This window comes from Pavona decussata, unplaced genomic scaffold (assembly GCF_977016875.1).
Source record: "Pavona decussata unplaced genomic scaffold, jaPavDecu1.1 SCAFFOLD_184, whole genome shotgun sequence".
Lineage (NCBI taxonomy): Eukaryota > Metazoa > Cnidaria > Anthozoa > Scleractinia > Agariciidae > Pavona > Pavona decussata.
Genome location: NW_028145593.1, coordinates 1,623,452 through 1,694,029, shown reverse-complemented (window position 1 = coordinate 1,694,029; position 70,578 = coordinate 1,623,452). Strand labels below are relative to the sequence as shown.

The 70,578-nt window shown below is 40.3% G+C and overlaps 6 protein-coding genes and 1 pseudogene across 7 annotated transcripts in view; 5 read left to right on the top strand and 2 right to left on the bottom strand.

The window, feature by feature from the left end:
* Window positions 1-2,197, top strand: part of LOC146462872 (uromodulin-like) — an 8,193-nt gene extending 5,996 nt beyond the window's left edge. The window contains exon 3 of the mRNA XM_085085048.1: window positions 58-2,197. Within this exon, the coding sequence (XP_084941174.1) occupies window positions 58-425 (368 nt within the window). The 3' untranslated portion in view covers window positions 426-2,197. The remainder of the gene's footprint in view (window positions 1-57) is intronic.
* A 2,739-nt stretch (window positions 2,198-4,936) lies between these two features.
* LOC146462871 (protein argonaute-2-like) lies at window positions 4,937-16,648 on the top strand. The gene is made up of 12 exons (XM_085084999.1): window positions 4,937-5,638; window positions 6,045-6,161; window positions 7,192-7,499; window positions 8,114-8,170; window positions 8,722-8,995; window positions 9,664-9,798; window positions 10,150-10,315; window positions 11,433-11,607; window positions 12,667-13,020; window positions 13,723-14,514; window positions 15,382-15,572; window positions 16,119-16,648. Exons 1-12 carry the CDS (start codon window positions 5,203-5,205, stop codon window positions 16,201-16,203), a joined length of 3,090 nt encoding a protein of 1,029 aa, XP_084941125.1. The 5' UTR covers window positions 4,937-5,202; the 3' UTR covers window positions 16,204-16,648.
* A 2,280-nt stretch (window positions 16,649-18,928) lies between these two features.
* On the top strand, window positions 18,929-40,000 carry LOC146462868 (uncharacterized). The gene is made up of 8 exons (XM_085085032.1): window positions 18,929-19,557; window positions 20,697-20,753; window positions 21,830-22,207; window positions 22,800-23,015; window positions 24,567-24,734; window positions 25,243-25,367; window positions 26,356-26,448; window positions 39,958-40,000. The coding sequence occupies exons 1-6, from the start codon at window positions 19,005-19,007 to the stop codon at window positions 25,335-25,337; spliced, it is 1,467 nt and encodes a 488-aa protein (XP_084941158.1). The 5' UTR covers window positions 18,929-19,004; the 3' UTR covers window positions 25,338-25,367; window positions 26,356-26,448; window positions 39,958-40,000.
* On the bottom strand, window positions 34,182-35,202 carry LOC146462870 (uncharacterized). Its single transcript, XM_085085193.1, has 2 exons — window positions 34,804-35,202; window positions 34,182-34,586 (listed from the first exon to the last, which is right to left on the bottom strand). Exons 1-2 carry the CDS (start codon window positions 35,200-35,202, stop codon window positions 34,182-34,184), a joined length of 804 nt encoding a protein of 267 aa, XP_084941319.1.
* LOC146462869 (uncharacterized) lies at window positions 36,484-37,797 on the bottom strand. Its single transcript, XM_085085192.1, has one exon. It carries the CDS (start codon window positions 37,795-37,797, stop codon window positions 36,484-36,486), a length of 1,314 nt encoding a protein of 437 aa, XP_084941318.1.
* On the top strand, window positions 38,880-64,926 carry LOC146462866 (protein argonaute-2-like). Its single transcript, XM_085085191.1, has 14 exons — window positions 38,880-38,963; window positions 39,921-40,065; window positions 40,869-40,897; window positions 41,038-41,182; window positions 42,012-42,313; window positions 43,967-44,023; window positions 45,716-45,989; window positions 47,093-47,224; window positions 48,765-48,939; window positions 54,209-54,383; window positions 54,990-55,343; window positions 55,815-56,606; window positions 58,280-58,479; window positions 63,323-64,926. Exons 1-14 carry the CDS (start codon window positions 38,880-38,882, stop codon window positions 63,405-63,407), a joined length of 2,949 nt encoding a protein of 982 aa, XP_084941317.1. The 3' UTR covers window positions 63,408-64,926.
* Window positions 49,109-52,192, top strand: LOC146462867 (uncharacterized; annotated as a pseudogene). Its single transcript, XR_014857027.1, has 2 exons — window positions 49,109-51,442; window positions 51,540-52,192. The product of XR_014857027.1 is annotated as an uncharacterized LOC146462867 (transcript).
* Window positions 64,927-70,578: the final 5,652 nt, after the last annotated feature.

The window sequence follows — 70,578 nt, the reverse complement described above, 5'->3', positions numbered from 1 at the left end:
CAGAGTTTAAAGGTAATGTCAAATAACATACAGCTATTTTTGTTTCTGTTCATACAGCTCCACCGGAGTGTTCCAATTACAATCTTCTGAATGAGACTGATCGGCACCAAAAATACAGCCGAGGCTCCAAATCGGACCATGCCCTCGCGCCAGGCTGGTATCGGTTCAAATCAAGTTTATATACAAGAATGACTGACACCTGCATACCTCATCACAGATGTACGGCTGGCGTAACGGGCTGGCTTAATGGTGTGCATCCATCCCTAGAAGATGGCATCGTTACAAGAGAAGTGTGCTTTCACGGGTGGTATAACTGCTGTTATAGGAAAGTTCAGATTCGTGTGAGAGAATGCTCGGAGGGGTTTTATGTGTACGATTTGCTGCCCTCGCCTCTTGGAAAGTCTCGCTACTGTGCAAATGAATAACGCAGAGAAATTAGTCCAAAATAAGGCCTTTCTAATAGGCCATTTCCGAGTTGCTGTGAACCTCTTTATGAAAGCGAGGTTAAGTGCAAAGATTTTGTTATGAAAATTAGTTTTCATTCACGATAGGCAAACAAAGCAAATTTTCATATGAAAGGTTTTGTACTTAGCCTCTCTTTCATACTGAGGTTACAGCAACTCGGAAATGGCCTATTCACTTCGTCATCACCCTTTTGTTGTTGTTTTTCTTTTTAAAGAAAGTACTTTATTTAAGCGTCAATGTATTATAACATGCACCCAACTACTCAATACTACGAAACGTTTTTAAAATCTTATTTGCATGTGAGGAGTCCCTTGTTTCTCCCATAGTGCGTCGAGCGAACCGGACCATACGTGTTTCGATTGCCCATGCCTTGCTACCCTTCAGAGAAACAGGGGGTGCTTACCATTTACATGGGAAAACCCGGAAATTCCAGTTGCAAAATCAAATGGTACGCATCATTCCATTTAGAGCACTTCTGACTATGGGCTTCTGTTCAAAGTGATGCATTTTTATTGCTCTTCTTGGGATTTATAGCTGATGTTCAGACATTTTGCATGTTATACATGTTCTGTTAAGACAAGCTCAATCATTTCATATTTCTGCCGAAAATTTTCATCCGGGTGGTTTGCGTAAATGGTAAGCACAAAGGACTATTCGCACGGGACCTTTCGATATATCAGAACTCAGTAGCCGGCCGGAAAGTTCATGTTTGAAAATGAAATCAGATGAACCATTTTAAACGGCTGGATTTAGCAACGTACTCTTAAAATATCCGATTCTTAAAATGTTGAGCGTTAGTTTGAAGGCGTTTAATTAAGAGGCTGGCATTTAGAAAGTCCTTCAAATGGAAGCATTCCTTTTGAATTGAACGATCCGAGTGGCCAACAAGATCCGACTTATGGAAACAGCGGCCTGTGTTCTATTAAAATTACACCTGGTATATCCAAGGCCGGAGTTGTCCTCATCCAGCGGTGTGTTCCCCTGTATATAAACGAGAACGTGACTGTCACACAACGTTCCTCAGTACCGCTCTATGAGGGTGAAGTCACACAACGTTCCTCAGTACCACTGTATAAGGGTGACGCGGGTTCTGCCTGGAAACGAGATTGTCTGTTTTGAGCTTACTGTTGTAGTCCTGCAAGAATTCTGGGTAGAAGGGTGTAAGTAAAAACGTAAACGTAGTAAGCACCATTAAATCTAGTCGTTCACCATGTTTTATTAGGTTAGTGCGGACGTATTTTTAATTGATTAGGTGTCTTGTATCGACTTGTAGATTCTACGTCAACTAGCAGCATTATCTTTCGCGGTCCTTTGCAGTTCTCACGTGTATTTTTAAACAATTGTGTTTCTCTCGTGGAGCTATCGACAGGTTAAGCTATATGCTGTCACAGGAATTTGAAGTTCAACCTCTCTCCCGAAAGCGAAGCTTCGAGGACGTTTTTTATGTCAGTTCAGTTAAGATCATTCAAACATCCATAAGAAAAACTGTAACACCAAAGTTCAATTACATTCACTTCCAAGCAAAACTGATCGACTAGGAAAGAATAGGGTACTCAAAATTAGTAGGTAGCTTTATTCCACGGTAATCCCCACTTCAGCTAATTACAATTAATTTAGGAAGTAGACAATATTTGACCTATCATAATTATATCAAGTTAAAATGATGAAAGGAAAAAGACAAATAAACGGATAGGACCGGATACAAAGCAATTAAATACAACTAATGAAAGAAGTCTTTTTGCTTTACTTTATGGATTATTTCTATCCATCCGGGTATTCTTTTTTTAAAAAACAATTATCCTGGGAAATCGCCCGGAATATCACCTGATACTCAGCCGACGAGGCTGTAGGCCGAGTTGGCTAAAATCAGGGGATATTCCGCAAGATTAAGCAGAATAATTGTTTTATTATTCAACACATTGATAGAAAGCACAGTTTTATTGCAGAAAAGCCAGAGACTTTCTTCGTATGTCGCAGCTAGGATATCTGTTGACTACGGACGACGAATAAACAGTGCACCAACCACCACACCACGTGATCAATTTAAACCATATTTGGGCAGTGTAATAGTGTATTGAATGAAAGTGTTTCCCCCGTGGATAAACACCACACCACGTGATCAATAAAAACCAATCTCTGGCTGATAAAAAGTTTTCACTGGGAGGGGAGAGTGGGAGGGGGCGACTCGTTGATTTGCCACTCGAATACAACTCGGCCTTTGACGCTAATTGTTGAAAGTCCGGGTTAGTACGTAGGCCAATACCACCATCTGATGGTCGTGAGGATGGTGCTCATATACTGCAAACATTTACCTGGCAGAAGTGTATTTATGTTGCAGTCCCGTGGGCTAGGTTTTGACCAGCGTCTTAAAACGGACCAGACAGGTACAATTTTGTCCAACTCAAAATTATTACAACGTAGAGGCCGGAATTACGCAATAAATTAGAGAATTACTGAAGCAATAAAGATTTCTAAATGTACTCGATTTTCTAAAACCCCAAAATGGCGACCGCTCGCTCTATAGGTCGTGACTGAATGAACGTAAGCAAGTTAATTAGCTTTCACCTGTAAATCAGGGGCACTAAGGAGCCACTTTGAAACAGCAGTTTTTTATGTCTTTCTCCACTGTTCGTAATGCCTCCGCCATTTATTGATTTAGTTGTCTCAAGGTAGTTGAGAATCTTGCTAAGCAAAGTAACAAAATGTTCATTTACCTTTCGTCATTGCCGTAGGCTTTCTTTATTCTCGCAGGTTAATTTATTATTATTATATTTTATTTTTTTGTTTTATTAGCTTTGTCCAATAGACATCGCAAGAATGTAATGACATAACAGAAACTGAAAGTAACAGTAAATACATAGACAGGAATACCGCAACAGCTAAGGCCAATTACTGCGGACCCGGGCTAAAACTTTAAGACGGACGAATTTACATCATGCAAAAAAACTTAGCGATAAATCAAGCTGCGATGAAAACGCGATAAATACAATTAGTATCCAAGCCTAAACCCGCTACTGGTGGAAAAATGGACAGGGCCAAGAAAGTACGGATTTCCCTAAATGAAAGAAGAAACCTCTGTCTCATTGATCGGACCTTTTTAGGTCGTGGGGGAGGGGAGGGGGGTAGACGAACCCACCGAACCCCTCCAACCTACGGGGCCTGTGCCGGTTCCTTCCGATCTTGTGTTCTTTACTTTATGTCAGACTACTTTGGTATCTCTCGAATAAAGATACACACTTCAGCGAAGAAATTCAACTCTCAAAAGCAAGTATGCATGCACAAGTGGAGATGGTGTCTTTTGGGTACATTAGCTTAAGCTTAAGCTTATTGGCACTCTAAAGATGGACACCTTTGTAATACGTAATTCGGTTTTAGCCACGATGACTGGGACTGAAAAAAATTGGGGTAACCTTCAGACAAGAAAAAAAATAGTCAAACTGAGCTTTGAGCTACAAATTTACACTTTTTTGAAGATGAACAAAAACAAGAAAATCAACAAAAACAACAAAAACCAACAAAAACAACAAACAACAAATAATTACGGTGTCCCTATAGCCTTTAGGTGCATTGCCTGAAGCCGGACAGAAAATTAAATTGCGGACGCTAATATCGGATAAAGGAGATAAGCTCTGATTGCGTTCGACGTTAAAAAGAATGCACTTCTAATTGCCTTTGGAGTCGAGATTGTATGGGACAATCAATCGACGAATGAATAAATGGATGTTGGGACGCGTGTCTGGCATCCCCCGCAGATTTTGCAGCGGAGAATGACATCATCACCAACTTGGCAAAGGAGAGAGAGCTTGGGATCGAGATCACCGAACGCATGCATACACGCACTCTCCAATCTTTGGTTAATACTAGTATATGAATTGTACGAACGCAAAAACTAGACATTGGTTACCCGTCTTTTGTCATTAGAGAGGAACTTAGAGGAAGTTACTAGTGTGTAACACTGGACTGGCACCCCTGGCCGTTATGGTGGTAAGGGATGCGGGACTGTACACGTCAGTGCCGTCCATATATAATCCAATTTTCTGTGCCTCATACATCATCATCGTCATCATCACCATCACCGCCGCCGCCACCACCACCATCATCATCATCATCTTCGTTGTCTTCATCCTCATTAGTACAATAATTAGTCTGGGAAATGTGGCTAATTCATCATAAGCCATCATCCCATTATTCCAAGTCATGCAGGGAAAAAAACCTTCATTTAACGTTTCTCACCTCCCAATAACACTTGAGCTCAGGGCCAGATCAGGCTCCTGCTCAGATGCAGATCTCAAGAAACAGTAAAATTTAAAGAGTGGTCCTGGAAACAAGCCTCAGAAAAAAGGTTGAGGAGGAGTGGGTAGGGTTTCACGTTGTCAACAAATATGGCGGACGGGACAAAACACACAAAAAGAGGCTTTCGATTCAGTTTCAACAACACTGAGTCATTTTGTCTTCGGATATGGGATAAAAATGAAGCGGAAACAAGGAAAGATTTCCTGGAATTAGTCCCTCATTTCCGTTGCTTCCAAGAATTCGACTAACCATTTCATTGGCTGAACTTTGATGTCTACGTCATGGTTATTCCCTTTCAAGATCAGTCAAGTAAGCACATTTTGCTTGTCGCAAATTTCGTTTCAGAGGAAGGCGAAGACGTTGTTTTCCCGGATATTTATGAGTGGGGCTGTTTGAATTACTGTTTAATTTAGAACGTAAGACTAATAGAATATTGGTTCCAAAATGCCAAGGAAGAAATCAAAGGGTCGAGGAAGAGGAGGAAGAGGAAGAGGCCAAAGTGGACAAGAACAGTTACCGAGACCTGGAAGAAGCGAAGCAGGAGCAGCGAAACCTCCTGAAGAAAAAGAAAGTTTGGATGATGAGGAACCTGAAGAAGCAAGCTGTCGTGTGGCAGAGGCAACGAGTGAGCCAGATCAACCACATTCTTCAGCAGAAGAGAAGCCTGCGTTTGACCGCAGTCGTGCTTCGAAGGAGCAGACTCCTATAAAGGACGAGAAGCCACAGGAAAAACCTCAGAGTTTTTCGGAACAAGAAACTGAACCTGAGAAGCTAAAGTCGAGTCATCCAGCTAAACAAAAGACTAAAGGAGGAGAAGGGAAACAGCTGCCAGGAGCACCTCAGGGAAAATCACCTACATCGCGTCCTCCTGGCAATGAAGGTACATGTACTTGGACTAAAACATGTCATGAGACAAATTTCATTAAAGTATTATGCATTCTAATTATACACGAGTAACAGGGACATTCTATTTTTTATCTGGTTTGCACCTGACGTCATGGCGGCCATGTTGCATTAATGGACAGGAACAATAAGATTTTTCTCCTCTGGGAGTTCACTGCCATTTTTATGCAAACTTTGTGAACAAGTTTTCTTTTGTTTTGTCCACCAACATGGCCACAATGCAAACCACCTATTATGATGAAAACCCTCAAGTTGGGCTTTAAGAGGGTGACCTTAACAGTCAGCAAAGTGGTAGTGGAAGCTGGAGAAGTGGGGGGTGGGGGTGGGGGGTTGTTGTGTCTAATTTATGGTTTCATTCATTCCAAGAAATGTGATTTTTGCAGAGAAGACACCATCACCTCCAAGCCAAGCTGCTTCTGCTGCTGCTGCTGCTGCGAGTGTTTTTCCAGGAGGTGCCCAAAAACCGATGACAAAGCTTGGATCTAGCTTGACTACTGAAGGTTGATTGAACTTTTTGAAAATGTTTATAAAAGAAAAACCTCCATTTAGGGTACACTCTTGGGAAAGAGAAATGAGTGTCCCCTTAATGGCGTTGTTACTGTAGTTGATGACTGACCACCCAAACAAAACAGCCAGTTTTCTTGACTAGGATTTAAGTAATTATCATAAATGCATGACTTTTAATGCATTGACCAGAATATTATTAAAGGTCAAGCATTGAAAATTGTCTTTTCTTTGATTAGAGCACATCAATAGTCTTATTCATCTCTTTGGTAGATTCAGCCAAGTACCAGGAAATCAATGCCTGTTGTCCCCTTAATGAAGGCTTTAATGGCATTTGGGATGTTCAAAAATTGTCCCTGTTTCCTTGATAAAGTTCACAGATACATGTAGATTATATGAATGTTTCCTGGAACAAAGGCTTGTGTCCCCGTAATGGTTGTGTCCCAAACTGGAGGTTCTACTATATAAATTCTTCTTCATATTTCCATAAAACTTCGGTAAGTCTGGGAAAAAGTTGAATGTTATTGCAAAAAAAAAAAAACATTGTCAACAATGGTGACATCAACTGAGACCAGTCTACAGGAGGTGGGACTTCTATAAAATTAGTAGGGGCCCTCATTTACCTTTCAGAGATAAGCTAAAAGATAATGTCATTTAATTTGGTACTCAATGATTAGGGTGTTGAAGACCAAAGTGACGATTGCTATCTAGGTACATGTATATTTGCTACGATTTGGGACATACGTGTACTCTAGAAAAAATACAATCATGTGACTGGTTTCATGAGTTGTACATCTTAGCTAGGGGTAAAAATGAATGGAAATTGATCTTAAGTGCGTACTTTAGTTTATGTTCTTTCGATATCCCTTCCCCTGGTAGGGAACACACTCTGTCTCATATTGAGTTTCCTCTCCTCTTCTTTATCCTGGTAACTCCTGCCTACTCTACATGTTGTGTACAGAACAATATACTTGGAGATGGCTGATTTTTTTATCATGTACTGATCATTAATAACATTGTTTTTAGAGCGCACAGCTCGTCAAGGCCACGGACTGCATCCTCCAAAAAGACCAGACTATGGGACTGTTGGTCGCCCTATAAAGTTAAAAGCCAATTTTTTCCCACTGAGGATCTCCTCAAAACTGACAGATCTGTATCATTATGATATAGAGATAACTCCAAATAAGTGTCCTAAGGCAGTCAAAAGAGATGTTGTGAGGGAGATTGTGAGGAAGTACAAAGACTCGACTTTCAAAGGCCATGCACCCGCATTTGATGGGGAGAAGAATTTATATAGCAGGATTAAACTTCCTGTGGGGAATGGAGAAGGAGCTGTAAGTGAAATAAACACTATTAATAATCACTGTTTTACCTTTGTACAGCTGATAATATGTCACTTTTGTATAGAGAAAATCAAAGACTGTGGGTACTGTGTCTCCTTCCTCTCAGAGATATCCGGTGTTTCACATAAGGGAGGGGTATGCCATATCAGGTCAAAAACCAGTCAAAGTTGGCTTCCTGACTCACAAATGAAATGGTCATGCAACTGAAGAAAATTTGGTGAGAACTGTAACGCCTAATGACCCCCTCAAAATTCTTCATTGACTCTGTGGTTTCGAAAGTTACCTGGAACACTGGATATCATAGTTAGCATACTCACAAAAAAAATGTAATAGTATGTGTTGTGGAATGGAAGGAGAACAAGGGATAAGCCCAGGGGAGGGTGGGTGGGTGGGAGGTGCTCTGTCCATACAGTGATCTGCATGGGAAGGCCCCACCCACAAGGGGTCTCTTTTTGTACCCTTGAGGTAATAATTGCAAAAGGGTAACATCCAGTGCTTGGATAAGCATCCAGCCTTCCATATCCTTAGAATGACTACTTTCAGTTAAGACAAATAATCTAAATGTACATAATTTTCTAACAAGTTTGTCTTGGTTTCTATTTAAGGCTGAGCTAAGTGTCAAATTATGTGGGGAAGATGGTGGCAAAGACAGAGATTTTAAGGTTTGTATACTCAGTTCTTAGTAGTTTTTCAAGAAACAATTTTGTTAAATAAATTATTGAAAATTTTGGACCCTTAGTAAAACAAAACAACAACAACAACAGCAAAATTTAAAAAGGCATTGAAAAATGTACGTTGCATGATCTTTTCTACATCTAAACTTTAAATCCAGCTTATCTGCAAGTGCAAATCTTATCTGCTGATAGGTGTTGATGTTAAGTACTTTGTTTATAAGATAACTGTTCCATGTTGAAAGTGAGGTGCTAGCCGTTTGCTAAATGAATGTAGCTGAATGCAACTCATACAAATTAAATTCAAGTTTAAAAAGTGTGCCTTACCCTTAGAAATATTAAAGTATGTATTATCAACACCACTTTGACTTAAAAATATGCAAATGTTAGTGAGTACTCTATAAACAACCTCAGAGAGTTTTGAGGTTAAGGTTCAAAGTTTTTTTTAAGGATAATTATTATCATGTTAAAGAAGGGAATTAAGGGTTGAAAGCTGTTGAACAATACATGTATGATATAATTTGCTTAATTTCCCAAATCAGGTGAAAGTCCAGTTTGCCGGACAAGTGAATCTTGGTGAATTAAAAGACTACCTGGATGGCAAAGGAAATGGAAAAGTGCCACAGGACGCTATCCAAGCATTGGACATTATCATGCGACAGATGCCTTCTCTTCATTTTATGCCAGTTGGGAGGTCATTTTTTCCTCTTAATGATGGCTTTTCTTGTCCCCTGGGGGAAGGTTGCGAAGTACGCTTTGGTTTTTACTCGAGCGTTAGGCCTTCAGAATGGAAAGTCCCACTCTTAAACATTGATGGTAAGTTTAGTGCAGTTTAGGCATTGTAGTGCAAGTAAGTGTGAGAAACCAAGTTGCATGGTTATCTGGGGATGTTTTGTGTTTCAGTCATGAGGGCAGACCAAATAGAAGATGAAACAATGTCAGGTTACTGCAGTAATATCAAGTGCAGTAAGAAGGTTTTGTTTTATTCTTTTTCTTTCAGAATTACATCACTTTTACAGTGCGATGTGCCTTACCGTGGCCACCCAACAAACTTTTTTTTTACAAGTTAGCCATAAAATACTAAACAACATCTTTAATACAACAATTCGTTGTTGCGTCAAATTCGCATATCCTGATCGGCTAACTTGTAAAAAAAGTTTGTTGGGTGGCTACGGTAAGGCACGTTGCACTGTAAATTAAAAACTATGGAAATAGGTCACCTATTATGTCTTTACACAAATTAAACTTAGTTTAATTAGGGAGGCCAAATCATGCATAAGCTTGCCAGTTTCTTTTTGGTCTCCTTACCACTTTTTCTTTGTAATCATTTAATTTAAATTATTTTATTGCAGCTTTGTTTGAATTTCTTTGTGTCATGGCAAAATAATTAAAAGAAAACTTAGTAAGTTGTTATAGATTCAATGAAAAAGTCACATGCATTTGATTGTGAGTGTGTAACAGATTCATGTTATCTTTCATTAAAGTGTCTGCCAAAGGTTTCACCAAGACTCAGCCAGTGATTGAGTTAGTCAATGAAATATTAAGACTAAGACCAGGTGAGCTTGAGAATCCAAGATCAAGGAAGTTCAACTGGGACAAGTTTGTTCAAGTCATAAAAGGTATTATAATCAACAGTAGTTATAGATCAAGTTTGAATTTTTTGTCTAAAAGTATTTTTACCACTAAGTAACATTGTTTCCAAAAAAATGTGAACATACATGTATGTTTATTTGCACAGTACAAATCTTTGCACAGTATATAAAGTTAACCCGTCCGATCCTATCCCATGTGTCAAAATGTTCTATAAGCCCCCTCCCCAATGTAAAGCCCTATCACACCCTCTCTCTACCCTCCCCCCCCCCCTAAAAAAAAACAAACCTTCATAGGCCTGGAAAAGGGGAAGAAGTATGTTAATTATCATTGTGGTACCCCTAAAATATGTTTCAAATTTGTTTAATTTGTTATTCAAGGGCTTCGTGTGGAAACCACCCATCTTTCTTACAGAAGGAAATATTCAGTGTGGGGAGTGACAAAATGTTCAGCAGATAATCTACAGTTTGAAGTAACTGATTCTGGCCAAAAAGTCAAATCAACGGTGGCTGAGTATTTTAAAGAAAAACACAAGATTCAATTGAGGTGTGTATTATAATTCTTTTGTTTCTTCATAAACACAAGTCGCCGACGGGAGAAACTTGTGTTTTTGTATACGTTATTTCTCAAAAGCGAAGAGGAAATCAGCAAAAAAAAAAATACAGAACAATGTTTCTTAACTGGAATGAAGTCCACATGCCAAATTTCAGTTACTTTTGAGCACATCGAAAATCGACGAAATCTTGCCCCGAGCCCCTCAATTTCACTGCTGTAATTTTTTTTGATTTGGAGTTCACCCTATTTTTATGTTGTTAGAGAAGGTGGCTGACATATTGATGGTCATAAAAGTATATTGATTTAAAGTTGCATATTTTGCGTTATTAAATGCGTCAAAACTTTTCCGTGACTGAAATCAATGACCGTTAGCAGACAATACTCTTATGGGAGTATTCGCAGCAATTAGATAGATTTACGCCCCTTACATCACAATCATCACCATTGACTGTAAAGAAAGCCTTTTCATTATAACCCTTTAGTTCCTGAAATCACACAGTTAGGCTTATGTTATAGTCAATCAGAGAATCGAATGCGCTTAACCAACCTATGATTTTATCTACCTTATTATAGGTAATTAACACTTCATGAAATTAATGCGAATTTTTAAAAATTCTCTTAACGTTAATTTCCGCGTCATTAATCAAGTGGCGCGTTAATTTCCGCGATCTTAATTTCCATTTGTGTTTTCGCCCCAAATTCTCGGTACAGTCCAGAAAGCTAAAAGCATTGTTTTATCAGGGTGGAGATCCGCCGGTATTATGGACACTGTGAAGAATGCTTGAAGTGGCCACATTCTTGCGCTAAACCCCTATGTTTAGGGACAGTTCCACGAACATTGTTTGAATTTCGGATTTTTACACTTAGTGTTAAAATAAATTTGTTCCTGTTGTCTCAACAAATTCTGTTTCTTTGTGTTAGTCGCGTTAATTTTCCTCATTTAGAAATTTTAGAACCTCTTTCGCGTTAATTTCCTTTATTGGGAAGTAATTTTTCCTTCAATTTGCGTTAATTGAAGTCACGTTAATTTCTAATACCTTAATTAAGACGGGCGTTAATTTCCTATTATAAGGTACTTCTAATCATAATGATTCTCGTTGCCTTTTAGATATGGCCATCTACCGTGTCTTCTTGCCGGGCCAAAGAAAGACAGATATTTACCAATGGAAGTGTGTAAAGTTATTCCTTGCCAAAGGAAGCATTTGACTGATGAGCAGACTGCAAACATGATCAAGCATACAACACGCCCCGCGCCAAAGCGGGAAGAAGACATTGTTAATTGGGTGAGATTTAGTGGAAGCTTGTTTTTGTCGTGTACCGCTAACGAGAAAAGGTGCTGAATTAGAAAACTGGATTAAATTAGATAACTTAGAGGTTCTACAGGTGTGGTGCTACACCATGGGCGAACATTTTCGGTTCTACCAATTGAAATCCGAATGGTACTCGAGGTACCCGAGGTTTTTCGTTTACCACGTTCCATTTTGTTGTATTCTTGCGCCATCTCGTAACTGAGTTGTTTGAACTACAATGAGATTACAAGTTTGAGATGCCGAATGGGAAAAGCGTTACCACTTGATACGAAGAGTTACATGTAGAGGACTATTTGGAGTCGAAAATTTTGTCGAAGTGGAAAGCGTCTCTGTATTTACAAGGACTTGTAAAGTGTTAACGTCTTTCTTCTTGTGCTTGTAAGCGGAGTGCTGAATACAAGAGGGAGAAAGTTGATACACCTTAAATGCTATTTAATCTTTCACCCGTAGTTCAAATATATGTTTCATATATTCATATTCATTTATTGTATTGTAAGTTCTTACGAATATACTCCCGCTCAATAAAAAAAATCTCACACGGGTTTTGAAACGAAAAATTCACTCCATTAATGAGCTATTGCTAAAAACGAGCTTTCTTCAATAATAAACCCCCGAAAAATCCTTTTGAACAAATATAAATCCTGTGCTTATATTCGGAATTTTACGCTGCCATGTTTTTGCGGGTTAACCACTAGGTGCTTTTGAGATTAAAAAAAAAAAAAAAAAAAATCACTTTATTTAAGCGCCAATGTATTTAGCCTGGAGCACTAATTGGAGACACTTTCCAGATCGAATTGGAATTTAGAAGTGTTGGTTTTTGAGGAGAGGGGAAAACCGAAGTACCCGGAGAAAAACCTCTCGGAGCAAAGACGAGAACCAACAACAAACTCAACCCACATATAACGCCGAGTCCGGGATTCGAACCCGGGCCACGTTGGTGGGAGGCGAGTGCTCTCACCACTGCGCCATCCCTGCTCCCCTCATTCATGTTAGACGAGTATTTGAAAGTTTGTTTTGCTCCCAAAACTACAGGTGAATGAGTACGTGGAAACCAGTGGCAAGTACTTGGAGAAAGAGTTCGGTATCTCCGTAAGCCCTGAACAGGTCAAACTAGATGGCCGAGTGCTGCCAGCACCTCGACTCAAACTTGGTTCTCAAGATGAAGCATTGGTTCCTCGAGATGGATCATGGGATTTGCGTGACAAGCACTTGTTCAGTGGAGCTGAGTTAAGTGTCTGGACAGTCGCTTGCCTTGCACTGACACGTAATGAACGCAGTGAGAATTCACTCTGGAAATTTTGCAAGGCGTTGTCCAACATTTCCTGTCGAGAAGGAATGAGAATGGCAGCACCAGCTGAGCTTGTCTACTTGAGAGACACTCGCGAGGTGAGTTTAAGTTTTTGTATTATTTCAAGGAACAGGTCAGATTGCTTCACTACACACATGTAAGACGTACTTAATCCGTAATTCGCGATTGTTACTACGAGGGAATCATCATTCATGTGGAATGCATGTAACTTGAACACAAAATAGCACCTCAGGAATATATCGAGATGTTTTTCTCCGGAAGAACTCCAAAGCATTCATGTTCTATGTACACCGACTGAATAATACATCCCTCTCATTTATTTACCAGGCTTAAAATGTACCATCACATCTATTTTATTGCGCATATGCCCAATCTTTGCAGTAAGTAGGATGTTTGTCCCATGAACCTAGTTTAATGACCTAGCTCCCACGAGTCTCCTGTAGCTCAGTGGTAGAGCATCCGAACTAGTAATCGGAAGATCTTAGGTTCGACTCCTGTTAGGAGAACTCGGATTTCCTTTTTTCCGAGTATGCCTGTGTCACTCTCAAGACTCCTTGAGATGCAGTATGCAGGATGTTTTCCCCATGAACGTAGGTAAATGGCCTTAGCTAGCTCCCACGAGTCTCCTGCACGTTTTGCATTATTCCGCCGTTTAAAATTGAATATTTGCTGATCAGTATTCATTCAGGAACATTAGGCCATTGGCTACTTCGTATATATCTTGTGACTTTTAGCAGTGTCGTAAAAAAAAATGATCATCTGGTTGTAACTTTTGTTAGATGGAAGGTACGTTCAAAGATTGGTTGAAGAGGTATCCACAGTTACAGCTCATCTTGGTTGTTGTACCCCCTAAAAACAACAAAGAAATGTATGCCGCGATGAAACGAGTGGGAGACAATCTGCTAGGGATTCCAACGCAATGCGTCAAGCTGAAACAGGTCGAAGAGGCTAAGCCCCAAGTCTGTGCTAACCTTTCGTTGAAGATTAATGCCAAGCTGGGTGGTGTTAATCACGTTATCGATCCCAAAGTCAAGTCACTGGTGTTTAAAGAACCTGTGATCATTTTTGGCGCAGATGTTACGCACCCTTCTCCTGGTGAGAATGGCATTCCCTCTATAGCTGCGGTGGTAGCTAGTATGGATCCTCACGCCGCAAAGTATTACGCTAGGGTTCGAGCGCAGAAGCATGAGAGGTCGGGAGGTGCTCAGGAAATTATCAATGACTTAGCTGTTATGGTGAAAGAGCTACTTTTGGAATTCTACAGAACAACCCGAAGACATCCTGTTCGCATCATCTTCTATCGAGATGGCGTCAGTGAAGGCCAGTTTGGTCAAGTCCTCCTTCATGAAGTTCGGGCAGTACAAGAGGCATGCACCATGCTAGACAAAGAGTATCACCCGCAAATCACATTTATTGTGGTTCAAAAGCGGCACCACACGAGGTTCTTTTGTGAAGATAAAAGAGATGCTTGTGGAAGAGAAAAAAATATCCCACCCGGCACTGTGGTAGACAGAGGAATCACTCATCCATATGAGTTTGATTTCTATTTGAACAGCCATTTTGGAATCAAGGTACCTAGCTTGCACTACCAAATCACGTTTATATAATCGAGAAACCATTGCGTACTCAGTATTGGGGTGGTCTTATCTTAAACTAGAAGTCATGTGATCTGTTTTCATTTGAGTCGTTTGAGTTTAATATTGAAAAATAAACAACAACAACAACAACAAAAACAAAAACATTTTTTAATTATTTTCGTGGCGGTTAGTATGCTACGCTTTGTCATATTATACATGTACATTACAAAGTGCAGTTTTCCCCTTGGCATGGTGTCGCATTCATATAAGTGTTTGTGTTGAATTTGCACCGTGCTCCTTAGCCTGTCAAAAATATCGGTAAGACAGTGCGTTACTTTTTGCTTTTTGTGTTGAACAACAACGATAATAAGGACCTTAAGAAGAGACGATGATGACCCCAACGAAAACGGGTTGTAAAAAATACTTTCGCGTTTTCTGACTGAATAAATTGGCGATGATTTCTGCTCATTGCTTATTAAAACTATTGTTTCCTGACGTTCTCGTTGTCCGGCCTCGTCGTCTTTGTTGCTTAAGTTCTCTAATATCGTTAAGCGAACAAATTTCTTACAAAGTTTATCTTTTGCCTCATTCTCGACAATGTCATTGCTTACGTAGCGTTGATATATCTTGTTTTTACCTTAGCGCCATCTTTGCAAAATCGTGAAACGTAGCATTCCAAACAACAATTAAATAGGTATACGCACAGTTTGATGTAAAGAAACTGTCTTTCGCGTGGTGATTTTTTGTGATAGTGTAGACTTATGAATTGTTAGTGTTCTTTAGATGTCAATGCAATAACGCCCAACAAACCTTTACCGTGAACTATGTGTTTCACGTTAATTGTCTTTGTATTTTCCTTAGGGAACAAACCGACCCACACACTATCACGTGTTATATGATGACAACAACTTCAAAGCTGACAATCTTCAACAACTCACTTACCAGCTTTGCCATGTGTACGCTCGGTGCACCCGCAGCGTTTCCATGCCAGCCCCGGCATTTTATGCTCATTTGGTAGCCTTCCGCGCAAGATACCACGTGACCAATAGAAGGTAGAGAAAATATATTTAGACTTGAAAAAATAAGGGTGGTATCTGATTTTCTCTCTAATTAGGCTATTGATTAGAAACCTCCTTTTTCCAGAGATAATTAGAGAGATTTAGAATAACGTCTACGGGAAAGTTGGACATTATGGCATGTGATCCAGACAACCCTCAGCCAAGTGCCACAAGTGGCACGTCAACAATTCATATTCATCACTTGAGAAAGACAGTGTGCCAGTTGCCAGGCCATGCACCTGGCCAGTGGCAGACCTGCCATAGACCTTAGATTTGACTCTTTTTCGTAATTGTTTTGTTACATTTTTAATCTATGCGGTAGGTGCCTCGCGCCTGCAAAGGCGTAGACCACCTTAAAATTTTCAATTACCACTTTATTTAGATTTATTTAATTGTCAACTTAATTAAAAGACACACCTTTTTGCGCGTACGCTTTCGTTGAAAATGAATTTCTAGGAGTGGGATTTAAACAAATGATATCAGTGCTGGGCACATCATCCGAAGATATCTGAAAATATTTTCGTTGACTATTTTCTTTAGGGGTGAAGAGGCTGTTGACTTGGAGCAGTCAGCTAGAGACATCGAAGTTAATGACAAAATGAAGAAAGCGATGTATTTTACCTGAGGATCACAAAGGAAGGAAATAGCACCGACTATTGCTGAATCCGTTTATTGCAAGTAACAAACTGTTCGTAAAAGATGGGTTGTTAGTAAACGGAGCCGCCCGAGGAGCCGATAGATTGATTCATCGATCGACTGACTGACTGATTGATTGATTGATATATTTATATATTGATCGATCGATCAATCAATCAATCAATCAATCGGTCAGTAAGTCAGTCAGTCGATCAATCGATCAATCGACATCTTACAAGTGACATCTAGCAAGTGACATCTAACACAGAAATGCTGAAGACTGATATCTATTATTTAATAACAACTGTTATGTTTGTCTTGAAAGGTAAAATATACACAACTAGAACAAACATAGTATAATGTAAATAGTTTAGAATATTTATAAAACTTATTTAAGGAAAGTGCTTGAGGAGATTGAATAAAGATTAATACATTGAAAACTATCGATCATGAAAGTTAATGTAATCGAGGTGGTTTTATTTCTGCGAATGAGAGTTAAGACAACACAGATCTTTGCTCTGAAACTACACACAGCAGCCAATCGTCAAACAAGGCCGAACTAATTGAAACTTCTCTATGTCGAGGGTGTCTGTCGTTTTGTTATTATTATTATTATTATTATTATTATTATTATTAATTTTTATTATTATTATTATTATTATTATTATTATTATTATTATTATTATTATTATTATTATTATTATTATTATTTATTCTTTTAAGTCCCAGATGTTGACTTGGTTTTGTGTACTCTTAGGAGTAAAACTTTGGGATTAACTTTATGAGTACATACTGTTTCATATTTCTTTAAAGAACACTGTACGCACGATGGCAGCACATTTGATTTATTAGCAGAGTCTGAATTTTAGTCAGAGAAAAGACCTCACCCTCTGTTACTGATTGCACGAAAGGGCATTTATCTCCAACGCCCAAGTTCGCCTTCTCAGTTCTCCTCTGCCTGACTGCGTGAAAGCTCCATCGGTTTCGATATCGGAAGTGTTTTAATAAACCTAACCGCATCACTTCCTCATCTGGGTAAACTCACAGTTAATAAAGGCAATAATGGTTATGAAGCCTGACAAACTTTTTTGTTATACGTTTTTGTTAGCAGGTTTGGCCTAGATCGTGCACAAACCACAATACACTTTGAAATGTGTTGGAGCAACTGACCAATCGAAACGTTCCAGTTAAGATATTCAACTGTAGTGTGAAAGTTAAAACAAAAGATTGTGCACTGTGCACAGTTGCGGGCCTTCCAAGATAAATTGCAGCACCATTGTTGTCATGGCAACGTTTCGTAACCAGTCCCTTAATTAACTATAGTAAACTGTATGAAAAGTAAGCTATAAACCTTCGTGTAAGGATTATAAGTATGGCAGTTTGAATTGCGAGTAGCTCACCCTTTGCTCACCCCTATAGCGACTCCAAGTAGTGAGGCACTTGTGTTATATCCGGCATTAAGAAGGGCATAAGTCCAAAAATATTTCTAAATACTTCTTAATTAAGGTCCCATTTAGGAAACGTAGTCACACGCTCAAGAAATAAAACTTCTCACTGACTTTCAGTGCAATCAGTAGTTCAGGATTCTTTTAGATTTTTACCAATGAACAGAATTATATGGGGCGGATTATAGAAATTCAGGGCAAGTGCACTCAGTTTTAATTCTAGAATTCCCACCAAAACGATAGTTGAAGATACCAGGAGTAACAAAGCTACTCACTGGTCTTCAATGCTCTATCATCAGTTTATAATTTTGTTTTCACTTCGTCTGAACGGAAGTCTCGTCTAGACTATATAATACATTGTTGGGAGACAAACATGGTAACATGAACATCAATATGCAATTATACCAGTTTGCTTCTCAAAACCAAAAGAAAAAGTTTTTTTGTCTGTATGCAGACATTACAAAAAGTGTAAACGGGGCTAGTTTCTAAAGTAACTGTTATGCAGCGTCGTTGGGGAAGTAAAAGCGGATGCTTGGTTTTAGCTGCTAAGTTCAAAAGGTGAATTGGCCACGGTGAAGAGATACAATGCAAATTAAGTTGACATTTCGAAAGTCAGGCCTTCGTCAGATCGATGGCTTTCATAACAACAAATTCAGCAGATTCTCTTTTCCTATGAACTTGCAAATAGGAACCGACGGAGTTTCATGATAAAAAAATTTCAGCAGCTTATCTGCACTTTTTGTTCAATTGTCACTTGTATTGCCATCGGAAAATAGCAGACCGCGCTCGCGGTTCACGGACTTCAAGATCAATGCAAAACTCTGGTCCAAGTGTAAAAATAAAAACGTCGTCTAAGTGTAAAATGTAAAGAAATAAGCACATACACCGGTGGTCGACAGCTTGTCCAGTGATGTTCACAATCATCATGCATTGCTTTGAAAGGTCAGTGAGTCTTTTCCATCAACGACACTCAAGTTGCTGGCGTTTACAGGTGCTTGCAACCTTAACGAGGAACAATCTGTAAAAGCTTACGATCCGCACAAAACAATGGGCAAAATCCGAAATCGTGTCCAGAAAAAAGCAAAAATCCGTAGCTTCAGCATCCGAACTTGTACTCGGAAATCTTTTTCGGGAGAACCCGGATCTTTGTCTGTATCGAAGCTGAACACTTACCCTCCCCAACGCAAACAACCTCTTGTTCCCCAGCCCCACTCCCACATAGTGGGTCCAGACAACCAATCGAACCAGACAATAATAGCGTGACATAAATGTGCTTCCGCCAGTTCTCGATTTTCAACTCAGATGTTCATGAATCTTACGGGAACAGAATTTTGGTATTCACCAGATGTCGACTATAGAATACAATGGTTTACTCTTAAAGATAAGCCGGGGACTCAGCGAGGTGGATGTGCGTGATTTAGTTTTCTTGTGCAGGGGGACGATAGCACCTGGTAACGAAGAAACTATCCAAGATGTCCGTTCGTTATTCAAAGCACTGGAAGACCACAACAATTTGGGAATTGATCGACTGGAACACTTGAAAGAGCTTTTAAGAGCAGTCGAAAAATGGCCTCTGCTTAAACATGTTAAAAAGTTTGAGATCAAAAGAAGGGAATTCAACGAATTGCTTCAACAGGCCAGCCAAGTACTCGACGAAAGCAATGAACTGGAACGGCTTATTTTGATATGCAGAGGGAAAATATCAGTGGAAAGCGAAGGAAATGTGCGTAATGTTCGGACATTGTTCACAGAACTGGAAAACCAGAACAATTTAGGAATTGGTCGACTCGATATCTTAAAAGAAATTTTGAGGGCAACGAATAACGATGATTTGCTTAAGAAGCTGGAAGAATTCGAGCGTCGGCGGGACGAGGAGGAGGAATTTGAAAGTAGAAGAGGTAACCGTTTGTTCAGTGTTTTTAAAACGAAAGAATTCCATTTAAGCAGTGTACTTGTATTGATTTTTAAGGGCATACGATCGCTTATTCTATAACCCAATAGGTTGTAACTGTAACAGTACAAATGTTTCAAATTCCTTAGTGTTTTAATAGCCTCGGCTCTGAGGAATTCATTCACTCATAGTAGGAGCCAGTTTTGAGTCAAGCTCAAATAAGTCAAATACAATTAGTCGACTCCCGATAAACTCGAACTCTCGCGAACTCGACCTTAACTTCGCGCTTACTCGAACCAAAATCGATTTCCTCTCCAGTGTCCTTCATGCTTTTATTGTAATTTTACCCTCGGTAACTCGAATCGAAGCAATTTTCGTTTCCCTTCAGGTCATTTTCTATATAATTTTATACCCTCGATAGCTCGAACCATGCTCGTCAAGACGTGACAGGTCAAAACAAACAATACTGAATTTATTTAGAAGCAGCCGTGTATTCTTGGTCCTTTGAATACAGTTTCGAGTTTTCATTCAAATTTTTATCTCAGTTATGTGTAATTGCATAGCAATCAGATACTTAAGAACTTACCTGGCGAAAAACTGGGAAATTATTATATTCACGAATTACGGCATTATCTTGTTCGGTATAAGTCTTATAGGAACAGTTTAAATCGGCCGTTTTCTAGTTCGGTGAAATTTAATTATCCACTATTTAACGATCGAGACCCGGCCGTTATCCCAAATGACCTAACGGCCGAATACCGTACTGTTAACGGCTCCACAACATGCATTTTAACAGTGAGTTTTAAAAATGGATTGTTTGTAAGAGGAGAGTGACGTTGGTGATTTGAGCTATTTTTCTTATGGGGGTAATTTATTTTGACTCAAAGGGGGAATAGAATAAAGGAAACATACCCACTAACAAAGCCAGTCGATGTAAAATTGCACCATCCTCCCCTCCCTCCCCCTCACCTCCCCCCCCCCCCCTGCACTCAGTTATCAAACAGGTGACAGACTGAATGAATTGAATGCTTTAAGAAATTATGCAATCGTGTCTAAGTGATGATATCTAGTTTCATACACAGGTTTAGAGGTAGGGGTATTAGGCAGTTCACTTTTGAATCTTGTGCTCTCTCTCTTATTTCATAGCTCAAACTGCTGCTCTTGTTGCTTCTGCAAGATCTGCTGTTGGAAGAATTATAGGAGGTATGTTTAAAATGTTTAACTGTGACTGTTGGGGGGCAGGAAGTTGGAAATTCAGAAGTCAAGGATGTGAAGAACTGGGTAAAAAGAGGGGCTGGACTTGATACTAGAGATGTCATTTATGCGTGGATTAGTTTTCAGCGAGTTTATAAATGAATATAGAAGGAGTAGCCAAACAACTTAGCTCCCAGAAATGGCCCTCGATAATAGCCAATACTCTGACTGTCTGACACATTCTGTGCAATTTACTTAGATGACAAAATAGGGGGAGAAGTAAGTGATTTTTAAAAAGGAAAAGTGTTAATTATAATTATGCAATTTTGTACAAAAGAAACAGCATAGGGACAACAGCCACATAGTAAGTGATGGGATTGGGTGTAAATGCTATGGGAAGTGGAAAGTTCAGATCCCCCTCTTCCTCTGTACTACCCACTACACTCAGGCTAAGAGGATTTGGGACTTGTGGCATTTTTTTTTAGTTGTTATCCACTTCGCTTACCTCAGTAATATCAACATATTTGCAGTAAGTCGGTAATAACTTACTCCCCCGACCCCAATTCACAATTCACTACTTGTAGACATCACATGTCGTAACTCTTCTTTGCAGTTCATTGATATTGTAATGTGGGAATTGGGGAACAAGTGAAGCCTGTCCTAGAATGGCCTCAATGAGGCCAATGTCCCTAATGATTCGGCCTAATTTTTGTTAATACGATACAACATAAAACTAATCAGTACGTAAAAGAGAATAGAGAATAGAGAATTTACATTCTGCATACTATGTTAACTGGTTTTCATATTTACCGTGTGGAAGTCCGATGTGGAAAACAATTTATTGAATGATATGTTATGGAAAGAGGCTTACTATGGAGCTAGTTGTAGCGTCCTCAGGGAGACTGTTCCTGAGTAAAAGCTGCTGCTGGTTTTGACTGTATATGTATGTTTTAAGTCTTTACAAAATGTGCGCAATTTTGTATTAAACTGTGCCGATCATTACAAATTTCCATAGCGTATTTTCACAGGAGTATGTTGAAAATGCTATCTTTGCTATACTGTTGGTTTGTTTTCATTTTTTTTAGTTGTGGATATGAAGACGATTCTCAAAGTGAGTGCAGCCGGAGTTACACTTTTGACCGTCAAACAGGTCTTGAGACACTGGTCCACATACGATCAGTTACTTGCCTGCTTTACAAGTTGCGTGCTTCCTGCTGGCACACAACTAGTTCAAATAAGTCAGGGATGTGTGTGCTTTACAATTCGGGCAGATAATTTAACAGCGCTCACCACCTTGTGGAATATGTACCAGGATGGGACGCTGAAGCTACGATTACAAGACTTCTTTTTGACTGAGGAAATGCGACAACTTGTCGAGGGTGAAGAGAAAGTCGAGGTGACTGTCACCATTGAGGAAGAAGAATACGAGAAAGCTTGTTGGGAGTTTATACGTAAAGCAGAAGGTACATTTTATAATATGTAAAACATGCAGAGCCTGAAGTGTTAAATACTGCATGATTGTTGTTTAGTAGAAAAGAACTTAAGAGAAGTGCAAGAACTGCTAAGGACAACTTAGCGACCACTGTGAACTTGAATTCCTTTTTTTTTTTAATTTGAGTATACGCCATGAAACGGGATTTTTCAGAATTTTTTTTTATGTGGAAAAATTTTGTTGTGGTCAGTTAGTATTTGTTGACTTTGGCGACCAAGTTAGGACAGGTAATTTTATTGGAAAACGGGATATCAAATCTCTTTTTAAAATGAAGAAAAAATACTTTTATTGCTATAACTATTATGTTTTAGCTGATATTAATGTTCCTTTATTGTGGACCTCAAAGGAAACATCTTTGGACGTACTATCTATTCTCCAAGCTTCATTGCCATAGCTTTTATACTTGCGAAGTTATGGGGGGAATCTGCTCCCCCTCTCGGCCCCAGAGACAAGAAAAAGAGCACGGTTTAGAAACTATAGAAAGGGTGAAGAGCCATTAATTTCTTACGTAATTAAGGTGGTGTCTTTCTTTCTTAATTCCTTGTTTTCTTCGTTAAACTTAGGAAGGCAACCTCGTAAAACAAGTCGTAGAAACTCCGACTCAGCACTAACTGCCACATCAAAGGAAGATGAAGTGACTCTGGTAAAATGGAAACAGTTGGAGGATAAATTTAAACTTCAGCAAGAAAGAATAGAAATTCTAGAGAAAGAAATAGAGCAGCTACCTGAGCTGTTTTTTGAGGAAAGAAGTCCAAAACCGGAGACGAAAACAGATGAAGGTAGGAAAAGAAAAGGAAAGTAGGTAAATACCTCATCACAGGATTAGAAAGCAATGCTTTTCTTTGACTGAAATTAATGCGAATTTAATACCAGCGATTTCACTACTACACGACCATCTAAACTGCTCTGAGCGGAAAGCAAAATCATTCAGTCAATCACAGCTGTCATAATTGATGTGGGAAACATTGGGGCCAACAGCAACAACGTTCTCTGAAAATTCAAATCCATAATTTAATCTTGTTGATACAGTTGCTAAAAATAAATAGCAAGATACACGAAAGTCAAACGGCTACGAACAAGCGAAAGAAATTGACGAAAAATGAGAAAAGTCTGATTTCTGTCGTCTACTTCCTTTTGTCGTTTTTCCAAGGAAAAATGCACCGCATGATGAGCTGAAACTTCAGCTATCTGATCAACGCAGATGCAACGTGTTGTTGCAACATCATCCAACATGTTGAATCCGATATGTTGCCACCTCTCCCCACCTTGAGATTCCCACTTTCACGCCTCCCCCACACTCCCCCACCCACTTTTCAAGGCCATCAAAGAAAAATGCTAAGCAAAAAAATTTTCAGAAAAAGAATAATTGAGAGAAAAATATGTAATAAAAAGAGCTTTCCCATTAGACTAGAAAAAAGCAAGGAAATAAGAGAAGAGTGACAATTTCAACAATCTTTAATGATCCTTAAATTTAATGCAGGAGCCAACGCTCCTGTGATATGACATATTTTTCCTTGATAACTATTATTAGCGAATGAACATGTTCGTAGTCTTAAACGATTCTGGTGGTCTCACAAAAATGTGAATTTCTTATATCAACAACCATATGAATGTGAAATATAACGGTCTATATTCAAGGACATTTTCTACCTTAGATTTCTCTCAATCTTTTTAAGTCTCCGGAAACGGTCCATTTGCGGTCAAATAGTGACTTTTTGGTAATATAATATTTTGATGCATTCTCACCCGTGGTCACTCGTGTGTACTTTTAGACACGGTCGTGTTCAACATTGTTGAACGGGAGCATGCCCACTAAGCTGACTTTGCAGGTATCTGTATCCATGGCGATGGCTTATTGTTTATATTTTCTTGGCGCGTTGCTGTGTGAGTGGTCAAGCTACAGCACTGATGTCGAACGAACAAAGTTTTGAACCTCTCAGTGAACGACGAACTCTTAAACAGAAGCGATCTCTCCTCAAATAGAAAGAGAAAGGGCAAAGGAATAAGTTAAACTGTAATGCCAGGAAAAGTGAGAAAATGGTCCGACCCGGAGGTCGATCGATCGGTCTCGGGCTATTTTTAGGCAAACCAATATGGTGCAGGTTTGTTTTCTAAGTCTAGGTAGATTTTGGTCCCAGACCCTTGAGTCCAAGAGTTGCATAAAACATTTTGCTTTCGTTTTGGTCACCTCATCCAACACTGTGCAACATTTTATATTGTCCAACAATGTTGGATGATGTTACAATCGTTTGGCGGGACCCTTATTCCCCAAAGAAACTAAAATTTTGGTGATAGTGACCTTTAAATTTTACTGTTATACTTCTTTTCAGATGAAGATGTCGGTCGCGTGGGTTATTTAGACCCATTCAAAAGGGCTTATGTTGTAGATTATTTAGAAAACCTTCCGGTGAAGACTCACAGTCTAATCTCTGAAACAAGTGACAGTGGACGAGGAATGAGTGCGGTACCATCAGACATTGGATCGGAAGACGGAAGTGGTGAGTGTATGATGTAATTTTGGTAAATAAATTGTACTCGTAAAATGGAGTTCACTGCTGACAGCGTATTGTGCATCCGTATGTCTTTTTCCGAATCTTCCTGTCTGTGCCAGCAAGTGGATAATCTGAATAGCTTGTTTTGATCATGCTACAGAACCTGTACTAAACTGTTTTTTCACTAAGAGATTCTTTGTATCTACCACAACACGATCTGAGTAGAGTACCTCGGAAACTTAAATAGGAAAATTGACCATTGGTTTCGTTAGAACGTTCTACCAAAAAAAGAAAAAACAAGTTTTGTTCCGATGGAGTTTTTGCTTCATAACTGTTTCTTTCAGTTTTCTTGACGAGCTTTGGTTGTAGGAAAGGAACTTGATGTACTGGGTTAATTCCATTCCACCACAGTAGGATTAGGTTAGCCGTAACGGTGCGGTTCTAAAGTGTACTAACTCTTTTATCAGCATTAATTCGGTGCAGCATAACGGTATTTCGTGAATGATGTTTGCAGGAAGCCTAGCTGTTCATATTTCTGGTACATATACCCTTATATTGATCGGTGGTCATGTTTATATAAGTCAACTCTTGGCGCTCAATTACCGCTAATAAATCCGCCCGTTCTCAAGATTCCACCAGGTACAACCGGTAAACCCTAACCTTGAAGAATTAAGATCTCTAATAGTATGAATGGTTTGAGAACATCCTGAACCGTTAAAGCTGATTTGAGAACAAGATTTTGAAAATCGAATGAGCTCGGTCATCGAGATCTCGCCTCACCCTTTCCTTTGCACAAATATCGATGTGTCTGTATGAGAAAGATTTCCAGCCTGTTTGCCGGAACGACCCAAAAATAGCCTGCAGAAACCTTTATTTCGACGCTGATAATCAAATCCATTACCAAGAACGATGCAGCACCACAGTTAGTTTATATGAAAAGGACTTGAAATTTTGAACTTTAGAGTTGGCACTAGTAGTGAAAGGTCAAATTCAGTGGGCCAAGTTATACCAGTGGGCCAAGCCCCAATAGATCAAGATTAAGTGGGCCAATCTTCCGTAGGCAGTCATAGTTGAAGTGCATTACTTCTCACATTCAGGTTTTGTTATTTTTGTAAACCAATTCATAGATATATACAACAAAGAAATTGAAAAATTGTCAAATACTTGTGAAATGTTCGTGGCTAGTCTGACGCGGCGTTTCGTCTCTGAAGAGTCTGTTGGCCGAGACGAAACGCCGCGTCAGACAAGCCACGAACATTTCACAAGTATTTGACAGTCATTCTTATTAAAAACTGGATCATTGTTTAATGCAATTCCAGGGCTTTGATTGGCTTAGCGGCCATGGTATATGGCTGACCAAGAAATAGCGACCATTAAATTGTCTTCTGGTTGTTCTTGCAAAGAAAAATCTGTAAGATCTAGCAACATTTTTCGATTCTTTTCAACAAAACAATTATTCCACTCACTCTTGTTGGATATAAGATGATTATAGCCAGCTCGGCGCTACGCGCCTCGTTGGCTATCTATCATGTTATATCTAACGCGCGCTCGTGGAATAATTGTTAAATAGATGTCATGTAATAATTTCAAATGATATTTAACTTTCGAAATAATGAATTTTTTGTAGAGATTACACCACCGCCTTCAGTCCAGGCTGTAGCCGCAGCTAGTGATGTTAAAGATGACGACAGTAAATGGACAGTTGGCTCCACTACAGAAGGTATGTTTGACTTTTAAAAAGCGATTAATTGTTTAAAATTCCACAAACTCTTTTCAGCACTGTTTAGCAAAATTGTTTTTGAGGGCAGTTAAGAGATAATTTTAGCGGACACAACAAATTATGAGCGGCGGAAGGGTCACAATTGCCGTAAATGTTACTGGTTGTGCAGCCCTCTCAAAGATATACCGTGATCTACTATAACTTGGAAAATGCAGTCTTTTTGTTTGAAAGTGAAGTAAATGAAATGACATATATGTGAACTGCAGATGACAAATTTAATAGATGAAAGACGATCGCAGGTATACACGCAACGTAAGAAAGCCTGAAAAATATTCAGGCTCGAACCCATGACTTCTGCGATGCCGGTGCAGTGCTCTACCAACTGAGCTATAACGCCAACTGAAAGCTGGTCATATTATGAGTGCGTAATATACCTTCTCAAACTCATTAATGATTCATCAAGGGATAAACCAATTGCGTGCCCGCATTTAGGTCACATGGATGCACCTTGATACCGCGGTGAAAAACAGTGTGTTTTGATATCCAAACACGAGTGTTTGGAAATCAATTAGAAACAGCGATACACAACTTCAACAAAACTTTATTACTTCTATTGTTTGCTGTTTACATAATACGTTTACAGTGAAATTAAAAAACGTTCCTGAATTAAACATTCCGCGCGCACTGTTTACAATTTATAAAGTTTCAGAAACTGTACTACCGCTACCACTAGCTTCTGTTACACTGCTGGATGTACAAGGTCCAAGTAGATTCGACACTTTAGCCCTTTACTCTAAACTAGGTTTCTCGTTGGTTAGCAACGCATTTGACCGGTCCTTCCACGAATGAGTTTTTCTTCAACGCCTGAATTAAATAACTTAGTGGCACAAGCAATTCGCGAGGCGGATACCGACCACCGTTCTTATTAGCAACTTCTTGGACGAATTTTGTGAGCCAATAGTTTAGGAAAAGACTATCCAAGTCCTCCAACTTCTGTTCGAGACTTTGCATACAGTGCAGATCATATTCTTTGAACACGCTTCCCGGGTCAAGTATACAGAATTTTGGCTCGCGCGCTGCTTGCCAAGTTCTGAAAACCTCAACTGCCCACTTGTCTTTGTACCGTGTACTTTTAGGCTTGGACTATGCAAGCAAAGAATCTTCTTCTTGCACACTTTTGGGCGGTCGAAACCGGCAAAATTCATCCTCAGCTAATCAGTCCATGCTTCGGAACCAGCTGGACGCCACTGAATGCAAATTGTGGGTACTTGAAATAAACAAGCTTCAGTTGTGAAAAACACGGACATTATCATCACAAACTGCGCGCTGATTAAACAAAAGAAAGCAAAAATCACATGCTTATGTGATTTTTGCTTTCTTTTGTTCGTTTGTTTTCTTTTGTTTGCAATAAGGCGCCGATTGAGAAGCCATTTCAAAAACTCGTGCTTCGTGTTTTACCGAGGTTTCCAAACAGTCGAAAACAATTGTTGGCTTCACACCACAAGCTAAGTTAGTTTCAAGTAAGCACTTGATTCAAGTGCACTTGAAAATCTCAAGTCGCACTTCAGAAAACTTGACTTCACACCTGGGGACAAAGTATACACTTCAAAGCACAAGCTGTCAATGATCGTTCGCGGTAAAATCAGAAATGTGATTGCTCGCCGGAAAATCATGGAGCCTTTGCAACGGAAAAACGTTTTATGTTGTTTACTCTTTATTTCGTCTTTAATTTTAACTCAGAGAGTTTTAACATTACAGGAAATGCATAGGTACTTCAATGTTAACGAGTACTTGGCGACAAAACAAAAGAACAGGCGACATCTTCTAAACTAAAAAATCGATGGTTCAGGCTGTCTGTAAAGATGAAATTCAAATAAGATCGTAAGTTTAACTATTTGTATCGGCTTTTCCTTCTTTCTTATGTTTACCTACATAAAAGACTGTTCCATGGAATCCTCAAACTGCGAGGCGTAACTCCAGCCATCCATTTTGATTCTTTTGGGATTAATTTTAGTTCACGGCAAAATGTTTATCTGTCCTGGCACCGCAGCACGTGGCTTTCAGTTGGTTTCCCTTTTCCTATTGGTCAAGTACGTTCTCAAGTGTGGTGTTGGCCATACTTGGCGGCGTACTTCGGCTTCTTTGAACTACGAACGTTTCCATGGTTACTAAGTAAAGTTCAAGTTGGTAGGTTTTACCCCTTCACACTCAAGTAGTTTTCAAGTGCACTTAGATTATACTTACAAGCTCTAGTGTGAACCCCATAAAAATGACCAGCTCCCAGTTGGCTTGATAAGCTCAGTTGGTAGAGCACTGCACCGGCATCGCAAAGGTCATGAGTTCGAATCCCTTTCAAGCCTGAGGCTTTCTCTTCGCAACTATTTGAGTTGCGTACCAACTGCGAGGATCTTTCTTCTATTTGATCTTTCATCCGCAGTTTAAAATGTATGTTTCATGTATTCACATTCATTGACTTATCCTTCACGTAATATTTCAAAAACGAGTGCGAGTGTTTTACCGAGGTTTCCAAACACGAGGAAAGTGATGAAAGCCCGAGGCCGTTAGGCCGAGGGCTTCACACCTACTTGAGTGTGAAGGGGTAAAACCTACCAACTTGAACTTTGCTTAGTGACCATGGAAACGATAAACATTTTGCCATGAACTAAAATTAATCCAAAAAAAAACAATCAAAATGGATGGCTCAGTGGAGATACGCCTCGCAGTTTGAGGACTCCATGGAACAGTCTTTTTTGTAAGTAAACATAAAAAAGAAGGAAAAGCCGATACAAATAACTCTCTGAGTTAAAATTAAAGACAAAATAAAGAGTAAACAACATAAAACGTTTTTCCGTTGCAAAGGCTCCATGATTTTCCGGCGAGCAATCGCATTTCTGATTTTACCACGAACGATAATTCACAGCTTGTGCTTCAAGTGTATACTTTGTCACTAGGTGTGAAGCCAAGTTTTCTAAAGTGCGACTTGAGATTTTCAAGTCCACTTGAATCCGGCAAGTGCTTACTTGAAACTAACTTAGCTTGTAGTGTGAAGCCATCAATTGTGAGTTCGTAATATACCCGTGAAGGATGAATAAATGAATGTAAATATATGAAACATACATTTTGAACTGCGGATGAAAGATCAAATAGAAGAAAGATCCTCGCAGTTGGTACGCAACTTAAGCAGTTACGAAAAGAAAGCCTGAAAAATATTCAGGCTTGAATGAGATTCGAACTCATGACCTTTGTGATGCCGGTGTATTTCTTCCTTTTCTACCTCCTCGATAAGTAAGTTGGCTACTTGAAGGTGGCAATTAAAAATATGTAGAAATTAAGAAAAATCAACCATAAATATGAAGTTGAAGTAGATCTCTAATTGTATGAATGTTTAGAGAACAACCTGAGAACATCCTGTTCCATGTTCGTCGAATGGTTGAATTATAAAGATTAAACGATGTCAGACGCCAGAACCGATATGATTGAAGATTCGGCGGCAACTTTGGAAAAAAAAATACGGAAGAAAAGGAAGTCGGTGACACGTAGAGCGAGTTATTAATGAAATCGATGAAACGATTCAGTGTAAGAAAACACAGTCGTTAGAACTTTGGTTAAGAAATTTAGAAGGCTTGGATGGAGAACGGATGAAGTCCTTTCAAAACGAGATAGAGGAGTATCTAGATGATGAATATATCGATACGGCGTGGAAGCAAGGCAAGCATAATCGACGTACAGAGCAGATGTATCGTGTTTTATGAAGAACAGGAAAGCGGCGACTCGAAGCAAACTTTTGATGACGGCGCTTCGGGATCAGGAGCAAATTCCGCAAACAAAAAGCTGCCAAAAATTCCAGTGGCGAAATTTTCGGGCCAAGCACCGATTGAGTGGGTTAGTTTAGGGGATCAATTTAAAGCAGCGGTGGACGAAAATGAGGCACTGCAAGATGTTCAGAAGCCTGCTTATTTGAAACCATGTCTCACGGATCAAGCTGCTGAATGCAACCATACATGTTAACAGAAGATATCTACGCTTGGGTAGTGGAATTTCCAAAGAAAAAATTCGGCAAAAATCGCCTCATAAAACAAGCTCACATGGACGTGATAATTGATCTGCCAAAGTTCGATTCAATGAAAAAAAAAAAAACGAAGTGCGAAGTTTCTTAGACACCTTGGAGTCTAATTTGCGATCCGTTTTTCCACTTGGTGTTCAAAACGAAATCCTCGCACCTGTTGTAATCCCTTTGCTTATGAGAAAAGTGCCTAAAAAGTTAATTGAAAAATTCAAGTCTAAGACTAAAGGTGAAAATAAATTTTCGCTTCCAAAATATCTCGAGTACTAGTTCTTGGATGAATGGGCAGCCGTGAAAGACGTTGAGCCGCTTCCAGGAAACCAGCCGATCATGCTGCCGAGAACAAAGGACGTAGACCTCTACGTTCCGATCCTTCAAAGTACTCGTCTGCTGCGCTTCGAGCTTCATTAGCGGATCGAAAAATTAACGAAAGTAAAGGAATTTATGTCTTTTGCGGTATGAACTTCCCAGTGTGGAAAGGCCAAGCAGTTGAGCTTACAAGAGAAGCTGGGAAAAGTGTTTAATGCCAGGCTTCATTTCAACTGCCTCGATTCTACGGAGCATCAAGCACACGAGTGCATGTCTTAAGCCAAAATGTTCAGTGGGTGGATGTGGTAGAACATAACATCGTTTCTTACACAGGCGCGATGATGTAACATCGGAAGCATTCACACATATGTCAGGGGCACCCAACGGAATATTTCGGTAAAATATCTGTTCGGATGGAAGGACTCCTAAAAGTTTCGAAAATTTTCGCTTAGCGATCTCCTAGACTTTTCGAGGTTTTCGGAAAACCATCGAGTTGCCCTAGAATTTTCGGAAATAATGTGTTCGCGTTTTATAACTCCCGTAATTTTCGGATGGTGTTTTTGTCCGCTAAAATTTTCGTCCACCGTAAGTATTCTAAAAGCAGCCCTAAAAATTTCGTTGAGCAATTCAGATAGCATCAGAAATTTACATGAACGGTAATAGCGCTACTCCGCTAGTTATGGGCACTAATGATAATGTAATTTTCCTGATTTATGGGTACTATAGCCCTGACCGTTAGCAGGGGGCGTATTTATGCCTGACAGAGCGTATAATTTCATCCCCTAACGTTTTCGGGTGGTGATTTTGTCCGCTAAAAATTTCGTCTGTCGTGACTTAATTGTAAAAGCTGCTAACAATTTCCGTGAGCAGTCAGATATCACCAGGAATGGACAAGAACGATAATAACTCTAGCCAAGGGCTCTAAAGATCTCGTAGTAGGCTTTCGTTTTGGTTCCAAACGACGGGGCACAGAACTCAGTTGTTCTACTAAATTTATAAAATCACTGAGCATATGGATAGAGGCACAGGCTAGAAACCACCTCTCCATAAAGAACACAAAATATTGTACCGATTGCAATCTTTCATGCTTTTTCAACGACGATTAAGGCGTAGTAATCGGAGCATTTTTGGCGGGTTAGGTCTCTGCATTTCACTTTGAAAGCTTGGCTTTTGTTTTGTTACAAACGAGCTACAATTGTGAATGACGACATGGGAGTTATGCATTATCACTTCGATATGTTAGCATTCAGAAGTCGATCGCCAACCAATTCAAACTGTGAATCCGGAAGAGTACCAGAGAGAGACGTTCCATCAAGATTCAATCCTTCAGCGACGCCTTTCTATCCAGCGACGCCCTTGGAGGTACCAGTGCCATGCAGTGAAGCACCAAGCTCGGTCTCTCACACAGAGGTGCTGGCAAAACAACATTAGCAAAAAACAAGAGTGTTTCAGGCCTGGAAAAGACGATGAGAGTCATGTTTGATGATGGCTCTGAGAAGACTCGATTAGAAAGGGACTTGTGGATGAACTTCACTTCAACGGAACTACAACTTTTGGACAAAGTGTTGGAAAGCCTGTGAGAAGCCATAAGGTGAAATTTTCTTTGGCTTACAAAGAAGGAAAGAATTGAGGTAATTTCAAAACCCTAGCCGGTGAATACAGTCAGAGTTGCTCCAAGTACATGGCCCCATCTCGACAAGATCGAATTTGCAGATAACTACTTAAGAGGAGTACAAACTGTCGATGTTCTAATCGGGGATGATTTCGAATTAGAATTTCCAACGTCTGAGCCAAAGGTCCTTGGTCCTAAAAGTACTCCTGGTGCGGTCAAAGCTTGGTTGGATTTTGTGTGGTCCACTTAACGAGGTTTAGCGACGCCAATAAACAAGAACCGTGAGAGCGCAAATCTCAAACGAGGAACTGAATGAAAAAATGATAAGGTTGTTTGACGCTGAAAGCATGGGAACGTAAAGAACGGATGAAAGCGTCGCTGCGAGATCAAGAAATAATGGAACACTTATAAAGAAATATCGAGCAAGAGAAAAGTGGACATTACAGGGTCATGCTGCCATGGATAACAAGAAACTTCTTCTGAGAAGCAATTATGTCCAAGCCATGGCGAGATTAAAGGAAGCTGAGAGAAAATTAAAAAGAAATTCTGCACTTCAAAAAGAATACCAAGAAACTCTACAAAACTACAAAGCTTTAGGTACATCAGAACAATGCCCATTTGAGGAAATCACACCAAAGGATGATAGTCCCATCTATTTTGTGCTCCATCATGTCGTGATAAGACCGGAACGAGAAACAACTAAGCATCAGGTAGCGTGATTCGACACAACAGGTAAAAATGAAAATGGCATTTCTTTAAATGAATGCCTATAAACGGGCTCAGTACTTCCACTTAAGCAGAGAGCATCGTGTTGCAATAAATAAACAATAGCCGCCATTTGGCGCGAAAATATGCTCAGATATTTGTCCGCGGACATTATCTATTCCGAGAAGCGAACAGTTTTCCTCGGGCGAAGCTCGAGGAAAACTGTGAGCTTCTCACAAATGGAGGCTATTGTGGTTATTATCCTTCAAATATTTTTCGCAACATGTAGCAACGAGCTTGAGTATTTGAACATTTCGTTTAAGAACAGTTTACCATCAAAAACGTTTAGAGCGTATGTTGTTTTCTGATACTGCTTTATCGACCAGCAGGTTTATCTCTCCTTCTGTCACAAAAGCAAACCGTTCCCCCATCTTGACATTAATTTTAATTGTAAACAAGACGCGCCTTGAAGTTTTTGAAATTGGGGAATATCACTTGGGGAATATCATCGGATATTCCCAGGCTGGAAGTTCCTTGCTGCCATTTCACTTCATAATCAGAACAAACGGTATAGAGCTCTAGATAAAAGTGTTCAGTGACGCCTCATGTAACACTACTAAAGACACAACTAGTCTCAAAAACAGTTTATCGTACATCATTCTCAAACACAACATGAAAGCTCGACTACAAGCATGTTCGCGTCACAACTTACAACGCATGCCCGAGCTAACTCGGGCTCAGGCCCTACGCTACACTACTTCTCCCATATAAGTTCAGAGGTTAGAGATTAAGTTAATAAAAAGTTAATACGCAATTGTTCAAACAAGAGTAAGAGGCCACGTAGGGTAAACAAGAACTGTCCTAACATACTCCTGGAGCCACGATGGCTCCCTTCGTTTGCGTCTCGGGACCTCCGCTCTGAACCTGAGGCGTTTGATGGCCCTCTGTGGAAAGAACAACAGGATTTTCCAGCCATTCTAACTCGACCGCGCCAGTATCATCAGCCCCTGCCTGAGTTGGCTGTAGCACATCTCTCGACTTTGATCAAGCCGCTTCTCCGGAAGTGGTTGCTGGAGGAGGTTTCTCATGGACTGGCGGCGGAGTAAAACATGGTTTCAGGTAATTGAAATGGACCACCTTTCTGTTGCGTCGCTCCCCCACTTTCCTCCTCTCCTCTTCAATGTGATAGGTAACATCAGACAGGGCTTTCACAATTTTCCAAGGACCACACCAAGGTTTAGGTTTAAGGAATTTCTTCCTCCTTGACCTGGCTCGGTTTCGATACCAGACTCGGTCTCCTACATGAAACCGCTGACCATGGCACTTGGTGTCGTAATAAGCTTTCTGAGTTTTCTGTGCCCGCTTGAGGTTCTCTCTCACTATGTGCTCTGTTTCCTCCAGTTGCTTCTTCTGCTGAACAACATAATCAGGATAGCTCTGCCCCCCTCTCTGGGGCGGTGAGTGTCTCAAGCTTCAGGACTGCGTCAAGAGGCAAAATAGCTTCCCAGCCAAACATTAGACGGTAAGGGTAAATCCAGTTGACTCATGCACGCTGGTATTGTACGCAAGAACCGCTTTTGGTACAAAGTCCACCCAGTCCCGGCGATGGTCAGAAATCAATTTGCACAAAATTTTTACCACTGATTTGTTTAGCCTCTCCACTTGCCCATCCCCCTGAGGATGATATAGAGTCGTTCGAGTTTTTTGCTGCATCAATTAAATCACACAGTCCCTTGAAGACAGCTCCATCCACATTGGCTCCCTGGCCCTCAAGGCAGCCAAACCGACATATGTACTCGTCCATCACTTTCTTTGCAAGTGTTACAGCTGAAGTGTTCCTCACGGGAAAAGCTTGGGCAAATTTAGTAAAGTGATCGGAAACCACCCGCAACCACTCGTGACCAAGGCTTGACTTTGGCGTAGGCCCAACAATGTCTATAGCCACTCTTTGCAAGGGGTGACCCAACTTGATGTTGATAAGAGGAGCTCTAGGCAACTTGTTTGGGTCATTAACTTCAGCACATGGACCATACTTTCTGATGTGATTTTCGACATCCTCACGCATGCCATGCCAATAAAATCTCCTTCACACCTTCTCTAAAGTCTTCGACACACCGAGGTGCCCGGCTGAAGGACTGTTATGAAAGACATGCAACACTTGAGGCACAAAGCTGTCTGGCAAACAAATCTGCTGGTAGACCTCTTGACCTGTCTTTTCGTTTTCCCAGCGTCTCAACACCAGACCATCCCTGAGCAACAGTCTTCCCCACTGTGACGAGTATGACAGAAGTTTGCGCCCACCTCCTTCCACATCACACCTTGTAGGTCTCACACCAGTTTGAAGCCAATCCACCACCTGCTACAGAACAGGATCCTGTTTCAGGGTTGCTTTTATACTTTCCCTTGAAAGCGGCTCTACGTTGACAGAGTGGATCAACACGGCATCCTCATCCTGTTCAGTGAAAGTGGTACTTACCCATGTCAGGCAAGAGAGTCCATCTGCATTTCCATGCAGTTGTCCAGAGCGATGTTCCGCCTTAAAGTCGAAATCACTCAGCCTTTCTAGCCAGCGAGCAACCTGACCCCTAGGGTTCTTGAAATTCTTTAGCCACTGTAGAGCACTATGGTCAGTCCTAGCAAGAAATCGTCTGCCGTAGAGATATGTCTCAAAGTGATCTGTTTCCCAGACAAGGGCAAAGAGTTCTTTCCGGGTCGTGCTGTAGTTTCTTTCGGCCTTGGAAAGTGCCCGTGCCGCATAAGCTATAACACACTCTTTTCCAACCTGAACCTGAGATAACACTGCCCCCAAACCCCTGTCGCTGGCATCATTGTCTAAAATAAATGGCTCGTCCAACTGAGGAAAAGCAAGCATGGGGGGCTTAATGCTCGCAAAGGCTTCCTCGCACTGCGTTGTCCATCTAAAACGTTCACCCTTCTGAGAAGCACTGTGTAAAGGGGCAGTAATTTCAGCGTAGTTTGGCACAAATTGACGGTAGTAACTGGCTGTTCCCAAGAATGCCTTCAGCTGGCTTTCGTCCTCTGGCACTGGCCACTCCTTAATGACCCTCACTTTCTCTGGATCAGTAGAAATGCCATCCCGGGTCACCACATGACCTAGCACAACCATTCGCTCTGACAAAAGCTTGCATTTCTGGGGGTTAATCTTCAAGCCTGCTTCAGACAAACGCGACAAAACTAGTGACAGTCTCTCTCGATGCTCTTGCAGGGTTCGGCCAAAGATAATGATGTCATCTAGATACACTAGACAGTCTGACCAGCACAAGCCTTTTAAGACAAGGTGCATGGCCCTCATGAAACACGCTGGTGCTTTAGTAAGACCAAAACGTTACTTGCGGAATTGGTAAAGGCCGTCCTGGGTTGCAAAGGTTGTTTTCTCCCGATCTTCTTTCGCAACATCAATCTGCCAGTATCCACGGAGCAGATCAAGATGAAAAAACCACTGTGCACCAGCTAAACTCTCCAATATGTCATCACACCGTGGAAGCGGATACAAATCTCGCTTGGTTACCTTGTTCAAAGATCGATAGTCCACACAGAAGCGTTGAGTGCCGTCAGGCTTGGCAACCAAAGCCACAGGAGAGGACCAGGGGGATTTTGAAAGCTCTATGATCTGTGCTTCAAGCATTTCATCCACTTGACGGCGCATTTCCTGCCTTTTATGGAAAGGGACTCTTCTAGGAGGTACCTGTATTGGCTGTGCTGAACCAGTGTCAATGGTATGTTTCGCACCTATGGCTCTGCCTAAATCCCATGGCCCCCTTGAAATGCAGTCAGCATAGGTGGATAGGACCTTATAGTGCTTACGTTTTTCTTCCTCTGGAACTGAATCACTACTTATGGGAAACATTACCTCGAGAGGAACATCATCAGCCTCAGAGTTTTCCACAAAAACTGCACTACACTGCCTAGCCCCTGACTCTCCCTTGACATTTTCTTTAGCACCCCTTACAACTTTGTAACCCTCACTCACACCTTTGTCAGGCAGTTCATCGACTTCCACTAGTAATTGGAGGTCTCCAACACTGCTGCAGCGATAAATTTTGAGAGGCTTGTTGAGGCAATTAAACACGCGAGCTGGTATTTGACCATCTTTTACAGTTACTGCAGTCCGCAAAGCTCTAACAGAATACCTTTCTGAGAACTTGCTTCCTGGTTCAACCACCCCCCCCCCCCCCCCCAATTCCTTGTGACCACTCACCCCCTCAATCACACAAGGTATAACAACAACCATATTTGGTGATAATGTTACGGTTTCAGCAACAGTGATCCTGTAAACTTTATCAAGGGGACCAAACACCATCCTATTGGGATCCCCTTTACTGCAAACAGTGTTATTGTCAAAGTTAATAATACACTTGTGAGTCATTAGGAAATCTATGCCAATCAACACTTGCTGTGGTAATCCACGACATACTAGCACCTTATGTTGCGCTTTGATACTACCAAGCTCAAGTGTCAACTCTATTTCACCAACAACATCAAGCGGCAAGTTATTAGCCCCAAGGACAGGCTTTCGTGGGAGTTCGAGCTTATTTGCATTAGTGTTAATACAATGGTAAATGTCATCACTGATAATTGTTGCTTCTGCACCAGGGTCCAGTGAGGCAAGGGACGGAACACCATTGGCACGACATGGCATAAAGGCACCCTTAGATTTATCGGGCGGGGTCACTTCTGGCTGCGCCCCGCCCGTCTCCTGTTTCCCTGGTCGTGACGAACTTGGCGAGGACAATTACAGATGAAATGGTTCAGACTGCCACACTTAAAGCATGCTCTGAGGCCCTGAGGATACTCTACACTTTCATTTCTACCTTGCCTTCCTTGGGGAATGTTTTTCAACTTCTCTAAAATTTCTGCTTGTTGTTGAAAGGGCTGCTGAGCCCATACGGGGGGTTCTGGAGTCGTCTGATGTGGAGTAGAATTCCCATCCATCTCTTCGGACGTTGAAGAAAGGACGTGAGCACTCCCTTTGCTTAACACTTTTTGATTCGATTCATATCGCTGAGCAGCCGCCAGTGCCTCATCCAGGGTATTCGGGCCCAAATCTAACACCTTCTCTCGTAACGTAAGGGGAGTTAAAGCGCCAGTGAAGAAATCTCTTGCAGTACGATCAAGTATAGCTGGCGGGTCGTCGGGATATGCCAGCTCGACAAGGCGGGAAATTTCCCATCGCAATTGATGTAAATCCTCGTCAGGTCGGCGTAACTTAGCTCGCAGAGTGGATATGTACACTTGTCGTGATTCTTTTTGATGAAAACGATCTGTCAGAGCGCGTTCAAGAACCTCCCATGTGGATGTTTGCTCGGCAGTAAGACTGTGGTATGTCTGCTCGGCGAGGCCTTTCAGGTAAGCTGGCAAAATTTGACATCGAAGCTCGGCTTTCCATTTATTCAACGAAGCGATGTTTTTAAATTTTCGCAACCATACTAGCCAGTTTTGCCCTGAAGCAGCCGAGAAAGTTTCGGGTTTAATGCGAAGAGAATGATCCACCAAAACGATCGGTGAACTCGCGGTGCCGGGCGAACTGGACGCTGTTTCGCCTTTCTTCGCAAGGTTAGCTTCTAACTGGGCCACGTTTGTTTCCAAAGCTTTCCCAGTTGCTTCCATCATTACAGATCCCACCGCTGCCACCAAATGTAACACTACTAAAGACACAACTAGTCTCAAAAACAGTTTACCGTACATCAGTCTCAAACACAACATAAAAGCTCGACTACAAGCATGTTCGCGTCACAACTTACAACGCATGCCCAAGCTAACTCGGGCTCAGGCCCTATGCTACACTCACAAAGTGCGTATGCTGGGGTAATGTACATCAGAACAATTACACCATCATGTACCATTCAGACATCCTTAGTGATGGCAAAGAGGCTTGTAGCTCCAATTAAAGCGATGACTACCCCTAGGTTAGAGCTAAATGGCACACTTAAAGCAGCTCGATTATGTAGTTACGTAAAGCAAGCCATTTTTTAAAGTACAGAATTTAAAGAACCGTCTGCTGGACAGATATAGCTTAGCTACTCTTCACTGGATTCGGGGTCCCTCGGGTCAGTACAAGCAGTACGTGGCAAACCGAGCCTGAGCTCAATAGATTAACAGAGCCACGGTGTTGGAGATATTGCCTCAGTAATGACAACTCAGCTGATTTTTCATCAAGAAGAATCACTGCAGTCCAACTAGCATCTTGTGTTTACCGGTGGAACGGTCCAAGCTGGTTTTCCCAACCGGAACGTCACTGACCGGCAAATTTGAAAACTAAAGAGAGAATACAAGATAAGGAGAAATTAGTACTGGTGTCGGTGATGAAAGCGAACATTCTTCACAACTGAAGAGCAGCAATTGAACTAGAGAAGTTTTCTTCTCTGCGAAGGTTGCTCATGCATACATTTTACTGACGATTTCTGAGAAACGCTAGAGGCTCGCACAGCGAAAAAAAGACCGGAGTACTACCAGCGGTAAAATTAAGTTCCCTTTTTCCAGATAGCTCGCGTTCTTTTCAAGATTTCGAATTACCGTTTTCATTAAACCCTGCATCCCTTTCTTGTTTCAACAATTACCTAAAAACGTTTTTTTTTTGTTTTGGAGAAAAATTCGACCTTCTGGAACTAAGGAAAATACAAATCAACCTAGTTTGAAATCATTTTAACCTGGGATTCATTTTAACCTACAACATATACATTATGAGTATTTTTACGTATATAGAATGAATCCCAAATCAAGAAACTTTTTTGTGGTGGGGGACCTTATATTTTGTGATGGTAGGGGACTTATAGTCAGAAAAGTCTGGTGATTTTTGTAGAGAAGACAGCGCCACCCCCAAGCCCATCACCGCCTGCTGCTGCTAGTGTTGAAGAACTTAATGTTAGAAAAGTAACTACAAAGTTTGGATCTAGCTTAACTACAGAAGGTATGCTGGTCAGGAATGTCTGAGAAATTTCTCAAACTGATTACTGGGTGTTGGTTAAAGATTACATATAATAATATGGCTGTAGTCGCAAAATGATTATTGTCATCATCATCATCATCATCATCATTATTTTAATTGTGTACATATAAGTGATTATAAGCAAAGGAAAATTGGGACACTCAGGGCTCTTACCAAAAATGTGCATGCATACCTAAGCAGGGCTTGAGACTAACAGTGGCCTTGGAACTAGCCGCAGACTGGTAAAAATTCAGTTTTGGCTAGCAAGTTTTGCTCTTTGGCTAACCGTTTTGATTAAAAATTGTAAAGAACTGGTCAGGAGTACTGGATGGAAAACAGCAATCAAAATTATTTTAATCGTAAATCACAAATCAAATCACGAGAAGAGAGACTTCAGCCACGTTGTGTGCTGTTTGCATACTGAGTTAATTAAAGGTATTTTCATATTAAAGTCAACTCGAAATTTCAATAGCAAACACCTTGGCAAGTCTTGGGAGATTTTTTCTTAATAACTGTTATGTACTTTGTACACTGTATTTGTCTAATAAAAAAATGTTTGTATGACCACCCCGACTTCTTCCCCTTTTGAAAATTTGTTTTGGTTAGAGAAATCAGACCTGTTACTAGCCAATGAGCTAGTGTGCTTAAAAGTTAGTATTGGCCAAAGGCTTAGAACCACTTACCTATTACTGCAAAAAATTTGTACGACATGTAGGTGCTGATTTAATTTTAATTTTTTTATTCATACAAAGTCATGTAACCTACTTAGTTTCTTTCTTTTTTAGACCACACAGCTCGTCAAGCTAATGGCAATGTTGGTCTACGTCCCCCCAAAAGACAAGACCATTGTACTGTCGGCCGCCATATACATTATGAGTATTTTTACGTATATAGAGTGAATCCCAAATCAAGAAACTCTTTTGTGGTGGGGGACCTTATATTTTGTGATGGTAGGGGACTTATAGTCAGAAATGTCTGGTGATTTTTGTAGAGAAGACAGCGTTACCCCCAAGCCCATCACCGCCTGCTGCTGCTAGTGTTGAAGAACTTGATGTTAGAAAAGTAACTACAAAGTTTGGATCTAGCTTAACTACAGAAGGTATGCTGGTCAGGAATGTCTGAGAAATTTCTCAAACTGATTACTGGGTGTTGGTTAAACATAACATATAATAATATGGCTGTAGTCGCAAAATGATTATTGTCATCATCATCATCATTTTAATTGTGTACATATAAGTTATTATAAGCAAAGGAAAATTGGGACACTCATCTTACTGGTCACTCAGGGCTCTTACCAATAATGTGCATGCATACCTAAGCAGGGCTTGAGACTAACAGTGGCCTTGGAACTAGCCACAGACTGGTAAAAATTCAGTTTTGGCTAGCAAGTTTTGCTCTTCGGCTAACCATTTTGAATAAAAATTGTAAAGAACTGGTCAGGAGTACTGGATGGAAAACAGCAATCAAAATTATTTTAATTGTAAAATCACAAATCAAGTCAAGAGAAGAGAGACTTAAACAAAACCTATATTGTTCAGCCACGTTTTGTGCTGTTTGCATAGAGTTAATTAAAAGTATTTTCATATTAAAGTCAACTCGAAATTTCAATTGCAAACACCTTTGCAAGTGTTGGAGATTTTTTCTTAATAACTGTTATGTACTTTGTACACTGTATTTGTCTTATAAAAAAATGTTTGTATGACCACCCTGACTTCTTCCCCTTTTGAAAATTTGTTTTGGTTAGAGAAATCAGACCTATTACTAGCCAGTGGGCTAATGTGCTTTTAAAAAAGTTAGTATTGACCCACGGCTTAGAACCTCTTACCTACTACTGCAAAACATTTGTACGACATGTAGGTGCTGATTTAATTTTAATTTTTTTATTCTAACAAAGTCATGTAACTTACTTAGTTTGCTTTCTTTTTTAGACCACACAGCTCGTCAAGCTGATGGCAATCGTGGTCTACGTCCCCCCAAAAGACCAGACCATGGTACTGTCGGCCGCCCGATTAAATTGAGAGCAAATTTTTTCCGTCTGAATATTTCACCAAAGATGACAGATCTGTATCACTATGATGTAGAGATAACTCCAGATAAATGTCCTAAGGCAGTCAAAAGAGATGTTGTGAGGGAGATTGTGAGGAAGTACAAAGACTCGACTTTCAAAGGCCATGCACCAGCATTTGATGGGGAGAGGAATTTGTACAGCAGAATTGAACTTCCGAGTCCAGTGAGTAATTCGTGCCGTAAAGTTTCTAATTAATATGAATATATGAAATACATATATGAAATTCGGGTGATTGATTATATAGAAGAAGGATCCTCGCAGTCATTTATGGAAGTTAAGCAGTTGCGAAAAGAAAGCCTGGAAATAAAATCAGGCTTGAACGGGATTCGAACACAACTAGGTTGCTCTACCAATTGAGCTATCAAGCCAACTGGGAGCTGAATATATGAATATGAATATATATTTACATTCATTTATTTATCCTTCACAGGTATGTAGACCCTATGCAAAAATGGTGGACATTTTAATATTCTTTTGTTTGCATTCAAATTAGCCTCACTAACCTCGTTCTTGAGTTCAAATATCAAAGGGAAATTTCACCGTGAATGAGGCTAGTGAGGCTAATTTGAATACAGTTAAAAGAATTTGAAAATGTCAGCCATTTTTGCATATGGTCTATTACGAACTTACAATGTGACCAGCTCCCAGTTGGCTTGATACCTGGTTTGAAAATTTAGTGAAATGCACTACAAAACCTTAAAGGAGGAAACAGACTAGAGTTACTGCAAATTAAGCGTAGTGTGGAATGAGATGCTTAACGTTTCGAACAAAACCCATTTGTCACGTTTCCGAAGATAAAGAATGAATTACGAGGTTGGTCCGTGTTTCAAAGTTTCAGCACGTGAAACTAAAGTCGGTGCTCGTGAAGTCTTACATTCGTGATTTATTACCGTGATACCATCTGATTTAGTTGTGAAGGAAAAGATGGAGCAAATTAAAAGGTAGGGCGGGAAGGGTAGCTCAAAAGAGATGGGGGTGTGTGTGGGGGGGCGGGGGGGCGGTTAACGGCTTTCTTCTTCCCAAAAGGGGGAGAGGGCTTTTTTGAGATGGTGGGCTTACTAAAGGATTTACCGTAAGTGCATAGGAGTGAATTCTTTAGCAACATAAGAATACCATATGTATCTGATGATTGATGCGATAATGAGACAGTATCGTGGGATTTGTCTCATGATTTGCTGTACGTCCTCTTTTTGAACCTTGGCAAGTTAAATTTTCTCCAGTGCTGTATTGCTATCAGGGACCAACAGGGCCAGATTAAGAGTGATAAGTGAATCCGTCTGTTTAATTTGCAGTTTCAATGCCTTAAATCGCAGGCCATTTTATCGTACCCAATGGCAGTTTGTCGTGACGGGACGAAGATTTATCGGACGAAATCGGAACTAGCCGCTAGCTGTTAGATTGCGCCTGGGTCCCTGAGGATTGACTCTAGCCCTTCAGAGTTCGACTTTAAAATGAAACAGTCCAAATGTAGTTTGCAAACTATTCAACACCACACAAGCTTTCAAGGTTTCCTTCAAGATTGATGACACTTAGCATTTGATGATCTGTTGAGCGAAAGCGGCAACATAATGAATAGAGCCCTAGGAAAGCACTGCTTAAAACTGAATTTGGTTTCCACCAGAATCGTTCACTAAATTTAGTTAAATCACTTACCTCTCCCATGTCTCCTTCACAGCCGTCGTTTGGGCTGCGAAGGATACTAACCTCTCCCCGGCCCACATCCTCTATAAAAGTGAAACGACTTTGTACAGGAAAGTAAGCTCAACAAAAGACTGAACCAATTCTCCCTCACAGTTGATTTGTTTCAAACTTCAGGCTGAACTCAGTGTTACATTGCCTGGTGAGGATGGTGGCAGGGACAGAGAATTTAAGGTTTGTGTTTGGTTCATTTTAAAACAATAATAATAATAATAATAATAATAATAATAATAATAATAATAATAATAATAATGATAATGATAATGATAATGATAATGATAATGATAATGATAATGATAATGATAATAATAATAATAATAATAAGTAAACAATAGCCTCCATTTGGCACGAAAATATGCTCAGATATTTGTCCGTGGACATTATCTGTTCCGAGAAGCGAACAGTTTTCCGAGAGCGAAGCTCGAGGAAAACTGTGAGCTTCGAGGAGCAGATAAGGTCCAAGGACAAATATCTGAGCATATTTTTAAAGCCAAATGGAGGCTATTGTAGTTATTATCCTTCAAATATTTTTCCTACATGTAGCAACGAGCTTGAGTATTTGAGCATTTCGTTTAAGAACAGTTTACCGTCAAAAACGTTTAGAGCGTATGTTGTTTTCTGATACTGCTTTTTCGGCCAGCAGGTTTATCTCTCCTTATGTCACAAAAGCTAACCGTTCCCCCATCTTGACATTAATTTTATTTGCAAACTTGACGCGCCTTGAAGTTTTTGAAATTGGGGAATATCACTTGGGGAATATCATCGGATATTCCCCAGTTTTAGCTGGGGTATATTCGGTCACGTGAGACGTTTAGACCAATCGCGCGCGAGCGAAAATATTTGATGGATTATAACTACTTATATAGCGCTTATCCAGTTCTGTTCTAAGCGCTTTACAAAGATGAAAAGAATTCATATCTATTTAAAATAATTCGAAAAAAGATGGGTTTTAAGTTTACGTTTAAAAAGATTTAAATTGTCACAAGAACGGATGTCAACAGGTAGTTTGTTCCAGAGTTCTGGGGCCGAAACAGCAAAAGCTCTGGAGCCATATGACTTGAGATTATAGTTGACAGGACACAGGAGAAATGCGTACGACGACCGGAGCGTTCTTGAAGTTGAATAGCGGCGTACCAGGTCTTGTATGTAGATGGGGGACTTTTGGTGAAGAGCTTTGTGGGTGAGCAGAATTATTTTGAATTTAATTCGCTCGGAAACTGGAAGCCAGTGGAGTTCGAATAAAATAGGGGTTATGTGGTCATACTTGCGAGCGCCTGCGATCAGTCGAGCCGCGGTATTCTGTACTGACTGAAGCTTTTTAATAACATATTTCGGAACATTGTATAAAAGAGAGTTACAGTGATCCAACTTGGAGGTTATAAAAACGTGGACAGTGGTTTTTAGTGGATAGAGGTCATTAATTGACACCTTCTTTAAGTCCGTCGATCTCTGAATTAGAAAAAGGTTGCAAAGAAAAACCTACTTCACAGAGAATAAGTTCCCAAATGCTTGTAAGATCCGGTTCGAGCAATGCATAAAACACACGACTTCTGAATCACTCTGGTTCGGAAAATTTGAATAAGATACAGCGAACTCTCAAGTGACGGCAGAGCTTGCAGCAAAAATGCAACATTGAAGCGGCTTTGATTCGTATGCCCTTCCTCTCAAGCCCGAAAAACAAATGCATTTAATTACTATAATTGTACTACAATGCCTTCTTCACTAAAATAAAGCTCGTAACCGGCTAACACAATTACCCTTTTTGAATCAGTCCTCGCTCCAATGCCGCGCTCAAATCGAAATTGCTAGCATCGCTACTGAGTTGCCACGAGCTTGTTCATATCATCACTGTCAAATTTTCTGCAGGCCAAGATCCAGTTTGCAGCGTTAGTTAGCCTCGTCGAGTTGAAAAAGTTCTTGATGGGGCAACAAAATGGAAAAGCAGCACAAGATGCTGTCCAGGGACTTGACATTGTCTTGCGACAGATACCATCATACCAATTCACACCTGTTGGACGATCCTTCTTCCCATTTGATAGTCGTAGTGCGAGACCCATAGGGGAGGGATGTGAAGCACAGTTTGGTTTCTACCAGGGCGTCAGGCACTCTGAATGGAAGGCTATGCTGGTAAACATTGATGGTAAGAAATATTAAAAGAGATGCAAAATTTAGTGTTTTTCAATTAATGGAAACTTTGCCGTCTTGTGATCATAAACGCAAACATTCATCGGAAAGTTAGCAACTTTGAATAAATTTCACTGAATTTATCAGAAATTAAAAGCGCCTAGTATTCGAAGACTTTTGGGGTTGTTCTATGTCCGGCTTGTGTTGGGCACGGGAATTCTTACCCAGTGAGGTCAGCAATTGCATGCTATTTCTTAAAAGTGTTGTTTTCTCCCATTTTAAACGGTTTTCGTTGATATGTGCACTTATCTCTCCTTCATAGTGTGAGGCCTTTGTGGGTAGTTCTTCTCCAATATGATCGGCAATTGTTGTTTGCGTATTGTTTGCAAAAGTTAAAATTAATTAATTTATAAAAGTTAATTGCATCGACCCAAAAACCACGCAGGACACAAAAATAACTACAATGGGAGTTCAGGTTAGACATTTTCATTGAAAAATGTTCCTTATTTTGCCTTCACATACGATACTTTTTTTGCTATACGAACCCTTTACTTTCGCTATTACGAAATGGACATCAAGAGGCTCAAATTACTTAACGCTGGTTTTTACGTTACAAAGGCCAACAAAAATCGTAGAGCTTGGGCCACCTGTGTCATGACTTGCATGTTTATCAACAAAGTAGTACACTCTTTTTTATATATAAGAACGTCTAGTTTTGGAGCTGAGGTTGAAAGTTTTGACGTGACCAAGACACCTATCAGAGAGAAATATGTACCGTAATATGGTGTCAAGTTGCTTGCGTATAGACTGAAGTTTTACCTGTTCTATTTTTATCCGTATTTAACTGTTCATTTTGAAAACATTTGGTCAAAATAAAAATGTTCTTAACTGACCCTCAGCCTGGGTAATGTTCTTTGTATGTTTTTAAATTTGTATTAATCTCAGCCTCAACGTTCTAATAAAAGAGACTAAAAAAGGTTCTTATATGAAAAAAAAAAGTGTACTCAAATGACTTAGAGCTGTTCCAGGATTCTTGAGTCTTGAAGAAAGTTAACTATGTGAGCGAATAAAACTGTGTTACAGTAGAACGTTAATTTCTAATATCATGTTTTATTCCAGTCTCTGCGAAAGGATTTTATAAAAGCCAGGATGTGATTGACTTCCTGTGTGAAACCCTTGAGGTGCCAACACGTCAGCTTGAAGATCCCAGATTTCAAATTGACAGGCAAAGATTTGAGAAGGCCATACATGGTATTATTAATAACTAATATTATTATGTAGCCAGCAATAAAAGTATCGAGTATAAATGCGCTTGAAACACTTTTATAAACGACACAAGTACTTGTGCACAGGCCACGTACTTATGAATAAACCTCATTCGAAAATATAAATACCCGCCACTATTTTCACTTTTTTCAACAACAGTGTTATTTATCTTGCCCCCTGTCAATTTTATGGTTGTACATGTCCACTGGAATTATCCAAGAGCGCCTTTCTCTATGCAAAGCACATGATGCAGTGATGTAAAAACAAATTTAACAGTTGTTTACTTAGGGTCCCGGTTTACTGCATTGGTCGAAATAAAATATTTCTGGCACGTGAATAGGGTCGGTTCCATACGAGCAAGTTTTCCTTGACAGGGTTAAAGAGTGTGGTTTTCTTTCTTTTATATGTCTTAATGTCTTAATGATTTAGTGCCCCAGTATCTTTCTGATTATTTTAATAGAAACCACAGTTTCCATAGTTACAATACACGTCGGCGTGAAGACATTCATCCTTTAAGACCCAAACCCGGAGCGATTTTATTTAATTCGTTACCTGAAACATACAAACGGGCAGCGTCCTTGGAGGCTTTCAAGCGACTAATGATGAAACACGATTTTGCATAGATTTTTTTCTTAGTGTGCAAATGTTTTTATTTATTTTTTCTATCCTATGATATTGTAACCCAAAGTGTTTGAGTCATATATATTGTAATTTTTTTCTCATACCATAATAATAATAATAATTTTAGGTGTATACAGGGCCCCTCAGGATAACAGCCCCGTAGCTGATTGGGCCACCCTGTCTAAATAAAGTTCACTTACTTACTTACTTACTTACTATATATATATATATATATATATATTTTTTTTTTTTTTTTTTTAGTCTGCAAGGGCGTCTTCTTATTTTTGTGTTATTTTGGGCGGATTTGCTCGCAGCAGGAGTAGGGTAGTTTCCTCTGTGTATGCCCTATCACTTCCGTGGTAACCACTGTTGCTTGGAAATTAATAACAAAGCAGACTATGATCAATTGTAGACAAGTTGTTATAGTGTGAAGAAAATTTTAGTTTCAGTCATTGTTAGTTGCAAAACACCGTCGTTATATTTGTCTCCCTCCCTCTCCTACTAAACAATGTTGTGGCGCTTTTTTATCAAAATGTGAGAAGGAACGCACTCTCAGCGATATCCAACATTGAGCAGGGGTAAGAGGAGAGGAATAGGCTTTGCAGCATGCTGTAACAGCAAACAATAATTTTACTCGACTCACTTGACTGATTTGCTAATTTAAGAGGAAAGTGCGCGACAGAAAATAACAAAGCGCAGTTGTTTCATCACTTTTGTTTCGTGCTTTGCTTTCATTTGTCACTTAAGAATTTTAAGCTTACAAACCCATGTAAGCAAATAAATTATGCTTTGGTTTCCTGTGATGTGACTGGTAAAAGTTGACCTTCCCCCCCCCCCCCCCCCCTCCCTTCCAGACCAAAGTGTGGTCATTGATTGTTAATTTGTTTACATCTTATATTTTAAGGTATCCGAGTAGAAACAAGCCATGTGCCATCTTTGAAGAGGAAGTCCACAGTGTGGGGATTGTCCACAATTTCCGCAAAGAAGCTGCAGTTTGAGGTTGAAGATGAGATAAGCGGTCTTGCAATCAAGACGACTGTAGTAGAGTATTTTAAGAGCAGATACCAGCTTGTTTTAAGGTACATGATTTCATCCTTGAATTTAGTAGTTCGTGTAGTTTGGAATTCACACCTAATCTTGGCTGAATTTGGATTGTATTTCGGAGACTTTGGTCGAAAGATGAGAGTAAAACAGGTGTTGTCCGCCTATTTGTGCTTCAATCCACGCTTTTAACGCCCCCCCCCCCCCCCACTCCCCCGTGGGGGCACACCCAAAGAAAACAAGGGGATGGCGTAATCCTATCACACCCCGGGACCCTGTGCTCCCAGGGTTCCCGCAGCTTTTTCCGCTGTGCTTTGATCCTTGTGCAGGTACGTATATAATATATTTTACCCTTGTTTTCAATCCGTTATTTTCCTTCTTTCCTATCCGTAGCGTAAATGCCTTTGCTGGAATCTTTTTTTTACAGTTTTGTGGCACCAACTAAAGAGTCCCAGTACTAAACTTCTATATGCTTTCGCATCACAGACGAAAGTCACGTTCGCCTTCTCGTTGCCCCATCTCGAAAGAGTCGCCCTTCATCGAGCGAAGGCGGGTTCAGAAGCAATGCTTCTACTTTGAGTCCATTCTTAAATCCATTCAAAGCCTTTACAATGAAGTCTCACGTTGCAGCGACTGTGTAGGCCTTTTATGAACATAATGAGCAAAAAAAATCAACTTCTGCAGCGGAGACCGCACTCGATTGTGACGCCATTTCTCTCAGTCATGGGTGCTGAGGATATCTCAAGTACATTTGTGTATGAGGAGCACGCTCAATTGCCCCAATTACGGCTACTAAGCCAAAAAACAAGGCTATTGAGCCTCCCATCAAGGCAATTTTTACGAGGCATCCTGGTTACTAAATGAGCCCTCATCTTGTACAGTGTGAGATGCGCTCGATGATGCTGGCTCAAATGAGAACACGGAGTCTTCATTCCTTTTACGATGGTCATCTTTGAAAATCTCCAAGGAATTTTCTTCCTTCTTAGAAAACAACTTCAGAAGGAGGCTTTCCTATGACCAGATTTTGAACATCTTAAAAGCCAGCAGTGTTCCTGCTGACGCGTTAGCTTGACACTACAATCATCAACCATATCTTTAATTATCAAACCAAGTCCAGGAACGTGTTAATGAATTAGTGTCAGTTCAGCGTGCTTTGCTTAATGCCTCTGGCCCTCTTTGTTGCCTACCTGTCGCACTGTAATCAAATGAGTCTGTTCGTCCGGGGAATCTCACGTTAACGTTAGAGCAGACCCTTTGTCTTCTTGGCTCTTTTAGCTATCAGTAGTCAGCCTTAAAAGAAGGTTCTAGCAGCCATAAATAAAACAGGGTGTCCAATTCCTATTTTTTCCTATTTTTTGAGCACATTTCTATTTTCTCCTATCTTTTAAATGAAACCTCCTATTTTTCGTATTTTTTAGCTGGTGAAGCCAATGTGTGTTACAAAATTGAAAATGAAATTATAGTTATGTGTTTCAGACGAAGAGTCAGAATAAAGCAAGTAGTAAAATATCATTACTATATATTTGTAAAATTTTCTTCTCCCCCATTGTACATTTATCTAGTAATGTAGTTCACTTGGCTATGTTCAACTGAGCATAATGATGATATTCTGAATAAACCCATCGAGTAAGCATTTCGTTATCCATAAATGTAGTTATTTTGAAATCTTGCTCGCTTTTATCATCACCCTTGAAACTGGAAGATGCTGATGTCATCAAGTTGATGTTCATACATACATGGTAAGTGACTCTTAATGTTCTGTACATGTATGTCATATGCTTTTGTCATTTCTGCAGAGAGATGACTGAGGATGCAAGACTCAAAATGTTTGCATTTGCCACTCCTGCAAGCATTATTTCATTCAACCTTTTAGTTGTAGCCATTTTTTTATATAATTTAGTATTAAGTGTATTAGTTAAACTTTAAGTAGTAGGTTTGTACTTGGTTTCCTTCTTTACAACGGCAGGAAGTGCTATACGTTTTCAGATGATCATTTACTGTGTTTTAAAAATGCCTGGCGGTAGAACAAAGAATAACAACGCGTGGCTTTCTGTCATTGATTGCAATGGTCAAAAATTGGGTTCATAGTGTCGTAAAGGACTTGATGACTACCATGCTTACTGTCGATTTTGTGATTGTGAGTTTCTTTGTGACAACTCTGGAAAATCGCAGATACTGCAACATGCCAGGAAAGCAAAGCATGTTCAGGCTGTTAAACTTTTTATGGATGACTCTCAAGGAAAGTTGTTTGTACAAAATCAACCAAGTGCAGACGTCTCAAACCCCAGCGACTTGCCAGAACACAGTGGGAGTTCGTCAGGACAGCTCTCCATTATCAATTACAAAAATGCTAGCTTGCAAGCGGAGGTAATTTGTTTAGCAAAGCTGGCATCATGTAATTTTAGCTTTCGATCAGTTGATGATCTTGGAAATACTTTCAAAGCTATGTTTTCTGACAGCAAGATTGCGTCAAGTTTCGCAATGGGCAGAAGCAGTGCATCCTATGTTATTGGGGAAGGCTTGGGTCCTCACTTAACAGAGGTAACTTTTGCATAGCCTCTATTCTTAAAATTCAGATTACTTTTAACCTTTAGTTTGGTACATGTGAATTATTATCGTTGTTGTTGTTTATCATCAGGTAATTGTAAATGATGTGAAGAAGTCAGATTTGCCATTTTGCGTGCACTTTGACGAAACCTCAACCACACAGGTGAAGAAGCAGATGGATCTTACCTTACGTTACTGGTCCCCGACCCATAACGAAGTTTGGGTAAACTTCTACACTTCATTATTTTTTGGTCATGCAGAGGGCGAGAAGGTGGCTGACCGTATCTTCCAAACAATGGTGAAAGATGACCTCCCAAGATAAGAGATGACCCCAATGTCAAAAAAACCATTTTTAGAAAGCTGGAAGGAGCAATCAAATAAGACAACCCAAATTTCAAAGGTGTTATTGACTTAGGAAGTTGTGTCCTTCATAACTTTCATAATGCTTTCGGCAAGGCTTTAGAGGAATATGGGAAGGACATTGAACAGCTGTGTGTGGACGTCCACTCCCTTTTCAAGTATAGTGCAGCAAGACGAGAAGACTATCACACTTTACAAGCTGCAATGGGTGTGGAGATGCACAACTTCCAAAAGCATACAGAGGTGAGATTCTTGCCAATCGAATGCTGAGTCAGAAAGAAGTCTTTCAGTGAATGCCCGTATTGTGACACAGGAACGGACACTTCTTGGAGAAAGGACCATTGTTGGCCTTAGAACCGTGAAAGATGCTGTCAAATTTCACGATCCTGCGAACTGCAGACCAGAGAAAATTCCCCTGACAGATGGCCTTTTAACTGCGGTGAGATCTGCACATATACATTATAGAAAGCGGCTTGATGAAGAGGAAGCTGAGAAAAAGAAAAGGGATGCTGAAGATAAATTGAAAGCTGAAGAGGTGGAAAGAAAGAAGAGAGAGCAAGAGAAGCTAAGGCAAGAGACCAGATCGTTGAAAGAAAAGGGAGAGAGCCTAGACAGAAAGGAGCCGGAGGTAAAGGAGTAATGGACGAAATGCAAACAGCTGATGAGCTGTTGTCAGAAGGCACAGCTAAGTTACAGACTGCCCTATCTTCAGGTTCAAAGGTTGATTCACAAAGTGCGAAAGTTGCATGTCTCGTGATAGAAAAGGCAAAATCAAATCAGGCACAGGCAAAGAGGAAGCGTGAAGCAGTGAGGGAAAAGCAAAAGGTGGTTAACACACAGAAGCATAAATTGCTGGACAAGGCACTACCAACTGGTGTTTCTGCTCCACCATCAAAGAAAAGAAAGTCAAATTAAAGGATGAACAGTCGTTTTATAGCAGAAGGTGTTCACTGAGGATTTTGTTGTGTTTACTATTTGTAACATCATTTTAAACAAAATGATTTGTTTATATTGTTAACGCGATAAGCAATATAAAGAAGAATAACTTTAAAACCGAAATACTCGCTTTGCCGTTTTAATGTTTATCATTGTTATGGACTAAAGTGGTGGATTGGGATAGCTGATGGGGTGCAGGGAGGCTATCTTTGTCCATCAAAGTACTATTGATTCTCCTATTTTTTCCTATTTTTTAAATCAAAGTTTCCTATTTTTCCTATTTTTTCAATCCTGAGTTTCCTAGTTTCCTATTTTTTCTGAACAACCACGCCACTGGACACCCTGATAAAACCAACATCAGTTTAGAAGACCTACTGTTACCCATCGCCAAGTTGATGCCGTTTGGGGAGGACTTCCCTTCCCTTGCCTCGAAGCAGGCACACCTGTCACATGGCCTTTCTACTGAAAAATCTCTCGTCCAATACAAGGCGTCCACAATGGACAGCGGCACAAGAATCAACCACTACCAAACCCATTGGGAATAAATGCACGTACTTTAAAGTACGTGCATTGAAGTAAAATAGAACTATACTAATATTTCAAATACAGAAGATTTTGCAAGAATCCCTGGCGAAGGACAGGATGCGCACCTTTTGTTGTAGGTCATTTAAGGCAAAGAAATGGTAAATACATTTATATATTTTCAGATGGTGGTTAGAATGTCTTGAGAGAGTTCAGAGAATTCAGCAGTTGTACGTTGCCAACAACCATTGAATCCATCGCCTTCTGCGCAAAGGACCTATTGTGACTCGTCACGAGTGTCCCTAGAACACAGGTCTACCACCCTCTGTGTGGTGTCGGTTATCAAATGAGCCTTTTTAGGGCTTGTTAAACTGATTGAAATGAAACAGAAACAGTAAAGAAATATTACTACGGTGCTATTCCTTGTTTACCTTTGTTTGTCTGTTTGTTGATTATAGAGTTTGTGAGGGCAGTTTTCACTCACTCAGAATAATACAAATGACTGGTGTTAGCAGTTCATGGGTTTCACTGGTCGAAACGCCTCCATGCTCGTGACAAACCGAATACAGAACCGCTCATTACATGACCGAGTTCAATTTACCTTGTACCGTTATCAACAATTTTTTTAGCTCTTGCCGAACGTTACGTCATAGCCGTGGCTACACTGGCCTCATGCAAAAAGTAGCCTTACAATCAGAGTGCTCACTGAGGGCTAACATCTGTAACTATAACAAAACAATGCATATAATAAAGTTTCTTACTTTATTATAATAATGATTTCGAGCTTTCTATTGGCTCACTCCCTGTGTCATAAGGCTACTGATTGAACAACCGGTTTGTGGTCGCGTCACAATTAAGCCACGTAAATTTCAAGCAAACACGCGAATTTTTTTATACCTAATCTGCAATGATTTACTAAAATGTTGTTTCCACTGTTATCAGGTATCCTCATCTGCCATGTCTACTAACTGGCAAGAAAAAGGAATATTATCTGCCGATGGAAGTCTGCACTGTTGTTCCTTGCGAAAGAAGACATTTATCTGAAAGACAAATAGAAAACTTGATCAGAATTACCGCACGGCCTGCAACTGAGCGGCAGATGGACACGCAGTATTGGGTGTGTTTTTTCGCCTAATTTATACTTTTAAGATCAACTGGAACTTTCTTCATTTCAAATTTAGGTCATTTGACATGACCCACAAATAACTGAGATATGCATATGCAAAGAACCATGAATTTGTTGTATAGTTGCGCACAACTTCATTGCAGATTCGGTTATCTGAGTTACCGGATGAACGTGTTTGCAATTTTGATTTACAGTGTAACTGGACATTGATGTGTCACTCCACCTCTTAAGTAACGCATTTGGCTTCATGCCGTATTTCTCGAACAGGATAATTTTATTAAACGATCTTCTAGTGGTCTTCAATCATCCTGTGTCAAGTGATTCGAATAGATTATGAGGCAGATTAGACGTGTGACTCACTCATCTTTTGGTGAAGGAGCATCTGCGAGAGAAGCCGCGAAAGCTTCATAGTTTGTTGTCAATTCCATTTTTAAAGAAGCGGACCCCTTACAATAGGATAATTTAAATTTTTTTTTCTATTTTCGTTTTAAAGTTCACCGAGAATTTGAAAGCATCTGTAATATCTGAATGATAAAAAAACAAGATGGCTTGCAGGCATTAGTAAACACTTGATTACACTTAAGCTTATATTTATAGGCACATGAAATGATAAGAACCAGTTCAAAGTATCTGAAGGAGGAATTCCAGACATCTGTGGACCCTGAAATGGTTCCTGTTCATGGTCGAGTGCTACCAGCACCAAAAATCAAGCTTGGACCGCAAGATCAAGCACTAGTCCCCCGTAATGGCTCATGGGACATGCGCAACCAGGCACTTTACCAGGGTGCGCAGATTGAAACATGGGCGTTGGCTTGTTTTGCGCCCCCCCAACGGTGCAATGAAGAAACACTGAGGAATTTTTGTAGACAAATGTCCACTGTGTCAGGTGGAGAGGGAATGAAGATGACTGCACAGCCAGCAGTGGTCAGATATGCAAGGAGCAGTAGAGATGTGAGATACAGTATTTTAGCTTAGTTGTTAATGCTCTGAGTAGCCCTATTTGCAACTGTAATCAGTGCCGCCCATTAATTGCCAAGATCATTACTATTGAGAATGAGTTTACGAAACACAAGATCAAAGAGGCCATAGGACTTCCTTTAACAGGGACAGTTGTTTCAATCTTGTGTTCAGACCGCCGTATATACACTACACGACGGATATTGGCCCAAGGTTGCTTGAAAAATGTACTGAAGTAGCATCGAAGTGCTCATATTCTTATTCTGATAGGGAACCATCCCGCGGTTTATGTCTCTCTCAGGACAAGTCACATTTCTTTTTCGTTGATTGTCAATTGCTTAAGTTAAAATATGGTAAATTTAGTTCAAACCCGTCAAAAACTTTGGGTGTGATAAGGGAGATCGAGGTTTTAAAAATATCTCAGCATAATTTCTTTTGTTGTTGTTTTGGTTTTTTTTCTGGTAGGTGGAACGTTTGTTCTCCAACTGGATGGTAGATCTTCCATACCTACAGCTTATAATGGTTGTCCTGCCACCGAAAGATAAGAAGCTATATTCAGAGGTAAAACGTGTTGGTGATAATGTGGTTGGGATTCCAACGCAGTGCGTTCAGCAAAAACAAGTACAACAGGCCAAACGTCAAGTGTGCGCCAACATCTCACTGAAAATCAATTCCAAACTGGGAGGAATCAATCACATTATTGATCCCTCAGTAAGGTCCCCTGTGTTCACAGAACCTACCATTGTGTTTGGCGCTGATGTGACCCACCCTTCTTCTACGGAGACAGGTACTCCGTCTATTGCTGCTGTTGTAGCCAGTATGGACGCACATGCCTCTAAGTACCAAGCGCGCGTTCGAGCGCAGAGGCATGAAAAAGGAGGCGGCGCACAGGAGATCATTAATGATTTGGCCGTGATTGTCAAAGAGCTTCTCATGGAGTTCTACAAGGCCAACAAGAAGCTTAAGGCTTCAAAAATCATATTTTACCGAGATGGAGTCAGCGAGGGGCAGTTTGATCAAGTGCTTGCTCATGAGGTGCGAGCGGTACAGGAGGCCTGTATGATGCTTGAGAAAGAGTATCGCCCGCGCATCACGTTTGTCGTGGTACAAAAGCGACATCACACAAGGCTGTTTTGTGAAAACCCCAGAGACGCGTCTGGTAGAGCAAACAATGTGCCGCCAGGCACCACTGTAGACAGCGGAATCACTCATCCATATGAGTTTGACTTCTATTTGTGCAGTCACTTTGGAATCCAGGTACTCTATGTGTATTGTTTGTTATGTCTGTTATGCCATTATTTACTCTAACTTTCTATGAATGTATGTCGTGGTAAATAAATTTATCGAATCGAAAGAGTGACTACTGATCCAGTGGTGCATTACTTTTTTCAAGTAGGAAAATCAGATTTTTCATTAGCTTTTACTGAAGGTTGCATGTATGCGTTGACACTGTATACAAATCATGACTAATTTGGTGTCAATCATGGCTTGTTTTAGCCCGAATATTCGGCCTTTCGAGGGAGGTCGAATGTAGAGGGGGGAGGGGGTGAAAACCTCATTTCTCTCCATTCTACCCTCCCTCCCCTAGGGAATGCCTGGTACTTGGGTAAGGAATGTTTTGTCATCTAACATTCGAATTTTGCAGCCTATTCGCGTTACGCAAAATTTGGCGCTTCAAGTAAGGTGTTTGTCTAGATGTGCCGTACCTTTAGTTACTGGTCGTACAACAGAAAAATCAGAGAACTCTGCAGCGTAAATAGAAACCAATTAATTTCTTATTAAGAATTCCCCTTCGTAAGGAAATTTGACCCATGCAAGTTAAAAATATATATATGACCTTGGTGCGTGGTTAGCCTGCGTAGTAGTCGTTTCGTTATGATAACCAAGCGAGCGCGAGAAGCGAACGAAAGCTTCTCGTGCTCTTAGCTTAGTCAGTCTCGGTGGGATTTGAGTCCACGATGCCCGCATTTTGATCACTGATGCTCTACTGACTGAGCTACGAGGCCAAAAGGGAGAAGGTTGTGGGTCATTCAGATAATAATTCGCTGCGATGAAGATGAGAACGGCACACGAAATGTTGTACCGCGCAGTTCTGGAATTTTTCTGAGAGGTTGAATGAAACTCTGCTTTATCTTAACTATAGCTCACTGGAAAACATGCCTGTAAAAAAGAAACTCGTTGCTGGTCCACAGTTATGTATAAAACGCAAATATTCGATAACAAATTAAAGCTTACTTCTATGTTTGACACCAAATTAAGACAAATATTGCTGTTCTCATGTATATTTTACCTGCGACTTTGTTCCTTGGTTTTCACGCTAGTGTTCACACAAACACCGTTGAATGCTTTGTTAAAGACACGTTGAATGGTTTAGTTAGTTTTCTCTCACTAATATGTGTTAGTAGGACCTACCCGATCATTTTAGTATATAAGATGGGATTCCTCAAAAATGTCTTGAGCAAACTGATTGTATTACTGAATAAAGGTGTCACTTATCCGTGAGGATTTGTTTGAAACTGGGCACGTTTGGATCGTATTCCGTGTAAAAGGGTAATATTTGGGTTCGAGGCGCTTTATCTCCCTGCTGTAGAACCAAGTTGTAGCTTGTTAGAAACATTTACTTCTAAGAACATGTTTTGTATAACGTTGTTATGGTTAGAACACCTCAATAAAAGATAAGACGTGCTCTAAAAGTTTGACGTGTTCACTTCACACACGTTTTCTTCGAGGAATTTGTTGCTAATAGTGTTGGAATTACCAGACAGGAAGATTTACCAAACGGGCGCTGATTTTAAGTGTAAATAGTTAGACCACTTTTGGGTTTGTTTTTTAATGTTGTTTCTCTTCCTGTTTGTTCGTTATTTTAAGTGATCATTATCATCATTATTATTGTTGTTGTTGTTTTTATAAATAACTGGCCTTTTCCTCAGGGAACAAGTCGACCTGCCCATTATCACGTGTTGTACGACGACAACTACTTCACAGCCGACAGTCTTCAACAGCTCACTTATCAGCTGTGTCACGTGTACGCCCGGTGCACTCGCAGTGTCTCTATACCAGCCCCGGCATATTACGCCCATTTGGCGGCTTTCCGAGCTAGATGCCACGTGACCAATGAAGATGTTGTGGGGTAGGGAAATCGATGTTTCGGATATCTCCTAGTTCTTTGTTGGGGTATATTGCGCCTCATGACACATCTTAACGTACTGTGTTGCTGTCTGGCGATAATATATAAGGGAGAAAAATAACAAAATACGGCGAAAATTTTGTAATGGCTTTGGTCGCCTTATAATGCAAAGACCGTGGGGAGTGGATTGTGCCCGCGCCGAATTTGAACGTTTATAACATTTTTAATATTTGAACAAACGCCGCCAAACGTCGTGACTTTTTCAGACATGTTTCTGGGAGCAATTTGGTACGGTATGTAGCGGTTGACTGAATTTAATGTTACCATGGCAACCAATGTTTGACAAGCAAGTTTTTAAGAAATGGGGAGATGCTTGTACTTAAGAGCGCCTGTCCGTAAAAATCAAACATATCGTGGCAAGGGTGGAAAATTCGATTTCTTTCATATTTTAATGTCAGATAGGCTAGGATATAATTAAAATCACTGTATAGTTTTTTCGGTGAAATATCCTTTTGTTTCAAAGAAAAATGCAAATAACGAAAATCCGTTAAAATCGTCATTTCAGGCGCTAAATTGTTACACGGGTTTGAGAGCCTCGCGTGCGAGAACAGATCATTCTACCGCTTTTAAAACACTAAAATCTTTTCTTACTAGCTTTAAATATCTGTTGGAATGATTTTGGGAAATATTGCGTCGTTCTGTGTATGCGAAATAATTTAATTTCGAAGGCATACAATTCACTGCAGTAAAAGTACTTCGTGAATAAAATTAATTTTCACCATGTGCGAAACCTTCAAATCGATTAAGCTTCTGGTGGTTGAATGTTAGAAGGATGGTCTATACATTGTTGTAAAAATTTCTTTGGGCAAATGATGAAGAGCGACGTGAGAGCTTTTCAAAGTCCGTACAAAATGCAAATATTTGCCCCCCCGCGGTAAACTTTGAAGTCGTGGGTCAGACATAATTTTTAGTCCGTGTTCATGTCTTGACCCATATTAGGTTAAAATAAGCACATAGAAAAACATTTCGAAATTTTTTAACCTTATAATATGGTAAAAGACAGGTCCAAATGCCATTTTAGCACGATTCGCTGGTCGTTCGTCGCATAAGTTTGAGCCGGTTGTTTACATTAAACGTCCGATGAGTCACCACGCAAAATGGTCGAATACAAATCTTTGATCAACTTTCGGCGCATTTCATCACGACTGCATCTTCTTCGACGGCTAAGTCATTTGAGAGTATTGCTTGGTTTACAGTGCACGAAAACATAACATCTGATCGCTGCTAGAATGACAAAAAATGTCGGCGCTTTCAGGATGTTCAGCCTGTCTTGCATTGCAGGGAGCCGTTTGTTTGTCACGCAATACCACCCATGGCCACTTTAGGGGGGTGGAGGAGGGTGAAAAGGCGAAAATGCTTGATTACTGGAACAGGTATACCCAAGGCAACAACAACAATTAAGATAGTGATACCTTTACTTCATTCTTTTTTCCTTGCTAAAATCCAGATAATTTATTCATTCGCGAATTCGTTTGCGCGCGCGGGCTGGCTTGTTAGGAGCGTTCGAGGGGGGGGGGGGGGGAGGGTGGATATTACATTTTACGAAAATAGTATCAGTACTTACTGATGGAGATAACTACAAATTTTTGGATACAATAGATCCTAGTATGAAACTAAAAAAGCGAAGAGAAAGGTCTTTTTTTTTCTGCACGCAGATGACCCCAAATAGCGCATTTTCCATATAAATAGTTGATAAATAGCATTGAAAGAGCGCACCCCTGCGAAAAATATTGCCGTTCGTTTGTTTTCCTGAGCTAGTGGAATCCTAGGGGGACATTGAATCACCCATTTTTTCATTCTTCCGTAAATAAGTCTGGGTCCGCTGTAGCTTCGGGTGTTCATTCATCTGCGTGTTACTTCGTTAGGTGTGTTGTTTTTCAAATACTATCAAAGTTATGATGTCTAAATTAAACAATATGAAGATCTTTCTAAATTCAAAAATAAAATCGCTTAAAGATTTCTGTCGAATTTATGGCTATGGCTATGGCCATTCGGCGTGAGAAAGAATCGCCAAATAGTTACTAGGTAAACAAATTCTGGTCGTGCTAGTTACTTGGCGCCGTTTGAGGGGGGCACAAGTTAATTTTTTTTGAAGTCAAGTTTGTTACACTGAAAATGGAGGGTTGTAGTTTTTTCAAGGCCCTTGTTGGTGGTACAACATTACGACTACACGGTACAAGCCACCAAACGTATCTGGATACTACCTGAAGGAAATTATGGTGTTACGTAACGCGCGTGGGCCACAACATCATCCGTCCCGAGAGCACGCCTCCTGTCAGAAGCCCCACCCCACGCCAGCACCACATAAACACCGGTTATTATTATCAACTGAAGGATCGGAACATTTTTTTTGTGAGGGATGGGGGAGACAGTGTGGGGTGCTTACTTGTTTTCAAAATTACTAGGAAAATGGAGGAGCGAAGAGCGTATCAAATTTGAGGTCGAAATCATCATGTGGCATGATGATTGGTTTATGAATTAGGCAAGGAAAGTGAAGGTATAACAGTAACTCGAAGGGAGATTAGTTATTACAGGCTGGTTTTATACCAATCTCCTCCTACGCCCTTCCCCACCCTACCCCTCCTCTGGTCCGTAAGTAATAAGGCATTATCTAGGCCCTAAGTGTCGCCTATCAGGTTGGAAACAGACGCTCTTTCACATTTCAGACTGCATTTATTAGTCAATATATAGGAGTCGATTCTGCTCCTCCCTTCAGTTACGTCAACAGACCACAACCTGTTACTAGCCCTATCTACCTGTCAAGGATAGCATACTTACCTGCAGCGATCAGAGTTATGTCCAGTCGATTAACCTAACACTTACAAGCTGTTATAGCCTTGCGCAAGCTGTTTAGTTGAGGTAATTTTTTTTCAACTTTTGGTGAACGGACTAGCATAACTAAGAGGAGTAAGAAAAATAAAGGCCCGAAAAGCTGTTATCATGTCTAACACTGTCTAAAAATAGTGCTAGCCTGCAACCGGTGATAAATTAATTTTGGGGCTTATCAAAGATGAAGCAAGCAAGGAAAGACGAAATTCCTTAAATAAATCTTTTTTTTTTTTAATTTTGCAGTTTTGTGTTTCAAAGCTAGAGTATGTACTAATTCCAGGACTAGTACCGAGTGCAGCTTTCAAGCATTTTAGCCCACGCCCATGCCCATAACATAGTATGACAAACAGATGCCTGCAATTAGGGATATTTTTGGTTTCATACTAGGATCTATTGCATTTAAAGGTGGAAAGAACTAGCTAAAGGATGTGCAGTGATCTTCATCAGTAAATACTGATACTGTTTAGTAAAACCTTATCCCCTCCCCCGCAACGACAATGCTCCCAACAACCATGACTGCGCGTGCAAATGAGTTTGCGAATACATAAATTATCTGGATTTTAGCAAGGGAAAAATAACATAACGACAGGTATCACTTTTTTAATTGTTGTTGTTGTTGTTGCCTTGAGCATGTTCATGTTCACTTATCAAGCATTTCGCATTTTCACCCTCCTCCACCCCCCCCTCCCTAAAATATCCAGGACATTGTTTTGCGTCCAAGATAGAGAAAGATAGACTGAACGCCGACATATTTTTGTCATTCTAGCAGCGATCAAATGTAATGTTTTCGTGCACTGTAAACCAAGCAATACTCACAAATGACTTAGCCGTCGAAGAAGATGCAGTCTTGATGAAATGCGCCGAAAGTTGATCAAAGATTCGTATTCGACCAGTTTGCGTGGTGACTCATCGGACGTTTAATACAAACAGCCGGCTCAAACTTATGCGACGAACGACCAGAGAATCGTGCTAAAATGGCATTTGGACCTGTCTTTTACCATATTATAAGGTTAGAACATTTCGAAATGTTTTTCTATGTGCTTATTTTAACCTAATATGGGTCAAGACATGAACACGGACTAAAATAAGAATTATGTCTGACCCACGACTTTAAAGTTTACCGCGGGGGGGCAAATATTTGCATTTTGTACGGACTTTGAAAAGTTCTCACGTCGCCCTTCATCATTTGCCCAAAGAAATTTTTACAACAATGTATAGACCATCCTTCTAACATTCAACCACCAGAAGCTTAATCGATTTGAAGGTTTCGCACATGGTGAAAATTAATTTTATTCACGAAGTACTTTTACTGCAGTGAATTGTATGCCTTCGAAATTAAATTATTTCGCATACACAGAACGACGCAATATTTCCCAAAATCATTCCAACAGATATTTAGAGATAGTAAGAAAAGATTTTAGTGTTTTAAAAGCGGTAGAATGATTTGTTCTCGCACGCGAGGCTCTCAAACCCGTGTAACAATTTAGCGCCTGAAATGACGATTTTAACGGATTTTCGTTATTTGCATTTTTCTTTGAAACAAAAGGATATTTCACCGAAAAAACTATACAGTAATTTTAGTTATATCCTAGCCTATCTGACATTAAAATATGAAATAAATCGAATTTTCCACCCTTGCCACGAAATTTAAAATTTGTCTGATTTTTACAGACAGGCGCTCTTAATTACAAAAATAAACGGTAAATTTCAAATTTTAAAATTTTCGTGTCTCCAATTTTTCCCATTTTCAAATCACCTTAGCATTGGACATAGTGCCTATCCTCCAAGTCTCAAGTCATAGCTTTTACTTTGCAGTTTTGAGGTGGGGGTCTGTCCCCTTCCCCCAACCCGGCCCCAGGGGACAAGTACCGGCTTTGGGCCGAGTGCGTTTAACTTTATATAGGCCTGTGTCCCGAGTGCGTTTTAACTTTTTACCTTTAAATTCTGTTTATTGTAGGAACACGGAAGCTATGGATTTGCTGAAGTGTGCCAGAGCTATTCAAGTAAGCGAGAAAATGAAAGGGGTGATGTATTTTACCTGAGGATTGATCCACTCCATCTTAGTTTTCCTTACAACCGAATGTACCACCTGACATCTAGTTTCAATGTTTCAACATTTCATGTCAAAACTTGCTCTCTTCCCTCCAATGTGAGGGTCGAACAATTCAACTTTTATTTACATATTTTCCCAACCCACATCCAGTTTAAATATTTTGATTTTTCAAAAAAGTATGTCAAGAACTGTGTCTTATACCAGTCGCGTGGAACGACTTGACGCGTTACGCATGCGTGTAACAATCCACCTTTCAAGCATGGTTCATAATTTCATATCTTGTTCAATACTTTCTGGGAGAAATGAGTCCTGTCTCTTCAAACTTTTAAAATTTATTTTCTTTCACTTTTTTTATTCTTAAGAAGAAGTGAAATAGTGTCCTTTATAAATAAATAATACTGGGAGATCGGCTACTACTTTGAACAAGCCGAATAGCTAACGGGTGACAAAAGAATAATGTTCCTTTAATATATCCACCTAGAGAGATGCGCGAAGGAGAGGGCGAGGGGACGAAAACGGGGGAGACTGGGGAGAAAAAGAGGCCCCTCTTTTTCTCTCCCCCAGTCCCCCCTCGTTTTCGTCCCGTCGTCCTCTCCTTCGCGCGTCCCTCTTGGAGCCTGGAACAGGCTAATATTCACCGTACGGGAAAAGATGGCGGCTGAACATTTTTCGACGATACCTTGCGAACGTAACAGAGCCTACGGGCAAACACAAACCCATATATCTATATTTTTTTCATAAACCTTTTCTAAATTCGTCCCTGCACTAACAACATTGCGTATGCTAGGTTTGAAGTTTGTAGAACTTTTCTATGCATTATAATAAGCGATTTTAGGGTAAGAATTATGGGTAAATGTACAAGTCGACATCTTTTTCGGTAGGGTGGATTACACAGGGGCACAAAACGGTTCATTTCGGTGAAGTTTGGTTCGGAAAAATTTCGTAACACTGGAAAACTGATATCCTTTCGTTTTCGGGGGGTAAGTATCTCGTTAAGAATGCGAAGTAAGATGAGCTAGTATATTTGTAAGGCCAACAACAGCTAGTAAATTTAGGAAATAAAATTCCGTTTCCTTAAACTATCTAAGACTTAAATTTTCAGCTAAGACATCCGAACAGGTCATGCTAAGTGGATTAGTCTTTAAATGGCCACCAAATGATCTGGGAAAACAGGAGACAGCATGTTTTCGTTGGGTGCGCTTGTTAAATGTCTCTATTCTTTCAAAGAACATTTCAGTTGATTATTTATGGGAAGAGCTGTTTTTTTTTTCGTGGGGGAGGAAGGGATTTTTCGGCTTTTGTTGCATAGCCTTATCTACATCTGCGTTATTATGTAAAGTCAAGTTTTTTTCTTTTCCGTTTTCCAGCATGTTTTGTAATTTATTGTAATTTTTTTTTCCATTATGTTCTCGTGCTCGTCTTGTCCTGCCTCGACTAGCTTTGTGGCTATTTGCGGGACAAGCAACTTATATCAGAAATTGTAAATAAATAGTTGTTGTTGATTGGGATTGATGAGAAAGGCTGAAGTCCCGTCCACACTAATCCACATAAATTTGATAACGGCGTTTTCGCCCCTAAAGTGGATAAAATGTTTCCCGTCTACGCTATCGTTTGTGTATCATTTTTACCCCAGTCCACGCTGAAACGCTTGCTCGCCCCCAGAAACGTGAGATGTATGGGAGAGCCGGCATGCGCACTTTACTCATTAAAGTGAACGTAAAGGTCCAATGAAAAAAGAGGTAATACTGTAGCCTCCTTGAAAAGTAAAAATGCTAAGCAAATCGTTTCAGCTTATGTTGTAATAAGTTCCAAAACTTAAGGTGATTGTCAGCTAAAGTAACGTGATTTTTAGTAAATGTACCTCAGTTGTGTTAAAACGTGTGACTTCAAATACTCTGCAGATTTTCAGGCACTTTTACTGGTCAGTTACTCTGTGATCTCCAAAGGTCAGTTAACTAATCAGGAACATCTAACGCCGGGTTCTTGTCGGTGAGATATCTGTTCGGAAAGGCCTCGGATTTAACTGTGAAGAAAAACTAGCTAACTATTCCATTTGTTTTTCGGGCTGAGGGGTAAATATGTCGTGCGAAATAAGGCCCGGTTCAGACGCCGTACTTCACATGAGCCGAATCGAATTCAATGAATTAAGTTCATGTGAAGTACGGGGTCTGAATCAACTTCGAACGGCCGATCTAATTCTGATCGGCTCAGCAATTTTTCCGTCTGGCTCAGCCAGGAATAGCGGCTATGGACCGGCTTTGATTCAGACGTCATACTTCACATGAGCCGAATCAAATGCAGAAATTATTACAAATCTGCAATTTTCTTCAGTCATAATATGCCTCATTGTATTACAGTGCGACGTGCCTTACCGTGGCCACCCAACAAACCTTTTTTCACAAGTGAGCCAATCAGGGTACGCGAATTTCATTAGCGGTCACGCCTCCTTGCAAAGTCCAACAGGCAAGTGACGTAACAACGAATTATTGAAAACATGTCGTTTTGTATTTAATGGTTAACTTGCAAAAAAAAAAAAAAAAAAAAAAAAGGTTTGTTGGGTAGCCACGGTAAGGCGTGTCGCACTGTAATTTTGGCTGAATTAAGTTCGGCGTCTGAATCAATTCAGCCGAGATTAATAGTTTGGGTCGGTCTAAATTCGAATTAGAATTCGGCTCATGTGAAGTACTACGTCTGAACCGGGCCTAATAAACAATTATCCCACGAGCGCGCGTTGGATATGAGGTGTTATTTTTTTCTGAAGCAACTCCGAGGGCCGGAATCTCAAATCCTCGAATCTGATTGGCTAATCGCGCGCTTGTAACCGGTCCAGCTTTTTACGATACGGACCACGGTCCGGATTTTTATCCACGCTATTCGCGGCAAATTGAAATAATTGTTGCGAAAGTTTACAAACAAAGGCAACAGTTACACGTAAACAACTTCCCGTGGAAATATGTAAGGAAAGTATAAATTCTGAGGAAACTGGATTCAGACGAGAGTGTACACAGCGAAAGTGAATTTTACTACCCAGAAGAAGAAACCCCCAACGAAACGACGGCGTTAAAATATGAAGAAGTTGAACAAGATAGGCAATTAAGCAAAATTTAAGATTTTATTTACTCACTTCGCCCCGATAACACTAAAAAAAAGACAACTTACGATCTGAACATTTGGCGAAGATACTGTCCCTCAGTTGGAGAGACAAGAACCTTGGAAAACATTCCTCCTAACGAGCTAACGCGAAGGGAAATCGTCCACAGGCTGCCCGAGAGCTAACTAAAGGTGAAGAAGACCTCTTGTTTCAAACAGGTCATTTTGGAGAAGACGACCCCGAAGTTCTCCAGCGCACAGTTTGGTGGGTACTGTCTTTACACTTCGGATTTAGAGCACGAGATGAGAGTAGGAGACTTCAGTGGGGAGATATTGCAATAGAAAATGATCCTGTCACTGGAAAGCAGGTCCTGGTGTGGAAAGCAGAACGAGGATCGAAAACAAGGCAAGGAGACGGCCATTGCAGAGCTTTTAATCCAAAATCGTACGCCACCGAAAACGAGCACTGCCAAGTTCATTTGTATCTTAAGTTCGCCAGCCATCGTCGTGAAGAAATGAAGAGACCCGAGGCGCCTTTCTTCCTGGCAATAAACCACAAAAGAAAGCCTGCAGATCCGGAGTGGTACAGTCGAGCTCCTCTCGGAAAAAACAAGATCGGAGAATTTTTGACGAAGGCTGCGAAGAATGCAGGACTGCCTGGAAATGTAACCAACCATTCTGTGCGAAAAACCTGCATTTCGAGGCTGATGGATGCAGAAATTCCTGTTAATTAAGTAGTTCAGCTGAGTGGACATAAGAATTTAAAAAGCTTAGATTCCTACAAAACTGCTTCCGAAGACCACCAGCGCAAGATGTCCTTGCTACTGAGCAGCGAAACGAAATCTCCCATCTCTTCAAACGATGCACCGCTTAATCAAGCAGTCAAAGCCTCGCAGCACCTATTCAAGCCGAGAGAAGACAAGCAAGCTTCTTCAGGCGAGGATCCCTTCACTGGTTTTTTTGCTGGGTCGAACATCAGTAAAGTTGAAGGCTGCACGTTCAATTTCTCTTTCAATACAGCGCCTTGCAGCAGTGGTGAAAGCTCGGCTCGTCAAAGCCGCGAAAACGCCACATTATCATCTCAGATGACTCAGACTCAGATTAACTTGAACTTGCTTTTGGAAAGTTAGTTTTCACCGAATCCAGGGACGTTTTAAACATGTATCGAGCCGTTAAGAAAAGTAAACTTCGCCGTGTTTGAGTCTTCATTCACAATTTTTATCATTCGATCGATATTTTTAGACCTTTTGGACATGCGTGTAATCATTTGCAGCGTGTCAACATTCATCCACTTTTGACGTTTGACAGATGATTGTCATTTCAATGACTCTTAAATGGTTTTTTCTTTTTTTACATGATGACTTGCGAGTGAAAATAAAATTAAACTTCCTATAAACATGCCACTTAAATTGATGCCCTATTTACATTTGTTTCATAGGATTTTGTTACCACTTTCCTCCTCCAGCCTTAAACTTACACTCTTACACACGTCCCAGCGAAAAAAAAGCAAACAAACAGAAAAAAATAAATAAGTTATTTACCGGTCTAGGTCGGTTCGTATGGTAAAAAACTGTGCCCATGGTCGTGAGTACGGCCGTCGGCCTTCGGCCTCGGGCCGTACTCAAGACCTCGGGCACAGTTTTTTACCATACGGACCTCCCGCCCGGTAAATAACATATATATAGATAGCCAAGGAAGCACGTAGCGCCGAGTTTGCTATAATCCGTACAGTAAAAGCCGGCGTGTAAGAATCTAGTGGTTTAAGAACCTGCTGGCAGAAATTTGCCATTTTAATACCCAAAACGATAAGAACCTGTTTCGCCAAGCAAGATCAAGCAGGTTCTTATATGTGGGTAACAGTTAAATTATGATAAACATTTTAACCAAAGAGTTGACTTCGAGATTGCAAATTTATATTGCAAGAAAATACCAAACTGTAATTACAAATAAGAGTATTAATTTCTTAAACGAAAACGAGTTTTTACGAAGTACAGTTGTGAATATATCTGTATATGTAAGGACCAAACCTAAGTATATTTATTTTTCATGGAAACAACAACTATATCTCCGTCATAGAAATTAAGAACCTACTTACCCTAAATTGCCAATAACTACCCCAAAATAAAAGAACCTATTTAGCCAGACTTCAAAAAATGTAGGTTCTTACACGCGGGTTTGTACTGTACCACATCTAATAAACGCGAGTGGAATAATTTTTCTATAAAAAACAACCAATAAATTTTGCTAGATCTTGCTTTTCACTTTGCAAGAACAACCAGAAAAGAAATTAATCGTCTTTATTTCTCGGGCATGGTATAATAAACAATTATTCCACGAGCGCGCGTTGGATATGAGATGCCAACAAGCGTGAGTGGAATAATTGTTTTATTAAAAACAATCAAGAAATATTGCTAGATTTTGCTGATTTCACTTTGCAAGAACACTGAGAGGACAACTTAATGGTCTCTATTTCTCGGGCATGGTTTAATGGCTCATATACCATGGCCGCTAAGCCAATCAAATCGTTCGAATTGCATTATACAATGATCCAGTTTTTAATAATGGCTGTTGTTATATACTTAGACTTTCACTCAACAAAACGAGCACAGTGATTGGTTGATTCTTGGTCACGTGCCCCTGATCAAATATAAATGTATCCCGACCGGGATACCATTTCTCAGTTGTTGCTCTCTTCGTTGTTTGGTTGTTTTGCTAAATAAATAACGAAAGTCTAAATATACAACAAAGCACTTAATGTATGCTTCCTCGCGAAACTAGTTAGTTTTGTTTTCCCTCGAGTCCTGATGTTTCCCACGACTTCGTCTCGGGAACTCTCGGAAAAACACAAACACAATTTAAGTTATAGAAAGCCGACAGCATGTCGGAAATTTTGGCATGTCGGAAATTTCTGTCATTTGAATTCTCAGCTAAAGAATAGGAACAGATGAAAATGTGTTAGGCCCAGTTCAGACGCCGAACTTTTCATGAGCCGAACCTAATACCTCGAATTAAGTACATGAAAAGTTAGGCATCTGAATCAGTTGAGAACGGCTGTTTCAATTTGGAACGGCTCAGCCGTTCTTCCCGCCTGGCTCAGCCGGGAATTTGGGCTTTGGAACGGCTTTGATTCAGGCGTCGAACTTTTCATGAGCCGAACCTAATGCATAAAATATTATAACGTATTTCAAATAAAAAATTTAAAAAAAAAAACCTTTCAATTGGTTTTGCTTCAAGTAAATTAAGTTCAGCTAATTAAGTTCGGCGTCTGAATCAAAAGGCGGGATTTTCGTGATTTAGTTAGTTAGTTCTCTCCGCGCCATGAGGCGCATAAGGCTGCAACTTTCGTTTCAACCAGTCCAACCAGTCCTGTCTTTTGCTGCAGTCCTGGCTTCCGCCCAGCTGGTCCACCTTTCTTGTCTGCACTCTCTTTCCACTGTCCTCCTCCACGTGATTTTAGGTCGCCCCACTTTCCTCTTTCCCTCGGGTTGCCACCCCATTGCTACCATACAATCATCGTTCCTGTCCTTTCTAAGCACATGGCCAATCCAGCCAGTTCCATCTTCTCCTTCGTATTTCGTCACTTATCTTTCTCACGCCTGTTATTTCTGAAATTGTGTCGTTTCTCATACGTTGCGGCCACCATACTCTCAATATCCGTCTTAGGCATGTGAACTGAAATCTATCCAATTTCTTCTCTTCGGCAGCTGTTAATTTCCATGCTTCACATCCATACAATAGCACTGGTCGTACCAGAGTCTTAAACAGTTTGATTTTGTATTCCGACCAATGCTCCTTGTATTCCAGATCTTCTTTAGGTTGTAGAAAGCTCTCTGTGCCTTGCTTAGACGTTTCTTGATGTCTTCCGTGCCACCACCCTCTTTTGTCACAGTCGCGCCCAGATATACAAACTCTTCGACGTCTTCAACTTCCTTTCTTTCAATCATTACTTTGTCTTCTCTTCGTGCATTCATTCTCATCACTTTGCATTTTTGCGCATTCAATTTCAGCCCCACTCTCCCTGCATTATCTACTAGTCGGTTGGTCTTGTCCTGTATTTGTTGGTGTTTTGA

Excerpts from the sequence above, each read along its gene's own strand:
- LOC146462866 (XM_085085191.1), top strand. The coding sequence starts at position 38,880 with ATGTTCGCGTCACAACTTACAACGCATGCCCAAGCTAACTCGGGCTCA. Across the intron at positions 38,964-39,920 it reads CACAAAGTGCGTATGCTGGG|GGGACTTATAGTCAGAAAAG; the intron begins GTAATGTACATC and ends TTGTGATGGTAG. Across the intron at positions 55,344-55,814 it reads ATGCAAGGAGCAGTAGAGAT|GTGGAACGTTTGTTCTCCAA; the intron begins GTGAGATACAGT and ends TTTTTCTGGTAG.
- LOC146462870 (XM_085085193.1), bottom strand. The coding sequence starts at position 35,202 with ATGCGTGAGGATGTCGAAAATCACATCAGAAAGTATGGTCCATGTGCT. Across the intron at positions 34,587-34,803 it reads TATCATCCTCAGGGGGATGG|AGAGGGGGGCAGAGCTATCC; the intron begins GCAAGTGGAGAG and ends TCACCGCCCCAG.
- LOC146462869 (XM_085085192.1), bottom strand. The coding sequence starts at position 37,797 with ATGCCATGTCGTGCCAATGGTGTTCCGTCCCTTGCCTCACTGGACCCT.
- LOC146462868 (XM_085085032.1), top strand. The coding sequence starts at position 19,005 with ATGTCGACTATAGAATACAATGGTTTACTCTTAAAGATAAGCCGGGGA. Across the intron at positions 20,754-21,829 it reads TGTTGGAAGAATTATAGGAG|TTGTGGATATGAAGACGATT; the intron begins GTATGTTTAAAA and ends CATTTTTTTTAG. Across the intron at positions 23,016-24,566 it reads GGAGACGAAAACAGATGAAG|ATGAAGATGTCGGTCGCGTG; the intron begins GTAGGAAAAGAA and ends ACTTCTTTTCAG.
- LOC146462871 (XM_085084999.1), top strand. The coding sequence starts at position 5,203 with ATGCCAAGGAAGAAATCAAAGGGTCGAGGAAGAGGAGGAAGAGGAAGA. Across the intron at positions 5,639-6,044 it reads GCGTCCTCCTGGCAATGAAG|AGAAGACACCATCACCTCCA; the intron begins GTACATGTACTT and ends TGATTTTTGCAG. Across the intron at positions 8,996-9,663 it reads CCCACTCTTAAACATTGATG|TGTCTGCCAAAGGTTTCACC; the intron begins GTAAGTTTAGTG and ends CTTTCATTAAAG.